General features: G+C 43.8%; 1 protein-coding gene across 2 annotated transcripts; it reads right to left on the bottom strand.

The window, feature by feature from the left end:
* Positions 1-21,788: 21,788 nt before the first annotated feature.
* ALDH18A1 (aldehyde dehydrogenase 18 family member A1) lies at positions 21,789-60,509 on the bottom strand. 2 transcript variants are annotated; one of them, XM_054581275.1, is made up of 18 exons: positions 60,415-60,509; positions 57,208-57,323; positions 50,218-50,432; positions 45,598-45,747; positions 45,403-45,507; positions 42,291-42,449; positions 41,777-41,867; positions 38,588-38,712; positions 37,683-37,827; positions 36,704-36,777; positions 35,428-35,521; positions 32,838-33,058; positions 30,792-30,929; positions 28,575-28,770; positions 28,353-28,474; positions 25,925-26,111; positions 24,898-24,993; positions 21,789-22,751 (listed from the first exon to the last, which is right to left on the bottom strand). In XM_054581275.1, the coding sequence occupies exons 2-18, from the start codon at positions 57,293-57,295 to the stop codon at positions 22,570-22,572; spliced, it is 2,388 nt and encodes a 795-aa protein (XP_054437250.1). In that variant the 5' UTR covers positions 57,296-57,323; positions 60,415-60,509; the 3' UTR covers positions 21,789-22,569. The 2 variants fall into 2 exon arrangements, with proteins under 2 accessions (XP_054437250.1, XP_054437253.1); XM_054581278.1 differs by having other exon boundaries at positions 60,424-60,507.
* Between the last annotated feature and the right edge of the window lie 8,006 nt (positions 60,510-68,515).

Consider the following 68,515-nt stretch of genomic DNA (forward strand, 5'->3'; position numbering starts at 1 on the left):
AAAAAGGTAATTTACAAAGTAGGAAATACAATTTAGTTTTTGAGTAGTAAAAGATCAAAACCAATATTACATACTGTTAATGTCATCATCAGACATGTAGAAAGTATAGAAAATGGATAGAAGGAATTTTCTCTGGGGAGGGAGGAAAGAGGTTGAAATTAGAGAATGTATAAAGAGAGTTGGTTTTTTATTTTTGTTAGTTCTTTAAAAAATGATCTAAACCAAAAACGGTAGCATCTTAAGACATTTATTTGATGAATCAATACATGTTCATTATATTCTCTGTACTTTTCTGCATGTTTGAAATATACATTTTCATTTTTTGAATTAATAGACTTTAGTTTTTAGAGCAGCTTTGGCTTTCTAGAAAAGTAGAATAAAAGTACAGGAAGCTCTCACATACCTTCTCACCGCCCCCTTCACACACACACACACACACACAGTTAGTTTCCCCTCTTGTTAATATCTTGCCTTAGTGTGGTACATTTATTACAATTCAGCCAATACTGATACATTATTATTAACTGAAGTCCATCATTTACATTAGCATTTGCTCTTTGTGTTGTATGCTCTATGGGTTTAGACAACTGTATAATGACATGTCTAATCTAGGAAACAGTTTCACTGCCCTAAAAATTACCTGTGCTCCACCTATTTGTTCCTCACACCTCCCTCCCTCCACCCAAACCCCTGGCAACAGCTGATCTTTTCACTGTCTCCATAGTTTTGCCTTTTCAGAATGTCATGTAGAGTTGGAATCAGACAGCATGTAGCCTTTGCAGATAGGCTGCTGAATGAATCACCTTTGAATCAACCATCTAATGAAGAAAAAATCCACCAGGAATTTCACTGTTTTGATATAATTATTAACCACTCATACAGTGTGTCTTTTCTCATGTAAATGGAATCATAGTGTGCAAAATATTATATTACTTTTTCACTTTACAAACAATATATTATGAAAGCAATGTGATTCAAAAAACATTTTAAAGGCCTAAAAGAATGTTTTATTGTATAGAATATATCAGGGAGTTAACGAGTAGATAAACATTATTGGACATTTAGGCTTGTTTTCACCTGCGGCAGGAAGTTTTTCTGGCCTTGGGGAGCCCCTCTTAAATTAAAAAAGGCCCTTAAAGTCTCCAGAGAATTGGGAACAGTCAGCCTTCCAGATATGTGTCACCTGGACAACATGGTTGACATTAACTGTGAGTTCCCTACAGTCAAAGACACTGTTTACCTACTTTCCTCCTCTCAGTGCCCGACACAGAGCCCAGCACACAGCGCCCAGCACACAGCAGGTGTTTGGGGAACATGGATGCAACGTATCTCAAGTGCCCTAATCACGTTACCCTGGGGTCCTCTCTGAGGCAATGAGGAAATTCCCGAACCACAGAAAGGACTGAGTTCTTTAAGAGCTTGGACTGTTCACCAGGACTCCAAGAAAGAGATCAGGGAGCCCTGTTTTCTAGAGCAGAGCTAGTTGGGCTCCCTGAAGAACTGGGACGCTGGGATTGGGTGGGACCAGAGGGCAGTGGGCGTGTCTGCGGTGAAACAGTGAGAACCCGCCCACCGCTCTGGGGCTCAAGGCCACCGCGACTGGAGTTTTGTGCAGGTGGAGGAAGTGCTCAGGCTCCCCTGAGAATGTTTTCTTTTCTTGGGTCAGCTTAATAGTATTGGTTGAGAACTTGGGGTCTGGTATGGGACTTCTGGTTCAAATCCCAACTCAGCCACTCTCAGGCTATTTGACTGTAGGCAAGTGGCCAAGCCACAATGATTTCACCCCAAAGAAGAATAAAAGAACCCCACCTCAAAGAGCTGTCGTGCAGGTTAAATGAGATTATACATATATATATATATACGATTATATATATGATTATATGTGAGATTATATATGTATACACACACACACACACACACACACACACACGAAGTAGAAGGCCAAGTGGTGGTGCTTAGTAAGTACTCAGTGCATGCTGCGACAGTAAGGGCTGAGCATCTGTTCTTTAAAAAAGCAAAGTGAACGGTCAGCAAGAACATGAGATAGCCCAGCCTAGAAGGTCAGCAGGATTCTCACACCAACACTTTCCTTTTAGAGAAAGGCCCAGCACATTTCACAACACTAGGTATGGCTTCCATTCAAGTGGGTGGGGAGCTATAGGAGCAAGAAATAGAGACACCCTACCCAGGAATGCCAACGGTATTTGGGCTACTTTAATGATTTCTGCAAGCTCCCTGCCGGTCCATATGCATTCCCTTCTATTTATGTTTATTTTCACATGTAGCCATCTCTAGCTCCTATATTCTGTTTGGTTGCTAACTCCAGCCATTATAGGTGGATTTTCAAATGGACACATGGCCTTTGAAGCCACCTAGCTCTACCTCCCGCCCAATGAGGGGATGTCTCTCCATAATGGCCCCAGCGTTCTTGTCTTATCTAGAAGACATTCTGGATTCCTCTCTTTCCTTCAGTCATTTCCAAGCAAACCTGGTCTTTGAGACCTATTTTGAAGATTCCACCTTCAAAACAGATCTTAAATCTCTACTCTTCCTACTATCACCTGTGCTACTCTCCTTCATCTCTCGCCTAGACTGCTGGCCCCTAGTTGGTCTCCTCACTTCTATACTTCCATCCTACTGAGGATGTTCTTCCTCAGGAACCAGAGCACCTTATAAAAAGGTAAATCAGATCAGGACTCTCCCCCTATCTTAGGCTGAGTTCCCAGGAGCAGGCCCTGAGACAAGGATTCATGAGCAAGTGTTTTATTTAAAAAGTGTCCCCAGGATAAACCCAAAAGGGAATGGGGGGAGTTGCACAGGGAATTGGAAGTCACCAAGCAGGGAAGAAGCCTGGGAGCCTGGACTGCATCCAGATTTGGTCCTCCTAAGGATGACGGGCTTTTCCTCCCACTCTACTGGCTGAGTCCTGGGCTAAGAGAGGTGAGGAGGAGCTCTCTGTGCACGCAGGCCAAGTGCTCCAGCATCCCAAGGGTTGATCTTGGAACAACGTTGCAGGAGCTGGTCCTTACAACACAAGTACACGGAAGCTGGGGGACCGACATGCAGAAACTGCAACAGGGACCCTTGGCAGAGCACCAGCGAGGTCCACTCCAGTTTCCTCCCTTCTTTCCTACCACATTTCCTTCATAACACACATTGTGATTTATAAGTAGTTCATACAATTGTCTCTTTATTTGTCTGTTTTCCCCCTGATAATGAAGTCTCCAGGAGAGTAGTGGGTACATTTGTCTTGTTGTCTTTTGTACCCCAGTGCCAAGAATAGAGATGGTACCTTGTGGGGTCTCCATAAAAATGTGATTGAATGGATAAAAGGACAATGGGACCTCGGTTTGGACACCTGTAGCCATGAGGAGCTTCTGCAGGTCATCCTTCCGGAGAGCCTAAACTGCAAGTCTGACCAAGGCTGAGCTGTAATCAGCCCTGGTTCACACCAGCCAGTCTCCCATCTGGAACAGCTCAGGAGATGAGGATGTCTTCCATGTCACATACCTCCAATGTCCCACCTGTCTCTCCTCCAGACTAACCAATCCCAGCTCCTCCAAACGTTCCTTGTTTGACTTGAATCTTAGAGCCACTGGCATCCATAATTTCACTAGTCTGATAAAATTCTTCTTACCTACCCACACGATGAATGCATAGCGATCCCTCCCATGGCACGCTGAGTACACCCAATCTTGGAAGGTAAACTGGGTCAAGCCAGATAAGAATTTAAAGGAGCGAAGCTGAAGATGACCTGCCAGAGCTCCAGAGCAAGCAGACCCAGGTTTAATCCTAGCTCCACTCTTGTTAAATGACTGATCTTAGGCAAAATACTTAATTCCTTCATCCGTATCAGGGGGAAAATATAAGAGCACCCATATAGCAGAGCTGGTGTGAGAGTTAAATTAAATAAGACAATGGATATAAAGCACTTAGCAGAGTGCCTGGCATACCTTTAAGGACTTGGATCTTCCCCAAACTCTACCTCTGACCTGATAGCTCTCCATGCCCCCACAAGCCACTTTTTCCCAGTCAGATCTTCCTGGTAACCCAGCTCCATCCCAGGCACTAAGGATGGGGGAGAAGCAGGAAGCTCTCTTTCCTTCTCACCTACATATGCACTTCTCATTCCTTGTCTAGCCTGCTGTATTAGTATAGTGAGCATTGTGTCTCTGGTTCCTGACTTTAATGGAAGTGTTTCTAATATTTTGCCATCGATTATGATTTTTTTCTAGCTTTCGTGCTATATAGCCTTTATCCGATGTGGGGAATTCTCTTCTACATCTGGTTTGCTAAGTTTATATAATATGTCATTGGGGTTATTTGGCTTGTGTCTCTAGGTTGGAAGTGGAGCACTGGAAATCAGGGATGCAGGGTGATGAGAAGGTTGGGTTGGGAGGTATCCTGGGGCTATCAGAAGAAAGAACGGAGGCCAACTGAGGCCAAGCGAGCAGGCTGGGGGATGATCAAGCTTTCTATCCTGAGGGACCGTCATGGTACTGAGAGTGACTCCTCAGACTCTGCTCCTGTGATTCAAAAACTCCACTGGGCCCTCGAGGGTAGCCACGCAAAACTTGGCTCTAGTTACAGTTGTTCTCCTTCTTTTATTAATTTAAATAAGCAATTCTGAATTTTCAAGAAGCTTCTTGAATTGGAGCAGATAACTGAAACTTCATCCCTTTTCACGGGAAAGCTTTGGGGACGTGGATCTGATCCTGGTTTTCCATTCCACTCAGCTGCTGTGAAAGCCACTTGTTCTTGCTGTGGGCAGATCAAGCCTCTTTTTCTCCCTGATGGAAATTCAGGAAGGAAACCAAATAATTCCCAGCAGAGACAAGAGTTGACCACAGTACCATCCAAAAGGGCTTTTAAAGGTTTCAATCTTGCATGTGAGAACATTGGCAGCCGAGGGTGGTTACTCGCTCTACACCATCAGCTACACAGAAGGCTTGGGAGGAGATGTGGTCTGCAATTTTGACAGGAAATTCTTTTTTGATGGAGAAGTGGCAGTGGAAACACTGCTGAGGTGCACTTTAACACCGAAAAATTTCTGTGGGAGTGTTTGTGACAAGCATCCAAAATAAAGTACTAAACACTCATGCATAGATATTTCTCAGTAAACCACCCTGCTCACACCATGGGACAGGTGAAAGGAAGGGACATTCTGACATCAAAATCACCCAGTGTGGCATCTATTGTTTGCTATTCTAACCCTATTATATGGCATCTTTGGGGTATTTGTTTTGTTTTTACCATGATTGATGGAAAATTGGCTGACTTGCCCCTGGAAAACCAAGAGTTGGCTGTGCTTCACTTTAAAAAAAAATTTTAAATTTATTTTTAGAGAAAGAGGAAGGGAGGGAGAAAGAGAAGGAGAGAAACATTGATGTGTGAGAGAAACATCGACTGGTTGCCTCTTGCATGCCCCCAACTGGGGACCTGGCCCGCAACCCAGGCCTGTGCCCTGACTGGGAATTGAACCCGTGACCTTCAGGTAGGCAGGACGATGCCCAACCCACTGAGCAACACCAGTCAGGGCTGTGCTTCACTTCTTTTCTTAGTTTCACGCTTAAGAGCGGTGAGGAAAATAAGTGCTAAGCAACCTGTCATAAAGGAAAATTTAAACGAACTGGTAATGTGTCAGACAGCTTTGGAATAGTCTCAGGGGAGGCAAGTAAATAATATCTAGGAAGAAACATTGAAGGAACTGGCATAGCTCAGCCTCAAAAAGAGAAGAGGGCAGGATTACATAGTAACTGTTTCTAATACAGGAAACTAGGTAGTATGTGGACTCCAGAAACACCGTCCATGCTCAGCTGATGGTGGTGTAGTGGGGAAAAGCCCTGGGCTTAGCTTATGGGAACAATGCTCCAGCCCCCCCTCTGTCAACAGGTGACCTTGGCAGTCTCCCTGTCTACCTCAGTTTCCACCCCCATAAAATTAAAAAGTTGGATCACTTTAGGATTCCCAGGCAAGATTTCCTGTAAGGCTCCCAAAAAAAGAAATGTTTAGATGTTTCAAACCACTCCAAAGGTATAGTACTTTTAAATTATTACATAATAAATGCATTTATGCAGTGAGCAGAATCGTTCAAACATGGGACTTGCTAGAAAAAAGGATACTAAGAGAAGTGTTCCGCGGTAAGACTTCGGGAACCAGTCTGTGCGTTAGGACGCTCCGGAGGCGGGGCTGTGCCTGCCTGCTCCTGGAGACCTTAGCGCCCCGCACGGCCCCTCCTCACGTGCTCAGTAAGCGTCAGACACACACATGCACAGAGGACACAGCATGAACTCCCAGGTCCCCCTCACCCAGCTCCAGGCTTCATCCCTCATGGCCGATCTGTGCTCCCACCCAACTGACCCCTAAACCTCCTCTCAGGTTATTTTGAAGCAAGTCCCAGACATCATGTAAGTTCACCCACTAATATTTCAACCTGTCTCTCTAAAAGACAACTAGTTTGCATATACAATATCATCACACCAAAAACTGAACCGCACTTTCTTAAATACCAGCTGTCAATTCAGTGTTCAGATTTCTCTGATCGTGCGCTAAAAATGTTTCATTTGACCTAGAAGCACCCCGCCGCCGCCGCCACCCATACACCCCTTGGGATCTGCTTACTGCAGGGGCGTGGTCTCTTGTTCTAGAACTTGTACCCACAGTTGGGATATTGCTGGTTGCCTCTCCATAGTATCATTTAACACATACTTTGTATTGCCTTCAAAATGTTAGTTAGATCAAAAGACTTGATCGGGTTCAGTTTCTATTTTTTTCTGTCAAGAATGCTTCCTAGGTAGTCTGTTGTATTTACATCAGAAGGTATACAATGTCCTTTCATATTTCTTTTTCTTTTTACGTTAGCAACCATAGATGATCATGCCTAGATCCACTATTTCATTACAAGTTGCAAAATTGTTGATACGCTAACTTCATCTCTTCATTTATCACCCGGCATATTTCTAGAAGGAAAAGCTTCCCCTCATCAACTATGTGGTTATCCTCATACAGCTGGAAAAGGATGGCAGAGTAAATGCCAGTTCTCTCCATTTCTTTATCAGTTTTAAAATAACAGGCTGTTCCCCAGCATCCTTCAAAAAACGACAAATGGTCTTTTTTCTAAGTGCTATTACAAACTCATGGGTTTAAATATATACATGGAGTTTGAGTTCAATGAAGGTATAATCCACATTGATTATCCCCTCACGGGTCACTGGGATGGTAGGGACATTTGACCCAGCTCCAGTGTATTGGAGTTTCTTTCTCTTTTCTTTTTTTCTTTCCAATTTTATTATGATACAATTTACATATAACACTGTATTAGTTTAAGGTGTGTAACATAATAATTTAATAAATAGATATAGATATTGCAAAGTAATTACTATGATAAGTTTTAGTTAACATTCATTGCCTCACATAGTTACAAATATTTTTCTTGTGATGAGAACTTTCAAGATTTACAGTCTTAGCAACTTTCAACTATATAACAGGGTACTAGGAATTGTAGTCACCATGCTGTACTGTGAAGCCCCAGAAACTTATTCCACAGCTTCTGCCCTGGGAAATCAGGAAAAGAGCGCCTGCTTCAGCTTAAAGTTGGCCCCCAAATCACCTCAAATGGGTGTCTACACAGAACTCATTCCCGGTAACTACCTTCCCGCCCATTCCCACCCGACTCCCTGCTCCTCAGCTATGACGGTGTTGTTTTGGGAGGCACCTAGAAGGGAAAAGTAAGGCGTAAGGGAGAGTAACCTGCCACCTAATTCTAGGTGTGCTTAACTGCGTTAGTCCCCATCTTGGGTTTGGGTGCATCCCGTCACCACCCAGGAGTCCTGGGCCTGGGGTCGCCGGCTGCCCTGCCTGGCCCCCGCATATCCCTGGTACGTATGACTCTGGTGTCCAGACGGCAGAGTGAGCCAGGAAGAACCTGGTTTCCAGGTCTCAAAAAAGTAGGCTCCGGGGGAAGCGAAAGGCTTGGTTGGGAGCATGGGGCAGAGGTGAATGCAGCTTCATGCATAGCTTTAAACATTCAGACATACGGTACATGGGGCAATGTGGGCACCTTTGTAAATGCCAGGGCACTGTGGTCCTTCAGGCTCAGACATTCCAAGCCAGTGTGTGAAGTAAGCAGATGTGGGCTTCACAGCTCCGTCTCGGCCCTTGCCCCAGTTCTTCCTCTTCCTTTCCCAGTCGTCAAGGAGAACAGACTGCTGTTGGCGTTGTTGAATTTTGAGTGTGCTGAGAATTTGTCTTGGGGCTGCTGCTTTTCCTTTAAAGTTGGTGGAAAGCTGCAGTTTTGAGGGAGTGTGGTGGGAGTTTGAGACGAACCTCAGAGGGATCCTGATAGTCAAGGGTGACACTAACCACTTGGTTAAAGCTGATGAATCATGGCACAGACACCTCGCCCAAATGCTCTCACCTGAGAACTCCGAACACAGACGTACAGGCTGAGCATTTCTGCATCAGCCGCCTCAGGGGCCACGGCGGCCGGCTGCCGGTGTGTCTGGAGCCATCCTAAGTCCTTCCTTGCCTAAATCTTCGTTGTTGGCCTCTTTGTTCCTTAGGTGATGTACTCAATAGCCTTCAAAAAATTATTTTTTTTTTAGTTTGAGCTAGCCTAAGGCAGTTTCTGTTGCCTTCACACACATGTACACACACACACACACACACACACACACACACACACACTCTTAACTAAAACCACTGTAAGGAAGAGGTCTGGATAAGGAGCCAGAGCACCTAGATTCACCCCTTTCCCTCTGACACTCCCATCCCTGTTGTCACATCTTTAAGTCCCAGGCTTACTAATATCTGCCTATAAGCAGAGCTGAAGCAGTAAGATGAAATAAACATGATTAAAAAATAATAATGATAATAATAATACCTATCTCTCCTTTTAGCAATTTGTATACCAGGAACTGTGTTACGTGCTTAACATAAATTATTTGATTGAATCTAGTACTCAAAAACAACTCAATTTGTTGGGAAGATTTTGACCCTGCATAGAAAAATCCTAAACTCAAAATAGCTGAAACATAAGGAAGTGAGTTATTTTATACGTAACAGAAAGTTATTAACAAGGGCAGCTCCAGGGCTGGTTAAATTAGAGTCCTGGCGATGTCGTCAGGGACCCTGATGCTTTCCCCCTCTGCTCGGTTGGCTTGGGTCTCCTGGTGACTGCAAAATAGCTGCTTGGTTTCCAGGCATCCAATTGAACAGGACACTGTTTAGTGGAGGGATGACCTCTTCCTTGAATCTTTTTTTTAGGTACAAGAAAAGCTTTCCTAAAGGCCTCCCGCTGCTCAACTGCCCCATCTCTGTGGCCAGGACTGGGTCATACACTCATGCTTAACCCTAACCATTGAGCAGGGAGTAGAATCGCTGCCAAGAGTGACTCACCGGAGTTGAGAGGAGCAGAGGTAACACACTGAAAGAAAAAAAAAAAAAAGAGGTCTTTTCTAGCAAGGAAGGGAGAAAACTCTTAGGTTGTTAACCAACAGCATCTGCTACAAACCTTATGAGATACAAGTGGAGATATAAGAGGAGAGGTAAAGTGACTTGTCCAAGGAAAAATAACTAGTTAATGGCAGATGTGAGAACTGAACCCAGAATTGTCTGTCTCTAAAACCTGCTCTCGTAACCTGTCCTCTGGCAGCCAGTTAGTCCTCACTAGATCCTTTTGCCTTTGAGGAATTCAAGTCACTGAAGCTTTCCTGGGTGTTTCATGAGAAGAGCTGGTATGGGAGCTGCCAGCCACCAGATTCCAGAGACCAAACAACAGAGCAAATTGTATTCAGTTTCTTCCCCTGTGGGGAATCTCTTTACTCCATTTAGAGGCAATTTAGAACAATGTAAACTCAGCAAACAGCAGGCTTCATTGCCAGATCTCTGGCTTTCTAGGTGAGCAACACACGTGAATAAACACCCCTTTCTGTGTCCTTCCAATTTTCCTCTTATTTGCTTATTTTCCTCTGCAGGGAATTCCTCCTTCCCAACTTCAATCATTTGGTTCTGGTGGGAACTTTGAATGACAATGCCAAGGGGTGACATCCAAATAGTTGACAGATGGGAAAGCACAGACGCTGCCCAGTCCGAAGGGTCACAGGCAGCAGTGGCAAAGCAGGAGGAGGCGGCCCCTGGCTAGACCAGCAGACGACCAGCTTCGGGTGGTGGGCCACAGGGAAGTCCCGGTGCCCCAGGGAGGGCGAAGTGGCCCGGAGATGGGGGAGGGGCAGGGAATCAGGAGGCTTGGGCCAATAGGTATGTACCAACCAGCATGGCAACACTTCATTCCGTGAATTCTTAATTGTAAATGTTGCATGTATCAGTTCTAGAAAGTCTATTTGATCCTTTGTGTATAGATCCCAATTCTTTATTGAAATTTTTTACCTTTTCATATTTGTGCTTTTTTCCTCTATTTTCTTTAATATGTTTATAATACTTATTATAAAGTCCTTGTCTACTAACTCAATTATCAGAATCATTTGTGGTTCTGCTTCCATGGTCTGCTTTTTCTCTTAATGATTAGTCACATTTTCCTGCTCTTCGCAATGTCTCATAACTGAATAAAACAACCATAGGGGTTGTAGATGATGTTATTTTTCTCAAGTGATGATTCTCTTTTGCTTCTGTTAGCAGATGGGGTGAGGGACCGATCGCCTCCATCCGGTCAGGGATTTAGCTGCACTGGGGCTGGGTTGCAGTTTTATTAGTCCCAGTCCAGCCTTGAGTCATCTTGTTCCTTGGGGGCAGCCCACTCAAGCTGCTGACTGACAGCCTGCCAGGTCTTCTCAACCCTGAAAGCCAGTGGAAGATTCAGTTCTGTTCTTAGGAGTTTAGGCTCCTTGGTCTCTTGCCCTACACAGTTTCAAAATTCAGGAAATGTGTTGAGGGGGATCTCCACCGTATGTTTGACACAGCCCGCCTCTCTCCGACAGGATTTTGTTTCCTACGTACCACAGGTCTGCGGGAAATTTCCCTCTGCTGTTAGACACACCTAGCCCAACCTCTCCTGTTCCGCCCCAGAATCCAGCAAATGCCCCATGTGAAAAACTGACCATGTGCTTGGAGCTCCTCTAGATTCCAGTGTCACACTCCTCCAGATCACATCGACCGTCAGAGCTCTCTCTGAGTCTCTCTTTGTCTCTGCAATGACCTTATGCCCAGGCCTGACCAGTGTGGCTCAGTTGGCTGGGCGTTGTCCTGTAAGGAGAAAGGTTGCTGGTTAAACTACTGGTCAGGGCACATGCCTGGGTTGTGGGATCTGTCCTGGTCAGGAGCATACGAGAGGCAACTGATTGATATTTCTCTCCCTTTCTTTCTCCCTTTCTCTCTCTCTCTCTAAAAACAAATAAATGAAATCTTTATTAAAAATAAAAAACCTTATGTCCACACCAAACTCTACCCTAGGCCTGCCCCCAGATTTGGCAAACACCCCCAGGAAAGAAAATGATCAGAGATTATCAGCTCATTTATAAAGGGCTCTCTCTTCTCCAGAATTTTAGTTCATTAGTGCTCATTGTTGTCACAACAATCCAATGTCTTTAAAAATATGATTTTATAACTTACTCAGATTTTCTAGTTATTTCAGCAGGAACATTGGGTTGTTGCGACATACCACATCCTATCCAGAAGTTCTGTGAAATTATTTCAAGATGTAACCACAGCGTGGTCATGCAGGTATGACCCAAAATGCTACGATACAAGGCATGATACATGGCTGAATGAACCCAATCGTGCCAAAGCCCTCCTCTATATGTCACTACAGTGAGGACAGGTGACCCAAGTAGATCACCCAGAGCCCTTCTGCACTGCAGCTGGGAGTCAAGAACGCCTTTGTATTTGCAGTGGGTGGGAGGCGGGACAAAGGTCTGAGAGTAAGTCTAGAGCTTCCGCTGGCTATGTCCCATCCTCATGCAGGAAGCCAGGCTCTAGTCGGGGGCAATGAAGCCCTCACACAGAAAGAAGGGGTGTAGGAGCGTCCAGGACATGGGTGTTGGGGTCTCTGACTCCTGTCGTTCCTGCTTACTGTGGCTTCCTTACTGGGATGAGCGACAACTCGCTTTTTTTTTTTTTTTTTTTTTTGCCTGAGCTAGTTCCAGCCTCTTGAGAGGCTGGGTGAACTCGCGCTCTCTCTCTCTCACTCTCCCTCTCTCTCCCTCTCTCTCCCTCCCTCCCCCTTTCCCTCCCTCCCTCCCTCTCTCTATATATAGATATACAAATAGATATATCTATAGATCTCTCTCTCTCTATATATATATAGAGGGACATCCTGTGCATATAATACATATAATAATTTGCAATATGTATCACTGTGAGAATAACCAAAATTAGGTAAGTGTGACAAAAGGTTGACAATGTGTTTCACACTCTTGAGTGGTACCATGTCAAGAACAGGAGAAAAGCGTTGCAAAAGGAGCATACTGCAATGCTACTGATATTCTTGCAGTAAAACCAACAATGTACCCATTTCAAGAGAGTTATCATCTTAATTCTAATTTCTTCCCCTCAAGAACAATTTGAATCTCTTTGGCATCCAAAGTCTCATAGATCAATAAAGCTTCAGCTAGATTCTTATGTTCTTTCGCATGCGTCTTCAAGATATGTTTGGCTCGTTCATATGAGTCCCTCAGAAGGATTCTGATTTCTTGTTCAATAGCTGACTGCGTTTCTTCTTAAGAAAAGTGGAGGTGGTTTATGTTACTTGGAACTCAAAGAGACTCAGGTAAGACTGCTGCTTCAGTGATGGGCAGGTCTAGAAGGGCCTGGCGAAAGGTATCTCCTTCATTGCACAGAAGGTTGGTGGTACTGCTGGGACCTCAGCTTTGCATCATGAGCCCTCACCCCAAAGGGAGGTGGATGCTTCAGGATTCCAGACGCTCAACCCACTGTATGAGGAACTTGAGACCTGCCTGAGAAGTCTGTCTGCCAAAGCCGTGCTGTTTCACTTGATTCCAGCTGGGAACCTGTGTCCTCACTCTCGATGATATTCATAGGTGGGGGGAATGGGAACAGGGAAATTCCTGTGTTTGCACATTTTAACCACTCCTGGGGCTCCCGACTCGCAGATGAGCCTGAAGTTTACACCGGAGGGTAAACAAGATAGCTATTTGGACATCACACACCACTTTGCCAGTTTCCGTTCTCTTGAATTATTTACCATCTAATTGTCTGCATCGAAACAGAATCTGGAGACACAGTCAGCCACGTAGCCTTATTTGTGAGTTAGAGAAGGAAAACCAGAGTTTGGAGAAGGACAGGGAGCAGAAAAACCTCACGGCTTTCTGAAGCTCTCCAGCAAAGTGGGTTCGACGGGCGCAGCAACACACAGAGCCGCAGGCTGGAGGCTCTCCCTGGCTCTAGCAGTGCAGTCTCCCCTCTGAGGCCACGCCTGACAGGCAGGCAGAGGCCCGGGTTCCTGTCTGGACTTACCCCCAAGCCTCGGTTTCTCGTCTGCAAAAGGCAGGTTGCGAAGCGGGGTGGTTGGAAAAATAAGTCTCTCTTTTGACTTAAAAGATTGTTATCACAAATTTTATTTTCACCATTGTGCCAAGAATTTCCCATAGGAATAAAGATTAGTAGCTCTGAAAACAAGAAAAATAGTCTAAAAATAATTCAGGCAGTAAAATAGAAACTTCGGAAAACTTAGAATATAATAACAAATAAAACTCACCAGTAGTCTCACTTCTCAATAAGAGTCACTCATGATATTTTGATACATTTTCTTCCAGAGTTTTTCCAACCATATATCTATAATATTATTGGGAAATATTAATTATACTTCTTTTATGGTCTAGTTTTTTCTATTCAACATTTTGTAGTGAGCCTCTACCCCATGTCAATACTCTTTTAAAACATGATTTTTAATGGCTAATTGTTTTCAAATAGTTCGCTGTAAAGAGGTACATAATTCAAATATTATTAACTAGGATTCAATGGATTCAGTTTGAGTTCACATTAAAATCTAATCAGGATACTATGTAGGATGCTGATAACAATACCGTCACAGACCAGACAGAGAGGATGAGGAGCAGACCTGGAAGCAGTTCTTCCCTTCCAGGACAGTTTCCTGCTGCACAGTGAGTCCACACTGTGGGCCCATGAACGGAAGTGAAAGAAAGGGAGCGATGGATGGATGGATGGATGGATGGATGGATGGGTGGTCAAGGTGAGGGATGTATGTAAGCATTCAGGTGAGGGTGTGTGAGTGGGGAGTAGATCCTAGAAAACTCATGACCCTTATATGGAACTTGCTTGTAACTGCTATCATGCTATTCCATATGCTATCGCGGCCTAAAAACTATAGGCCACATGCCACCTTTATATTCACATTTCCTTCTGTTTCTCTGAGTATACTTTTTCCTTCTACATAGCTGAAATCTAAAGTATGAATATTTTTACTACCTGTTATCTTTTCATGTGTACAAATTTGGTCTTCAGATCTGATTTGTATAAGTTTAAGATAGAGGAAAGGGAACTGTGTATCAACAGAAAAAGACAATTTATCCATTTACTAGTTAGGGTCCTGTTTATATCACCAATTTAAACTCAAATCAACATGATTTGACATTTGCAGAAAAACAATCCATTTCCAACAAATAATTTTCAAGATAGGGAATGAAGGAGGAGGTAGATATGCAACGAGGAGACAGCCAATGCCTCCCTTTTCTTCATAGGCAACTAGGGGGAGGGGACAAGGGGTAAGTAAAGGCATGTCAGGGAAAGTTGGAGAAGCATCCACACCTGCTCATTATATCAAGTGTCTAGAGACTCTCTAAATAATTCAGGTGCAGTTGGCTCCCTCCTGGGGCAGGTGTTGAGGAGAGTTTCCAGACAAGCATCTCCTCTTGCAAAACTGGAGCAGACCGAGGATCTGATTACTTGAAAAGGGGTCCAGTTAGTAGCTATGACAACCTCCTTCTTCAGCCTTACTTACAATTTGCCTTGGACTAAGAAGGTACAAGAAGCTTCTGGGAAAATACTACTGCTGCTGGTGGTTAAGAGCAATGATGCCCAGCTGTCTGGGTTCTGATCCAAGTTCCACTGCTTCCAGCTGTGTGGCATTAGGCAATTTACTCAGCCTCTCTGATCCTCGCTTTGTGCACCTGGAAAATAAGGATAACAATGTCCTCAGACTGGTGTTGCATAAGGCTTTTATTTTAGTGCCTGGTACATAGTAGATCTCTCTGAAGAGTGTCCCTACCTGATTTGCTAGGAATAGATGTTTGGACTTTAAAGAAAAGAGCAATATCCAGAACTAAGAGAAAACTATTTCTTATAGCAGAATAAACAATAGCAGCTTAGAGTTATCAAAGGTTTATCATATGCTGGATGTTATGCTGAGTATTATGCTGAGTATTAAGACAAGTATTATTGACGTTCAGGGAACCTGAGACTTTCCCCAGGTCAAACTGCTAGTAGGTTGTGAAATCAAGGTCCAAACCCTGTTCTGCCTCTAATCCAAAAAAAACTCCTGTGTTCTTACCTCTAGGTGAGCAGGTCTCTGAAGTTATTTTTCTGTGCCAGCATTGTGTCCAGGTGAGCAGTCTGAGGATGGCGCCTGGGGTGCAGGCGCCAGGACTTGAGGGAGGGCTGACCTTCTTAGTTCTATGGGGCCAGACTGCCCCCTAGTGTTGGAGGAGTCTTAGGGCAAGATGGAATAAAGAGTAAGCTGCTTTTCTTCTGAGGTGTAGTGAACTCTCCTCCCTTCCAGCCTGGAGCAAATCTGTCTGGTTTGGTGCCCTCCTATTGTCTAAAGGGTTTCTCCTGTGGATAAGGGTAAAATGGACGGTAAATACTGGGAGTTAAGAACTATCTGAGGGGCAGAGCAGCAATTTTCACACAGGCTAAGCTCCGAACCATTGGGTGGTGGGGAATGTCTCTTATTTCCAGCACAAAGCACTTAATAAGTGCTCACTGAATACAGAATGAAGTTTTAAATCTCATTCTCACTAAAGGGAGTTCTGCCAGTAACAGTGGTTATAAAGTTATTCATTGACTTTTGCCGGAAGCACTAGCAGAAAAGACATTGTGACAGGTAACCCACTGTCCACTCCAGCAGATTCCAAGGGCACGTTCATGTTCACAACTAGGTGAGAACAATGACAGAAATAAGATGTGAGCAGAAACTATATACGATCATTTTAGGTTGCCACCCTCACTCCAGGGTCCCAATGGCTCCAAGGTCTCAGAGAAGGCCCCCTGCACCTCCCTAATTCTGCACAAGTAGTCCATTTCAACATGCAATCAATAGCTACCATAAGGAAACAATTTAAGTGTCCATCAATAGATGAATGGATAAAGAAAATGTGGCGCATATATATGAATGTTATTCAGCCATAAAAAGAAGGGAATTCTACTATTTGAGACAACATGGATGAGAACATTATGCTGTGTCACAAGTCAGACAGAGACAAATACAATCTCCCTTCTATGTGGAATCTCAAACACACACACACACACACACACACACACACACACACCCGCCCCAAGCTCATAGACACAGAGAACAGACTGTTGGTTGCCAGAGGCAGGTGAAGTGGCTGAAAGTGGTCAAAAAGTACAAACTTCCAGTTCTGAAATAAATAAGTCCTGGGGATACTTTTTTACTGTACAGTAAGGTGGCTGTATGTAATAATCCTGTATTACATATTTTAAAGTTCTTAAGAGTAGATCTTAAAAGTTTTCATCACAAGAAAAAAATGTATAACTATGTATGGTGACAGATGTTAACTAGACTTATTGTGCTATCATTTCACAATATATACGAATATCAAATCATTGTATTGTCCACCTGCCACTAATGTAGCATTATATGTCAAACTTCAATAAATATTTGTTGATCACTTAGTACTGCTTCCAGGTCTGCTCCTCATCCTCTCTGTCTGGTCTGTGACAGTATTGTTATCAGTATCCTTCATAGTATCCTGATTAGATTTTAATGTGAACTCAAACTGAATCCATTGAATCCCAATTAATAATATTTGAATTATGTACCTCTTTACAGTGAACTATTTGAAAACAATTAGCCATTAAAAATTGTGTTTTAAAAGAGTATTGACGTGGGTGCTTAGCTGTGCTCAGCAGGAAATATAAAGACAGATATACCAGGTGGGTCCCTATTGCTAACTGTGGTTAACTCGGATGGAGCTTCTTTCATTAGCTAGGTGTCTAATCCATTACCTGGTTCTCTCCTGATAGGTAGGTGTTAGTCCCTCACTTTTTGCCAATAAGAAAATTGAGGCTCATTTCAGTAAAATAACTCTGCTAAGTTCACACAATTTACAGTAAGCATTGAAGGTCAATATGACTCCCAAATGCATGCTCTTTCTGCTATGTCATCCTGGCTAATTCGTTAGAACAATAAGGTTCCTTTTCTAAAATGCAAGTACTTCCAAGAGCATTGCTCCTACTGAGCCATCAGTTTAAAAACAGATGGCTTTTCTTACACTTTGGTTGTTTTGCTTTCTCCAGCCTAATTTCCTGCTGATCCTTTGTCTGTACCCTCTGCTTAGGGCAGGTATGTATACAAGCCACACACTCCTCTCCAAAACTACCCTGGAATTTCACCTTTTCTCCCTCTCTTACAGAGCACTTTAGTTTAGTTTTCCCCCATCCCACCACAAAACCTGAATTACAAAACCCTTCCATGAGCTCAAGGAAACAAAAGTAACTTCCAAGAAAATCCACAAGGCCTTACGGGTTATTGTGGCAAATAGTGCCAACAGCTTACCCAATATTTATACTTTTTCCTTCCTTATGAAGGGGATCCTGGTTTTTGTTCAGGCAGGAATGTGCCCAGCTGCAAAGCTGCATTTCCTAGTCTCCCTGGCTGCTATAGTGGTCCATGTGGCCACATCAAACAGTCCCTTCCCTAACAGCCATGTTTAGGTTAATAGATCCCACTTCCAGTTCCATGAATCAATTAGGATAATTTTTTTCCTACCCAATTTTCCTCCTCCCTTACATTTGACTCCAACTTCTTGGAGCTGCAATGTGCCCAGATCCCTTATAGACAGGGGAGGCCACAAGCTAATTCTGGCCAAGCCACTGGTTGGGCCTTTCTAGGAAGTCACTTAGAAGGGGCCATTGGCACATACTTTTTTTGTCCAGGGCTCTTTCTCCTTCCTGTTGTCTAGACTGAAGTTCTGATGGTTGGGATACCACTATCACGCAGAGGAGGGCCTCAGCCTAGGATGGAAGAGAGAAACCAAGAGGAGCCTGCATGACTGACGACGTCATGGAGCCATCCCCTCAGCCTACCTGGGATACCTACCTCCAGACATTTTTACACGAGACAAAAATGAACTTCTATCATGTTCCTGCCCTGTTCAGATTTTCTCAACTTCTACATTTACTATAGTGATGGGTTCAGGACAATTAATAAGATTGGAGTTTGGGACTTTTGTTTGCTAGGGGTGGAAGGATAATAATTTTTTTTTATTCCACTCCAGTATCCAACCCACAGTGTGGACAGGTTCCTGCTGGCAGATATCTCTCTTGGTCTGTGGTTCTCAGAGTCTGGTTCCTGGGTTGATGGCAGCAGCTATAGCAACAGCTGGAAATTTATTAGAAATGCAAATTCTCAGACCCCATCCCAGACCTAATAAACCAGTGATCTGTTTTAATAAGCACTGCAGGTGATTCTGAGATTCCAAAGTTTGAAAACCACTGATTGTTACAGAGATCTACAGAGAAAGCCATACCTGATCAAGCCACACCTGAACTATACTTCTGGATTTCCTCAGTTAGGTAAACAAATACATACACTTTCTGTTAAAAGTAGTTTGGGGTTTCTGTTACCTGTACTTGAAAATATTTCCACTTTTGCTGCTTAGGAGATACTATCCCTACAGGGCACAAAATGCTACCCAGAAATACTTTGTTCCATGTACATTTGAGAAGCAGATGTGAGCAGTAATAGTGTCAACACCGCCTACCCCTGTGTCAGAAAAGAGGCTTAACAGATTTAAAGCCTCAGCCAGCAAGATGTCCGCAGGATTTGTCTAAATACTCAAAATGTTTGTGTTTGCTTGGAAATTTAAACATGAATTTCTAATTCAGAAGGGCATCCACTGCATGGCTCACAGGCAAGTATCTAGAAACCCAGAGCCTTTTGCTTTGCCTCTACCCACTGCTTACCGCCTGTAGGACTGGTCCCCTCAACCAAGCCAAGATCACCTCTCTTCTTTCAGGCAAAAGATGACATTTACCTGGGCTCCCCCCCTTCTCTTTCCCAGGCCCGAAGTAGGGTTTCTACTGCTCATGCTCTTCTCAGTAGTGGCCGCCCACATATTCCAGGTGCTTAAATGTTTATTGAAACTCAGCGCTCTGTTCCTCATTGCCCGTGTGGAGGGCAAGGTTGGTTTTCTGGTGACAGATGCAGCTGGCATGGGAACATCTGGCTCCTGAAAACCACCTTGTGAGGAACAGAAGAAAATTCTGGTTTCTGGTAAAGGGAAGAGTCAAGCACACAGTTGGGCATCTGAAAACCACAGCAAGTGACCGTCTCCCATTTCCTGAGTGCTTGCTATGTGCCCCTGCTCTGCCAAGTATTTAGATCGCCACCTACAACATAGGAGGTGTCGATATTCCTACAAGGAAACTGACGCTCACAGAAGTCAAGTAACTTGCCCAAAGTCACTGTTTAAGTGGCAGAGCAGACATTTGAACCCAGCTATATTATTGAAAGCCTTCTAAGACGAAAGGGATAAAAATCCAACTCAAACTAGTGTAAGCAGAAAAAGGAAAATTATTGAGTCAGGTCCAGGGGTGGATTTCAGGCACAGTTGGAACTAGGTGGACAAAGTCTCTCTTTCCCCTCTATATATGTTGGTTACTTCTTACCCAGTCTCTCTAGTAGAAGGATAAATATTATCATCCTTAGTCCTAGAGAGTTAGAGCTAACTCTAGAGAAAAAGAGCTTTTTCATTATAATTACTGCAGTAAAAATTCAGTTCCACCAGTATGCTGTGCAGACAAGTTTAAATCACATGCCCAGCCCTGAAGCAATCACTGTAAGCAGGGGAACAGGCTTATCAGACCCAAGACTCAAGACTACCACTAAAAATAGCAAGGCACTGGAATATCAGCATCCTTCCTCTGAATCACATAGATTGAGCAGAATTACTGCAAAATGGAGAGATGGTTCCATAAAATAAGGGAGGAGAGCAAATACCGCCTATTACAATCTAGCCCTTAGCTGCCCACTCCATAAGAATTTTGTAAATGCCCCCATGATGTAGGTACCTATACTGTTATCATTGAGACAATTTTTGCTTCAAGTAGCAGAAAACCTAAATCCGAGTAAGCCTGGATAAGTAAGAACATTGGCTATCTTACGTAATATCCCAGAGGTTGCCTTTCCCCTGGTGGGGGAGGGGGGAATTCGGGGATTGGTTGTTTCGGTGGCCTGTGTTGTCAGGAGTTAGTGGCCAGAAAAAGGAAGTAGGGCAGGACAGCAGGAGATTTTAAATTATAAAGCCCCCTCCTATAGCTAGCCAAGCCAGCAGGAAGAGAAGGCTGACGGGCAGGGGTGCTGGTGAGGCTAGCTGCCTTCTGGCCGTCTTTGGAGGATCTCTTCGCTTTTGGTGAAAATCAAGGGAATGCTGGTGACCCACAGTCTCTGCAGAAATGGACGAAGGCTGAAGTTGCCGCCTAAGGGAAATGGTTTCGTTGAATAACTTTGACGTGTGTTTTCCAAAGACCAAAACCCACCTCCATCTCTTGACCTAAGAAGAGCGGCTCCAGCAGAGATTACACCATCAGCCACCTGGCTGTAATACCTTCCTGTTTATCCACATGAGCTTCTGCCCCAAAGTGGCGAGCTCATTGCTCTCCAGCCTTGCGTTTCGTGCCCACTCTGGACTTCTGCTTGTGCCAGTCCCCTGCCTGAATGCTCTGCCCACTCCATTCTTACTCCTGTGTCCTGCTCAGGGCCCAGACCCAGGCCTGCCTTTTCAGTGGAGTGTTCCCCACAGGCCCCTGCCTTCTTGGGTCACTTTCTATTTTAGACTCCAGAGCCTTCTGTTTTCTGGTTGTGAGCTGAGTGTGGTATTTGCCATATGGTTTCAGGCGGGACTTCATTGCCTTTTCAGGCAAGCTATGCCAGAATTCCCCATTCAGAGGACGGGGCAGGCAGAGTAACGGGCCGGACCATGTAAGGGTCTGGGCGGGAGGTCAAGTTTGGAACCAGCCTGGGAACAAATTCCACACGACACTGTAATTCTTGTGCTCATAAAACATCCTCAGAGGGTAGGCAGCAGCATGTGAGTGAGTGCTTATTTTACTGGGAGGGCCCTCACATGACAGGAAATCTTTCCACTGCCAACTGTCAGGAACCAGGGACCCCAAGAACAGGCACTGGACAGAGGGAGGAAGGAAAGGGGTTAGAGCTGTCAATGGCACAGGTGACCCTGAGGCAATGGGGCCAACAAGTGGACACTGTGTGGACCTGGCACAATAGCAGCACACTCATGTCGTATACACCCCCGACATCAGGCCGTTACTGCGCCCTTAGCCCTTCAACTCGGGGCCTCATCTCCTTACTCCTAGCCCGGGTTTGTCCCCTGGGCGTCCGTCTGAGCCGCTTCCGCTGGCCCTGTGGAGGCGGAGGACCCAGCTGTCTCCCAACCAGCTCCTAGAGGAGACTCTCAATGCGTAAAGGCAGGGCGGGGAGGGTCGCAGGGGAGGGAAACGGAGGACAGGACAATAGCCAATGACACACAGGCTTTTCATAAGAACTTTATTTCTCAAAACGAGGGAAGAATCCAAAGTATTAAAATAATCCTCTAATTTTAGTTTGGAGGGAAAGGATGGAATGACATCATAATTCATATAAAAATTTCAATCATAGTTGTTGTAGATGCTTCCCCCTGACATGCATACCTCCTGTCTGCAGCTCCAGGTTCCAACGCGTCGTCAGAAACTCCTGGACCTGGAGAGGCTGCAATCATCTGGAACACTTATTTACACTTACTCCGCAAATAAATACAGAGGATTAACCTTCCCAGTGGACCTGACTCAGTCCATTTTTGTGATTGTTTTTGATGAGAATGCTAAAAAACCTGTCCCTCTTCTAAGTTCCAAAGCTTTCCTTTTCAAAGATGACTACAAGTGTGAAAGAAATGTGGAAAGACTCGTTAGGTATGGCCGCTCTCGTGCCAAGCAAATGCCAAGGGAGACTGTACCTCATTGAGGTGATAGAAAGGTGAGAAGCGGCCATGATTTTTCCATTGCCTTTTATGTGGCAAAAACATACCTTTCTGTTTTTATCACTGCAGAAAATGGGACCATGCCAAGCAAAGTCCCTATCTGAAGCAACTAAGCTAAGTCCTGTACAAAACAATTATCTTCTAACTTAAAAAGTGAAAAAGAAAAAAGGAAACAGTGAGCTGGATTGCAAGTCATTCGCAAAGACTGATGCCGCCAAACTGAGCCCAGAAGCCCAGGTGCACCTTCCCACAGGAAGACCCTTCCAGGACATGGGAGGCAAGACCTGGCTCATCCCCTGAGGTTTAGACAAATTTAACTGTGAAGATGTCTTGGAACATTCCAGCTCTTCTCTGCGTGCTTTCAGTTTGTGTTTCTTTGAGGAACGGGGAGGTTCTCGTGAAGGTATTTTAAACTTCCATGCTCTGAGAAATCTGAGACTACGTGGTCCTGCCCTCGCAGCAGCCACTTGGTAGTCAGCAGTCCCTCAAGTCCTACAGGTCCTCGGGCGTGGATTCGTGAGGTACTGATTCCCACCTCAGCTCCTGCAAACAGGCATGGATGAGGGTGTGGCTTTTCCCAGTCTCTGCTCCCCGTCTGCCCACCAGCCCTGCTGCTCTCCTTGCGTGGCGTTCCCTCCGCGGGCCTGCTCCTGCCATCTCCCCGCCAGGCCAGCCTGACTTCCACGGGCCCCGTGTGGAACTGGCCGCTGCAAATCATAAGCCCCCTTCATGAAATGATGTGCAGGGCTCTCTTCTACACTTTACTAGAAGTGCTGTCTGTGATATCTGTTTAGTGCCTGGATTGTGTATCATAATTGGACATTTGGGAATTTTTTTGAGGTGTTTATTAACAATGTTTAGTATGGAGTTTTGATCTCCCTAAATATTCTTCAAATCCTAGAAAGTAAGGGACATGTTCTCAGTATCCCCCAGAACTCTCAGCACTTGGGCACTCCTTAGACAGTTACTGAACACAGGAAAGGGTTCTGCTCATTTCCCGGCCCTCCAGCCTTAGACATGGGGACCTCGGGGGAGTTCCTGGGTCTGCCTCCGCGCTCTGCACCATACATGGTGGAGGCAGGGCTCCCCTACTACCACAACTGCACTGCGTGTGTACTGCGTATGAGGCCATGGGGATAGAGTGGTGAATCATTGATACGGGTACTGTTTTTGTGGGGCTTATGTTCTTGTGGTGATGGAGTGAAGGGTGCTGTGACAGACTGCATGGTAGGGTGGGTGACATTGGACAGGGTGGTCAGGGAGCACCTCCCTGAGGAGGTGCCCTTCCACTGAAACCTGAACCATGAGAAGAAGCCGGCTGGGGGCAGGGGCGGTGGCAGCAGAGGGTGGTGCAGGCTGAGAGAGGAGTCAGGGCAAAGGCTGAACGAGGATGAGCCTGGGGGAGTGGCTGGTGGAGAGTGTGACCACCAGATTCAAACCTGGTTTACGTGACTCTGGGCCCGTTGCCTAACTTTTTGTGCTTCATTTTTTTTTTCATTAAAAAGGAAATGAGAAAAATAATAGAATCTATTCTATAGAAGTAAGTGAGATATTGCATGTGATGCACTTAACACAAGTGCTAGGAATATAGTACATGCTCAATAAATGTTATACGTCACTGCTATTAATGTATTTGACTCAGCCAGAGTTTGGGCTTGTGCTGGGAAGCTGGGGATGGAAAGACAATGGAGTGGATGGGTCTCCTGTCCCCTCCTCCCCATCTTGACTTTCACTTGAAAGCTGGGCACTTCGGCCCTGATGCAACCAATTCTTCAAAATCATGGAATACAAAGTCCAGTGCAAGTGATGTAACAATGAAATCAAATCCCCGACATGATGGAAACAGAGAATTAAAAATAAAGTGCCTAATAACGAAAAATAACTGAGTAAAATTCCCTTTAATAACCTTTAATGATGCAGTGAGAACTATTTCTCCAGGCAGATCATCTACTCAAAAGCTCAATGGGATTAAAATGTTTCAAGAGGCTGAAATACTTCTCAAATGTGTCACAAATGCCTTACTGGAGCTTTGTGTAATGGTAATGGCCCTGAAAACCAGAGAGGGTCTGAAAAATCCCTGTACTACTGGGATGGAGGCTTTATTATTAACGACGGAAGGGGGAGAAGAGTGTCTTTCTGGAGCTTTTTATCTTGGCCTGCTTTAGAAGTAAACCTTGCACCTCTGGGCTTACCTGTTTGTTTTGGAAGCTGACACGTAACCCCCGTGTTGGCACTAGAGCCCTCTTTTGTCCTGTCCACACAGGGAATTCTTAGCTCTGATGCAGCCGGGCTGGCTCCCTCTAAAGCAATAAGCCTGCCATCGCAGTGCTCTCAGGCATGTGCACCTGTCACAACCTCTGTACGGAGCCAGGCTGCGGTGGCAGGGACCCAGGCTTTGGGCTGTGTGACTTTGTACAAGTTATTTCACTTCTTTGAACCTCACTTTCCCCATCTATGGAAACGAAAATATAAGTACCTATCTTCTTAAGGTGCGAAATGCTCAGAGCACAGGACTTCTACCAGCTATTATTTTCTCTCCTATACTCACCCTCCCACAACCCTGTCTCTACCATCTTGCCCAAGCGTGCGACCATAAAGGAGAGGCGTCTCCTCCCAGCCTCACCATGCTCCGCGGACCACATAGCTATGCACAGGGACTGCGCTCTCCCATGAGCACCGTCTTTCTTACCCAGTCCGAAGCGGTAGCCATCAGAGAAGCGAGTGCTGGCGTTCCAGAACACACAGGCGCTATCTACATGCTGGAGGAAGAACTCTGCTGTTTTCTCTGCAGCATAAAGAGAAGAAACTGAGTTAGGATGAGCCACAGAGAATACCCCTGCTTCCAGCCACTCGCCACTGACCGACTGGGGCAGGGCCCAGACCCCTGGGGAGCTTCCCCATGTGTTAAACATCCAGATCTGTGAAAGCTCTAAAGAGGAAGGCCACAAACGAGATTCCTCAGCCACTGCCGTGGAAAGATCAGTTGCCTGGGCTGGAACCCAGACCCCTCCCTGCAGCCATACCCTCGGTGCAGCAATGGTCTGTCTATACGGTTTACAGGCTCTGGAGCCAGAATGCTTAAGTTTGAACTCCAAGTCCATACCCACTAGCGCGGTGACTGGGGGCAGGTAGGTTCCTGAACCTCTCTGTGCCTCAGTAAAATGGGGACCGACAATATGACCCAGCTCACAGGGTTGTGGAGAGGGTGAAGTGAATGGACGTCCACAGCGCACTCACTGCAGTCTGGCACATGGTTAAGTCCTTGGTGACACTCACCGGACCTCAGTGCCTGACACCTAGGCATGTCTTACGATACATACATATCTGAGGAGGGAATGAATGACTGTGGAGTTGTTTCTGCCCTTAATCTCCTGGACCTTAGTTTCCTCAGCTGTAAAATGGGTTTATTCCAATGGCCTGGAAAGACTGCTGGGTGGATTAAATAATAAGGCCTGTAACGCAGAAGGGGTCACTGTTAAAGTGGAGCTAATCATCTCTTCCCTGCCTCCTCCCATGGGACCAGCGTCACAATATAATGAGGTAACAGATGTGAAAGCACTTGGCAAACTGGCAAATGCAGCCAACACCAGGCATCATCATTAGTCTGTTCAGATTGTGTTTGCCGGCAGGCCACGAGGGACTGAGAGCAGCAAGCCGCCTTGGAGATCGAGGCAGAAAAATCAGATACCATATGCTTGAAACATCTGCGTACTGACCATTCTCTGTGACGATGACATCCGTGTGGGAGCTGCCGTACTTGTGGATGTGGTCAATGGCATCCTGGACGCTGTCCACCACTTCAATGCACAATTCCAGGTCCCCATACTCAGTTCGGAGGGACTTCACTTCGGAGGGGCTGAAGGTCAGATAAGATGCGAACTTGGGGCCTGCATGAATTTTCACCTGGAACAGAGGGAGTCCAGGAACAATGGCATGAACAGAACACAAGGAAACAAGCTCATACCTCTTCCTCTAGGACCAAACAGTGGATGGGCCTGCAGACGATAAGCCTGAGGCTTCTGTGGCCTGGACAGCTAACCTAGTCGTCTTTTTAAAGGCAGCCTGTTTTTGATAATGCTGACTGACCACTGGCCAGCAATGGGCCTTTAGCAAAACTGGAGCAGGGATTTAAGCAGGAAGCCTTTGAACACTAAGAATGTGCATGGTAGCCCTGGCTTGTGTGGTTCAGTTGGCTGGAGACTTGTGTCCTAAACTAAAAGGTCGCGGGTTCAATTCCCGGTCAGGGCTCATGCCTGGGTTGCGGGTTCAGCCCCTGGTCAGGGTGTGTATGGGTGGCAACCAATTGATGTTTCTGTCTTTCTCTCTCCCCCTTCCTCTCCCTCTAGAGTCAATACATACATCCTCGGGTGAAGATTTAAAAAAAAAGAAAAGAAAAAAAATGCAAGGCATTTAATGGGTTATCCATATAAGCCCCTGATTGCTGGCATTTTATTAACACAAACACCTGACTATAAAAACCCCATTCCCTGCATATGGGACCTGAACACTGGATTCACGGAAGGGGAGATGCCACATGCGCACTTCTATTCCCTGCACCCTGGAGAAGCCCCAGGTGTGCTTCGAAGGAACAGGACTCAGGTGGCAACCACATCAAACTGTGGCTGCTTGCTAGAGCTCCAACCTTGTCAGTCAGGCCTCACCTTCAGGTTCAGCTCAGCTCTAGCCACAGGGCCTAATGCTGCTCCTGCCTGGAGGAATTAAAGGATTCTGAGGCAGGCTACTGAGGACCCACTCAGAGGTCTGATTCTGTGTAAGCCTTGCCCACAGAGACCTCCCAGGTAGTGTTTATGCTTGGATTCTCTGGGACCAAGCTCTTGTTCAGCTCAGCTCACAGCAAGCAGAGTCTGTCCCATCCTCGTTGCTCCTGAGACCCTGTGTGGTTTCCTGTCTGAGACACACCTCCTCCAGGCCAATCATGTTCCTCAGGGACTGAAACCCCAGGCCTGAGCCCAGCTCTGTGCAAGCTGCCCTGCTCGCTTATGTGCCGCACTGCCAAGGTGCTGTGTGAAGGATGCGTAACGGCTCGTGGTGATCTGAGGCATTTCAAGGCCGTCCTGAGCATGCCTGAGGATACCATGGGTTTGTCTGAATCAGGGCTGGGGGTTTTATTCCTGGCTTAAGGGGTGCTTTCCTCCTGTCTAGTCCAGTCCAGTCAAGTGTGGTGCCTGGCACACAGAGGTACCAGATCCAATAGGCCACTAGCGTAAAGTTAAGGCCCAAACACAAGTGAGCATGTGATCTGAATCCCTTTTAATTTGTGGGGTGCATTTTTCATTTTCAAAAAAATCCTTTCAGGTTCTCACTGGGTCCATGCCACATATATAAGCTGACTGGAGCCTTCCTTCCCAGCAAGAGGATGAAAGGGAAGAGACAGAGCGACCAAGGCCAGCAGTTACTTTCTCTACCGCTGGGCTAATGTATAGAATTCTGAGGGCGCTATGACATCAGATACTAAAGCTTAAAATACATTCTGACAGAAAACTTAAGGTTGTCCATGTCTGTCTGGAAAGCACCTATTTGATGCAATTAGGAATTTACTATGGGGCATATATTTATATTGCAAACTTACTGGCATTGGCTGTTTAGACCCTTAATGATGTGGTAAGAAAATAATCTAAGAGAAGAGGATATCATACAAATTGCTGAATCCCAACTATCACTGTATTAAGTATATTAATATGAATAGTAGAAGATATTTGTGGAGGGGTAGATGCAATAAACTTTTGGTTTGAGAACATTTCTGCACAATCTGTTCAAATCATATCCAAACAGGAATGTGTGTTCAGACACAAACTGTAAACCATGCTGCTTGAATAAAAGGCTGCCGTGTGGTGGGTCCCACCTCTGAACCCTTTCAGCACTTAACACATTCCACATTGTCGTGAAGCTGTTTGTGTGGGGGTTTCTTCCACCTGCTAGTCTGTCAGAAGGCAGAGGCCAGGTCTCCATGCCTTACTCATCTCTGTGTACTTAGCACGGAACTTTGTACACAGCAGATGTTCAAAAATGCCTCTTGAACTGCCTTACATGGTACGGCAGATGCTCCTCGTCTAATCCCGCAGGCTTCTCAGTCTCCACACAGAAGGCAGAAAGTGATGTATGAATCCTGTGGACTTGTCTTACCTGCTCCACTCTCAGCATATCAATGAGCTGGTCAAACAGGGGTGTTCTCAGTAGGTCTCGGTGGATTAAAAGAGTCTCCAAAGCATTACAGGCAGCTGGGTATTCACATTTAGAGTCTCTGACTAAAGGAGGACAAAGAATTGTTTCTATTAACATGATCCAGAGACACCGAGGATTTGATAAATGTTTTGCCTGTAGACCAGGGGACCCCATCCAGCTCACCTAGTCTGGAGGCTTTATCAACACTGGCCTCTGAATCCACATACATGTGGCAGATCCCTTCACTGTGCCCCATCACTGGGATCCCCTTAGCGGCTTTCTGGATGTCTCTGACCAGCTGGGAAGAGCCACGTGGAATGATCAGATCTATGATTTTGTCTAGTCGGCAAAGATCTTCCACTTCTTCTCTGGTATTCACCTGAAGAAGGAGAGAATGAAAAGATAGAGGATATCTTCTAATCCCATGAGATCTAGAAGTAGCGACATCCCCTTGACAGACAAATGTCTGCACCTCCTGCTAACTAAATCAGGCACTAGGAAACTTACTGTGAAACGAGATTAAGTCCCTGATCACAGAACTGATGTTGTCCAGCAAATGCTTACCAAACAATGCACATTAGGTGCTGTGCTCTGCGTGACAAAACACGCAGGATCCGGTCTCTGCCCTCCAACAGCTCAGAGTCGAGTAGGGAAGATGGGGCTGGACACAACTAGCTCTACACTGGGTGAGTACTTTTTAAAATGCCAGCAGAGGGATTACAAAGTGCTATCTCTGGAAGGTGGAGGAGGTACCGATTGTGCCAGGCGACAAGGATCACAAGAGAAAGTGGCTGCTCTGGTGGTGCTCCAGCCACAGCCTCGATGACATGTTGTGTCCTACTAGGGAGTCATGGTTCCTCCCGACTTCACTGACGACCTCAGCGCTGGGATGCTGGTGGGGCTGACTCAGGCTTGTGTTAGGACACTGAGATTATGGGCACCTTTCTGTCTTCTTGATTTTTAATTTTCCCCTACGTGGTCATGTTACTTATAATAGAAATACAAATATACACATACAAAAATATTCATAGCAACTTTAGTCTGCATAGTTCAAAACTGGAAGCAACCCAAATGTTTGTCAACAGAAGAAAGGATAAACTGCAGTATATGCATATAAATAAAATACTACATGGCAGTGAAAGAGAAAACTACTGGTAGGTGCGACAATGTGGATGAATCTCATGGACATAATAATGAATGAAAGCTATACAACATAAAAGAGTGCATTTGGTATGATTCCACGGATATGAAGTTCAAGAACAGGCAAACGTGAAAGAAGTAAAATGGTGGCCACCTGGGGGGTATGATGGGGTGCACTGAGCGGGGAGGGCACATGGGAGCCTCCGGGTGTCGGAAATGTTCTTTATCTTGATATGGCTGGTGGTTATATACATGTGTCTGTACAGATGGACAAAATCACATTAGATCCCTGTGCTTACTGTATGTATGTTGTACATCAACAGGAAGAAGGGGAGGGCGGAAGTGTGTTGGACTAAGCTAGGATGTGGTAGAGCGGGGGTTTGAATCACTAAAATCTGTGCTCTTTCCACCCACTATTCTGCCATAAGAAAAACCCAGATTCCTGTCAGTGAGCATGAAACACGTAGGTTTGCAGACCTTCTCCAGCAGCGGAAAGGAGCCTGGAATGCGGCTCTAGTGGGCTTCGATGGACAGGAGGAGGCTCTGGAGCCAGCCTACTAGGTCCCAGCCCAAACTCCACTGCAGGCTGCGTGACTTGGGGTGAGGTACTTAACTGTGAGCCTATTTTTTTCCATCTATAAAGTAAATAGGTGGAAACTGATGATATTTTCTCACAGAGTTGTTGAGAGGGTTAAGTGAGATAAGGAAGAAAAGTGCCTTGCCAGTAGTACATGCTCAATAGATTGTAGCTTTTACTATCTGGTTCAGAAATTCCATTTGACAGTTGAGGAGTCTAAGACACTGGTTAAAATAATGGCTATAATAATTATAATGATGACCCAGCATGACCAAATACTTACAGGCTCCATGATGGTTTATTACAAACTTTCTTAAAATATATCTCACCTGACTTGGCCTGAATCACTCTGCCAGTGAGCAGAGCCCAGGCCTCATATGCTCCGTCTGGTATTCCTGCTGCCCTGTGACCCACAGAATGAAGGGCTAACAGGCATTCTTAGCAGTTCATAGTGCCAGGGCACAGCTGTATGAGAGTGGCCTTCCTAAGCACTGAAGACCCCGCTGGGCCAAGGAAGGCCCCGGCATCGTCCAGTGTCAGCAGACACACAGGACCTGCTGCCACTTCAGTCAAGCCTGCCCATAGATGTGGCCTGGACTTACATGGCCTAAGCTTTGCCTCAAATACTCCAAGGCCTGACCTGACCCTTCTGGGTCCGACTTGGGTCCTTCTCAGGGACCTACCAGCTGTACTGCCTCCTTGACCCCATGGATGGAGAGGGCCTCCTGGGTCAGCAGGTGAAGAATCCGGTTGCTGTGTGCTGCCTCCTTCCCTCCTTTGAGTAACAAGCCATTACCACTTGCAATAGCCAAGGCTGCCACCTAGAGGTGGAAGGGGAGCACAGTGAACCAAAGGGAAAAACGGCAATAGCAACAGTAACGTCAGCACTCACTGAGCATTTTTCTGTGCCAAGCATTATGTCAATCACTTTATAGGGCCTATTCTGTTTAATCTTCACAACATTCCAGTGAATTAAATACCTGTCTTATCTCCTGCTTTACAGATAAGGAAATTGAAACCCAGAGAGGCTGGTGACTCCGCAAGGTCATGTAGCTTCCAAGGGACAGGGCTGGGGGCCCTGACTGGATCCAAACCACCCAGACCTTAGGAAGTAAACTGTAAGTCTTCCATAGCCCATTAGCAAAGTAACCTGAGTTAGGTGGTCAGGGTCAGGCAGCCCCCTCCCTGCCATGGCCCTGGTGAAGGACAGCAACTCAGCTGCTTGCTCCACCTGACTTGAGTAGAGGTTGGCTGGCATTTCTGGCCACATCTTGTTCTGAGGGCTCTAAACACTTGGTGCTGGGATTACAGAGAAGCCTAGAGTAGAGCCCTGCCAGCCCCAGGCAGCTCTGGCAGAGGCTGCTGGGAGAGGAGCAGGCTGTCTAGGAGGAGGACCACTCATCCTCCCAGAGCACAGGACTAACTTCACTGCCCTCACCATCCAAGGCCTGAAGCTGGACTTCCTGAATGCTCCTGGGGTAAATGAAAAGCTTCCTGTTTTTGTGAAATAGTGATGAAAGACACTTGCTTTACTAAAAAAAAAACCTTACCTGAATATGATAATCTCCAGATTAGTGGCCCTTAATCTTTTTGTTGTTATTGTTTTGTTGTTGCTGCTCATAAACCCTTTATAAAATTATGTAAACTCTCTCTAGATAAATGCACAAACACAATGAATTCTGCATACAACTTTCAGGATTTAAGGTTTCTGTGATGCTACCCAAGGTTAAAACCCCAGGTGAGGAACCTGAGCTGTAGCTGGCTAAACAGAAAACCTTTGACTTTGTGAAGGGCCAGCTAGTACAGGTAAGGTAGCAGAGAAACGCCATGGACACAGCCTGCACCGAGACTCGGGACCACGCCTGCCTGCAGAGGGGGGTTCTGTAGTGCCCCTGGGGCACGTCTGAGAGACACGTCAGAAGGCCCGAGGGTGTGGGAGCCCCGCGGAGAACAGGTCGGTTTTGGGTCATGTCAGGGAGTGCCCTCCCCAGAGCACTCCGGACTTCCATAGCTGCTTAGGCCCTAGAGTAAAGAGTGCATGGTTTTTTCCCCTGGATAGACTATCTCTTTCAGACTTCATGGCTAGTACAAAGAAAGAGCTGGTGGCACCATTCTGGATAGTCCAGGGGGCAATGGTCCCAGACTATGGAGAAAGTTTAGGGCAACAAGAGCATGGCTGCTTGTCAAACCCTTTCATACATGGCTTGTCAACATCAGCCTGTGATATGTCAGGTCCCTTAATGAGGGTTATATTCTAGTTTCCATTACTACTAGACATCCTTTCTCTAAGAGATGTACCTACAGGAAGCCATCCATGACGCTGATCATAAAGGGGCCTTTTCCCCATGGGGGAAACAAGCTACAAGGTGGACGGGCCTGCAGGAGGCCAGCAGGGACTCTGGTCAGAGAACAAAGTGCGCAGCGAGCTGACACTGGCAAGTGTGCTCCCATGCCGTGGTGCGGGAGGTTCGGCTGGGCTCAAGGCCCAGATCCACACTTGTGGGTTTCACAGTAATATTAACCTCTATAAACGTCAGTTTCTTCAACTGTAAAATGGACATATAAACACCTACTTTAGAACTACTGGAAGAAGCAGTAATATAAGGTACCTTAAGAATCAGAGACTAAAGCCTCAAAAATTATCTTTGGCTCGGGGGGAGATAAAAACTTTCTCACTTAAAAAAAATAAAAGGATCTTTGGGAGATTTATTTTGGCATTAGTCACATACCTGGGGTAGACAGTCAGGGCGAGACTCGAAGATGACCAGCAGAACTCCGATTGGGACAGTCACTTGTTCCAGTTCCAAGTTTTTGGCAATTCGGGTCCGACGTAAAACCCGCCCCACGCTGTCCTGTGAGGAGGCGGCAATCTGCCGCAGACCGATGGCCAGGCTGTTCAGCTTAGACGTGGAGAGGCTCAAACGCTTCAGCAGAGGACCTGCAAGCCTCCCTGAAGGGGTATGGGAATACATGACAAAGCTGTGCGTGTGGGCGGGCTGCAACTGTGTTAGGGAACATGTGGTGCTGTGTTAGGAACAGACATGGAATTTAAGGGGTTCCTGGAAGATGGGGACGTGCCCTTTATACAGCTTTTCTAGTTTGGCAGTATATATTATCATAGACAGGCATGTAAACCATACCCTTTGTGCAAGCAAGTTCAGTTCCAGAAACTTATATTTGCATCAGTAAAGTTGCATGTAATGAGGATACTAATCACACCATTTTTATAATAGTGGGAAACTGGATTCTACCTCTAAATTCAGACAATGAGTTACAATGCAGCTATTAAGGTGTTCAGAATATAGTTTGTGAAAAAGGAAAACTACAGAATAGCATGTACAATAGGATCCTATTTATCACACATTCAATGTACACATGTCTGGAAGGCATTAAGAGCAGTGATGATCACCGTCTATATTTCTGCATTATTTTAATCTTTTATAAATTTAAATAGAATTCTAAGTTCATATATAAAATTTTCTTTAACTTTAAATACAATAGTATGGATGGAGTGATTTTCTATACTTACACATACTCAGATATATGCATGTATACATATATATCTCAGGAAAACTACATGAAATCACACATCACAAATCAGTATTATTGTGGTTAATGTTGAGATGAGATTACAAAAATTTCTCCTTTCTTTTTTATAGCCACGCTCACCTAGATACTAAAAAGATCCCTACTTTGGAGGGGAGGAACCAACCTTGTATTAAGAGAATATATTAAACCATCATTCTACCAAACAGTACCACTATCATTTCACTATATCAATATTAATTTTCTGCACATTTTCCCATGTGCTAAAAAGCAATTTTTAATTATAATGCACATTAAATGTTACACTCTAGTTTTTCACTTTACAATATATGTATACTTTCCAGGTTGTAAAAATTTTTAATTACTAGTAAATATTTCATTGAGTCAATACAGATTAATGCACTTAACCACACTCACATTATTGGATTCTTAGGCTGTTTCCAGCTTTCAGTGTGATAAATAATCCTGCTTCTAAAAATTTTTACAGGTAGACCAGTTTTCTCCTTGTGAAATATTTTTTTAGGATAAATTTCCTGAAAGTGGCTTACTGAGTCAAAGGGGATTACCATGTTCATGTAGACCCAGGACTTTGTTCTTAAGCCTCTGTGTGTCCTCATGAATTTCCAGACAGAGATAACTGGGAGCAGAAGTCAGAGTTCTGCCAACCACTAGCAGTGTCACCTTGAAAAATAGCTTTAACCTCTGTGGGTCTTAATTCTTTCACTTTAAATTATAAAGAACTGGATAAGATCTCATCGAAGATTTCTTCCATTAGTGAGAGTTTATTTTAGGACTTTCCAATATGGCAAAACTTCAAAAACCAGAAGTAAACTCTAAAGGAAGTGCCAAAGCAATGGCTCAAACATGTTTTAAGGAATGAGAATAACATTGATGAGCCTTGCAAGGTTTCTTTGAAGGGAACAGTATTAATGTGGATGCTTAAGGCACATTTATTCAAGAGAAAAGAAAATTAACCCCCCCCAAATCAACTCCCATTATTTTAGGGTGCCAAAGGCGGGGAATTAGGAAAAGGCAGAGGAAGAGTGAGGGCTTGCCTGACTCTACACTCTCAGTTGTCTGCAAAGTGGGTTTGGCCCGCTTGCTCACCCTGCCATAGGTACCTCAAGGGCATTTCTGGTTGGCACCTGTTGCTGACTCTGGGCTGACTACACACTGGTTAATTCACTAGGAGATAAGCTGTCTTTCATCACAGGCTGCGTAAACTATCTTACAACTATTTTACAGGCACAGTCCACCTAGGTTTGAATCCTAGATCTGTCATGGCCGCATGGTTTCAGATATGCGACAACTTCTCTATGCTTCACTTTTCTCCTCTGTAAAATCAGGATAATAAATAGCAGTTACCTCACAAGGGCTACATTGTAAAGATAAAATGAGATTGTGTCTGTTAAGCTCTTGGCACAATGCCTAGCAACACAGAAAAGCCTCAAGAAATGTTAGCTGCTATTAGCTGCTGTTAGCTGAATGTCTAAAATAGTGAGGTCCTCAATCTTCTTTTTTGTCTGGAAACTGCAATAGTCATGTGGGGAATAAAAGAAACCCTTAGAGGGGTTGTACTAGAATATGCGGGAAAGAGAGTGGAAGTAGTGTGTATTGTTTGAAAGTGCCCAGTGAACACTAACCACCAACCCTCAATTAATAGGATGCATAACATATCATTTCTTCTGTAACAATCTTGACTTTAGGTAGACTATGACATAAGAATTAAACAAAACCCTCCTTAATATTGACTTCAGATTGCCTGGTATTTACCTTCTGCCTCCTCCAAGTCTTTTTTGTTGGCTAACAGGATCTCATCGCGCTGGTCTGTCAACAGATCAGCCAGATGATGGATAATCTCAGCTCTCTAGGAAAAAAAGTAAAACATTAAGTAAGGAAACATATCAATCCAAAAAGAATGCACACCTCCTCTTTTAAATCTGCTTTCCTAAGTACGCCAGGCCTTGCTCCTGAATCCAAGGTGACCAGTGACTGAAATCTTTTTACTTCTTCTCACTCATTTCCCATCACAGCTCCTCTTTTTCTCTTTCCTCTCACTATTACCTCCCCCTATATCTTCTAACTTCTCTTCCTCTTTACCACTCCTGATTATTGTGATTAGCAACCTTGGCCCCAGGAAGGGGAGTGGGCATGATGAATTACACAATTTATCCATGACACAGGGCCAGCACTTTGAATCAGCATGGTACACACATCGCCACATTTAATATCACTAGCTGTGTACAGTTCATTTCCCAGGTAAGTTTTTGCATCTAGCTTTTATTTTTTGACAATTATTTCTTGTGTGAATTCAGCCAGAGGGGGGAAAAATACAGTCCTGGATGCTTGAAGAAACCCCATCTTTCCCCACCCAGATTAGGAAATGTGGGAAGTCAGTGTGGTGCTTACTGAAGGAATAGAAGTGGTTTAATAGAGAGAGAGGCTAAGCTAGGCTCCTCTTTGCTTTTCTCCCTCTGCTTGTAATTATTTTCCTTTCTCTCTTTTCTGTTCTCAGGTCAAAGTACTCCTCAGAAGAAACCTATATACATCGCTCTCAAACGCATCCTTAGCACAGTGCTCGGGAAGCCGGCCCCAGTTTCCACCTGACCTCCCCGTGTTTCCAGCCTCATCGTGTCTGCTCCTTCGACTGATTTCACTGTGGACAGGGCAGCGCCACGATTATGGAGCAGGCTCCTGAGCTTCCATCCGATAGATCAGTTAGATGATTTGGACAGACTGGATGAGTCATTTCCCTGCTTTTAAAGGCCCAGGATGTGGCAGGATTAGGGAACCTCCCTGGTCTCTTCATTTTCGTGTTTTTGATCAAAACATCAGAGTAATGAAAAACTCTTAGGCCTCAGCCGACAAAAGACAAAAGGGAAAGAAAAATTCATAAAAAGATAAAACACAGAGCAAATCCGAATCAGACTGGGAACTCAGGTAACTCTGGGGGACACGAGGAGTAAAGCGGGAGACAGCAGGCCTGACTGAACCCTCAACCTCACAGCAGGGCTCACTCTGAAAAGGAACAATCAGCTAGGGTCACTACCTGCTCTGGTTCCAAAGTGGACAGCGTCCTTCCTCCTGATCGAGCCATTTCTCCCTGCTGCTCCACAGTGGGACCTGCAAGCACATGTGCAAGTATCAGATCATGGTCTGCTTGGTTCCCTGGCACTATCCCAGCACGTACACAGGCTCATCACATGCATGGGTCGTGCACTTGGTGTCTTGCTATGCTTGCTGCACATACAGAAATCACTCTGCCCAATAAAATAGCAAAAGGAAATGCCAGGTTAACTCAAGTATAAACACCAGAAACTTGTCTGTGTTTCTGGGGTAGACAATGTATCTTATGTCTTCTAAAGTTCTTTTCAGTTTCACTCTGGCTTATATTTTCTAATGTGTTTATCTTTCTGAATGTAGATTATAATACAAGTCCATCTTTGTGAACACCTGAGAGCACATACCCTACCTTATGCATCTCTCGTAAGTATGTGGCATCCACCATGGACCTAGCATAATATTTCTTGATTAAAATGGTTGCTTTTTTTTTTTTTTTAAAGATTTTATTTATTTATTCTTTAAGAGAGAGGGAAAGGAAAAAGAAAGAGTGAGGGAGAAACATCGAAGTGTGAGAGATACATTAATCGGTTGCCTCTCACATGTGCCCCAACCGGAGACTTGCATGCAAGCCAGGCATGTGCCCTGACAGGGAACTGAACCAGAGACCTTTAGCTTTGTGGGACGATGCCCAACCAACTGAGCCACACTGGTCTGAGCAGCTTGTATTAACTTAATGATTTTAGAGAGAATTAGGAGACAGAGTTAGGCAGCTAAGATAAATTTTACAAAAGCAAAGTAAACTCCAGTTTTGCAAATAGTGATCAAAACACCACCATGTTTCAAAATATCAACACATCAGCTTCGGGACCTGTGCTCCCAGACTGAGCGCTCAGTCTTCAGCACCCTCTAGGCAACGGCATCACCAGCTATCATCCACAGACCTCAGGACTCCACGAACTACCTACCAGCAGGCTTTACTTCAGAAAAGAAGGTGCCGACTTTCTTCCCCTCTACGATGTCTGTGATGACGTGCCCAGACACTTTTGGGTGAGTTCCATTGGCAATAACCACCGAAGTGCCACCTTGCAAAGCCCAGAGGGCTGCTTTCACCTAGTAGAAGAGGTAAGATCCAAAGATGAGATTCAGACCTTTGCAGGGTCTGGTAACCCACACTTTAAATTTGTAAAATGAGATAAAATACAAGGTGCTACTGAGCAACTTAAGTACACAAAGGAATGTTTCAGAAGCTCTGTAAACACACCAAGCCTGTGCACTCTTCCCAGCCCAAGCGTGGCATGTGCTGCCTAAAGACAAAGCAACCTACGCTTCATGCTCAGCGCGTTCCCTCTCCAAGACCATACTGGGACTTGCAACTGTCACACTTGCCGTCCTGTGCCTCACCTTAGTGTCCAGCCTCGTGTTTGACCAGAGTCTGAAGCTGAGCACTTTTAGCTTTGTAAAGGGGACTTTTGCCCTCATCTCTGCCATTGCTACATGATGCTGTATCTTAAAGATGTAACGTCTTAGAACAATGGGAGAGAAGAATTTTTCAAGATTTCATCAAGAAATATTTGAGCTGATAACACTAGGGGATTTATCAATTATGAAAACTACACAGACCTTACCCTTAAGGAGTTTACAATACACACTCTTTATATAATGTTAATGAAAAGAATACATACCCAGACATGACTAAATACTGGCACACAATGTGCATTAAGCCTGTATCCAGATACGTGAATATGAGCATATAAGAGTGTATGTGCCTAGTATGTGAACCATTAGCCTGCAAACAATAACAAAAGTAAAAACGAGGAAGCATTGTTTTGCTTTTGGAGCTGTTACAGGAAGCAAAAGCCCCAGTCCTCACCTTGGCTTCCATGCCACCCATGCCCACTCTCGACTTGGTTCCAAATGTCACAGACTGCTGGTCTCCAGGATAGAATATATCGATGAGCTTTGCGTCATCTGACCCTGGCGGGCTGTCAAAGAGGCCTAAAAAGTAAACAAGGGCCAGTAGCACTGCTTTAGTGGAAGTAAGTGTCCCCAAGAGAGGCCTCCCAGGCACTGCCAACCACTGTTGCTTAACCGGACGGACTCTGCTGTTCCACCAGTGCTGCCCAGAAGAGAGAACGCGGGACCGGTGGCGTCTACCCACACTGAGAAACAGCTCTGGGAGGACTTACCTTACATACTTCTATAACCAGGCTTAATAAGCAAACGTCTGCCAGCATCAGAGCATGGTCACATCCTTGGCACAAAATTCATGAGCCACACCCACAGTCTACCCGGAAACTGCCCTCATCTCTGCCACTGCTACTTATGTTGCTGAACCTAACGGTGGAACTGACAAAGATGAGTGACTTTTACGGAACCAGCGCAGCAGCTACATACTGTTTAATGTGACTATTTTTCCCAGCAGGGTGAAATGTGAAACCAGTTCTCATTAACTCTCACAGCACCCTAATTATATACACCCCATGTTACGGGCGAGCTGTTGTGAAGGGCAGGCTAAGCTAGCAGAAGAGCACATGCTCTTGCATTCAGTCTGGATTTATCACCATCAAGCCTGTGCCCGTTTTATAAATGAGCAGAGTGACAAGAATTACATGAAATTACATGCATACAATCCAAGATTAAAAATCCTCACAATTTCTCTCTGAGCAAATTGGAGCCTTGGAAGTTTCAAAAGACAGGCCTGAGGAAATGGAGTCATGTCTAGGCCTCGGGGGGACACAGACAGGGAGGAACAGTACCTGATTGGGGACTGGCTGAAGGATATTTGGGGCAGTGATGCTTCTGGCTTTAACTCACTGCTTTTCTTGTGCTAAAATACACCCCTCTGCTCCACTATTCCAAATCTTTAACACAGCCCTGCTACACACGTCCTTTCTAGAAAAGAAGGGGTCAGAGGAGGGAGGAAATCGGTGTCTGTACAGAACAAGTCCGTGTGCAGCAGTAACAGGAAAAGTCATCTCTCACAACCTCTGTCCACTGCAACCCAGCACATCGCAGCTCCTGGGATGTAGGGCCAGTTCTTCCCAGAAGATACTGTGCATTGTGGTCACGGGCTCGGATTCTGAGGCTGTTTTGGTTTCATATAATAAATAGGATAGGCAAGGTTGGACACTTCTAAGCCAAACCATCTCCAGAGACATCTAGAGGTTCCTAGCATTCTGATATTCCGCCTACTCTTTTTCCATTATAGCAGCCTCTCAGACCCACCAAGAGGATATTTACAATTCTGATGTTGTTCTAAAAATCAACATTCAGTGGATAAGCAATTAGAATTAAGAGCACAAACTTGTATGACCAATTTTGGTGAATGGGGCTACCTTAAAGCCATTCACTAGAGTCTAGTTCAAACTGGGTTTTATACGTTGATCTCTCAAATTCACATACTTCCAAGGGAAGAGTGCAGAGTTTTTAACTGAAAAGAGTAAGACTGGAAACTGGCCTCTACCAAGAACTAGCTATGTGACTTTGGATATATCATTTAACAGATATGAACCTAATTTTTAATTTCTTCATCTGAATAATTGGACTACCCTACCTATTTTACAGGGTTGTTACAAGGATTGCATAAACTGACATTCATAAAGTATGCAGTGCAGCATTTGAGCACAGCAGAATTTTAATGTAAAAAAATCTGTTGATTAAGCAAAATGCCTTCCTCTCCAGGTGGCTTACTCTTACCCCAAATTAGCTGTTCCTATCCTGAGATTTCATATTTACAGTGGATAAACATGGTACTGAGACTGGTTACAGGTAAAGACACTGACACGTAAGTATGATATTTCTGACCCCCTACATAGGCAGGAGGCAGATCGATCCACCTCTGTCTGCCCCTACAGCTCCTGCCCTGACCTTACACGGCTGGAGTGCAAACTGGAGAACAAGCCCGGCCAGGTTAATGTGTCTGAGGCATGTGCTGGGAACCAACCAGGTTTTCCTCACCTCCTGGTAAGGTAATGGGGGACTTTGGGGATCCTACAGTTTGGGCCTATTTTTTACATAGCTTTCATATTCCTTATGGGTCCAAAGGTCCATGGGAACAGCTTAGGAAAGTAGGAAGTGAATGGAGAGTCAAACTGGAGCCAAGAGGGGCCCCTCCATAAAAGGGGAGAAAGGACTAGAGTAACACATAAGACATGGTGGCCACACAGCCTGGATTTTCTGCAATGGCTCCAATTTAAAATACTCTGTCTTATGAATTACATTAAAAACTGAAAGTGACTGACACAATGAAGTATCACTTTGTACCCACTAGGACAGCTATAATCAAAAAGGCAGATAACAAGAGGTAAGTGGTGGCAAGGATGAGGAAAAACAAGAGCCCTCATATGTTGTGAGTGCGAATGTAAAATGGTGCATTTTACACATTTGGGAAATGGTTTACATGGTTAAGTGGTATACATGGTTTGGAAAACAGCCTGGCATTTCTTCCAAAGGCTAACCACAGAGTTATACCACATCATCCACCAATTCTACTCCGAGGTAAAATTAAAAACACGTTCATACTAAAACTTGTATATTAAGTTCAAAGCAGCATTAGTGTCTGATTTCATTTACCTAAAATGTCCAGAACAGGCAAATCAACAGAGACAGCGCAGACTGAAGGTTGCACTGGGCAGGAGGGTTTGTGGGGAAGTGAGGAGTGACTGCTAATGGGTATGGGGATTCTTGCTGTGGTGATAAAAGTGTTCCAAAACTGTGATGAGGGTTGAAAAACTGTATGAAGACACTAAAGAACATTGAATTGTAAACTTTAAATAGGTGAATGGTATGGTACGGTATGTGAATTATATCTCCAAAAAGCTGTTAAAAAAATGAATCTAAAGTCCCTGGAGATGGGAACCTTTCAGCATTTAAACTGTATCTCCCAGACTCCCCCACCTTCTTCTGAGTCATAAAAACCTTTTGTCAGACTGCATAGCTCAGAAAATAATGGTCCGTAGTTTAAAAAAAGATCAGAAGGACTCAAAGAGGGAAACTTAAGTGTTTCACATGTAGAATTTAAAACAAAGGCTGGATAAAAGGAAAAGGCATTGCTTTGTACCTTCTACATCTGAAAGAATAATCAAGAGGTCAGTTTTCATTTCCACGGCCAGTCGGGCAGCCAGGCTGTCATTATCTTTAACACTAATAACCTGGAACGCAGATAAAAAGTCGTAAGTGAATGAGCTATACAGTTCAAAAAGAAGTGCACAGGAGCACTCAGCTAAGCTCTGGCAGGCACAATTAATGACCAAGTGCACGGATGACAGCTTCTGCAGGCCCTTTCTGTCTGCAAGACACCATGCCTACTGGCAACCCCCTTTCCAAGCACGCACCCTTCCAGCCACTAACATGTACAAGCCATGCTCACAGCACGGTCTTAAATCACTCCCATGCCTCGCCCTGCTGAGTGAAACCCTCAGACTCCAGAAGTGCTTATGTACCACGGCTCACGACGCCACCTCCTCTCCCAGTCTTTCCCTCGTGTTAGTGCCCAATGTCCGGTGTTAGTGCGTGCAACACAGCGTAGCATTAGTGTCTCCAGCATGCTTGACCCTTAGGAATACTTCACCCACATTTACCCCCTGGAGATCACTATTAGGCTCAGCTGGGGGGACAACAGCGTCATTTGTGTTGACGATGGGGACGATGTTCATTCGGAGGAGCTCATGAAGTGTCCCATTGAGGTTTCGGCGCTTCTGTTCATCATGGAAATCCAAATTGGTCACCAAAATCTAAAAGGTTTAAATAGATCAAGAACAGAGGAGAGAGAAAAATGATGAACTTCCTAGGAAGAATAGCATTTAAAGATGCTGAGACTGGAGGAGTTAAACTGTAGGCTTCTGAGGCCCAATAGAGATCGCGCTGGAACACACATCTTTGGATGCTTACCCAATTTTTCTAGAGATGGGGAAAAAGTCAGAATCACTTGGAAGATTTAATGATGTTCAGGACTTCTTGCAAAAATGCTTTAATTCTCACAGAGCTACCAAATCTCATCCATTTACAAAATTAAGAAAACTGACATATCTACTTTTGAGGAATATTGGGCAAAGTAATGACTTACATTAGTTTCTAATATATCTTTGTATCTTAGCATCTGATTCAGGGTCTGGCTATAGAACATCTGGTCAGCGAATGAATAAACGCTTCCCAGCCGGGAAGTGTCTGAGTTAAAAGGCAACAAGGTTGTGTTCCCACTGTTCTTGCTCTGCAGCCGACCACTACTGCAGTTGACAAAGACCAAGACCGTGTCTGAACATGTGGGATTAACCTGAGAGGTTTATGGGGGTGATTCTTTAGTCAGAAACTGGAAGGATGAGCATAACTTAGTTCAGAGGGAGAGGGAGAGCGGGGGTGGGGCTGGCAGTCAGCTCTGCTTCCCTGCTTGAATCCAGGTGCTCAGCTCTGTGTAGCAGGAGAGAAGGGTGAATGCGGAAGACAGCAAGGAACTAAAAGGTAACAAACCCTGAAGCTCTGAATACGTGTTTCACCAAAAACCCTCTGAGGTTTAAGGAAGAGGGTTCTCGTGTGTAAGGCAGACTGATGTAGGAACGGCTGAAGAAGGGGGTCAAGAAGGAAGTACTGAAATAGTGGAAAAGGCTATGCCCTAAACTAGGGCCTGGCTGTGGTAACTAAGGTAACAGCAACCTGAATGTCACGAAATGCAGGTGATGAAGACAAAATGGTAACAACTCCAAGGGAAATAATTCAGTCACTCATTTGCTGAAAAAATACGTCAAGTACATCTGAAATGCCAGGTCCTGTGCCAGCTGCTGGGATGGAGAATAAAAATGTTGATAATTTGGGGAAAGTGGAATGGGGCATGTTTTTGTAAGGATAGATCACAAACTCCTTTTCAGAAAAGTTCATTCCTGTAGGAAACAGGATGGGGACAAAGGAGACCATATAGATTCTAGTCCTGGTGGTAAAAGGTCAAACAATAAAAGTTAACATGTGTGTGTAGGAGAGACAAGCAGGAGGTATAAAGGTCTCGTGAAAATACCTGCGGCTCCTGCAATTTAACCAATAAGAGGTAGGAGACAACAGCCCCGAGAGAGGAGAGTATGTGCCTGCAGAAGGACAGTGTCGTAACATGCAAATCAGTTTCAGTTCTATGAAGAAAAAATACACTGCTGTATTTGTGTAAGTCTTTGCCCTGACCAAAAACTTACCAAGGAAAGCCATGGCAATGCTTTTCAAAACAGAATTAGTAAAGAAAACAATAAACTACAGGATGAAGTACAAAGGGCAAAGATTTCCAGCAGACAGCTCATTGGGGGAGGGGCCCACGGACGGGTGCTTGCTGGGAGTGGAGGGGCAGAGCTCTTCCTGTCACATCAGTATTACTGGAAACAACGGCCAATGTGCACTGACTTTTGATGGGACTTTCCTTAAAACAAACCAACCAACCAAACAACCTCTCAAAAAAAGCAGAAACAGCGAACCTGGGAAAAAGCAAAACAATACAAAAACAGTTCCTGGACCTGAGTTTCCTCAACTTGCTCCAGGCACTTTGAAAAAATCAAAGACCAAAACTGTCATTGGATTGTGACAGAGGAGAGACAGGGAGGAGACAGAAATTGAGATTTCCATTGTATTTATGCTAACAGACAAAAAAACAAACCAACCACTAAGGTGACAGAGAGTGGGGTCTCCAGCCACAGGAAACAGGTGGACAAGTTCACACCTTTCTGTTCCAGCTCACTTTTTCAAGGACACTCTGGAATAATACCAGAACGTCACTGAATAACAACTGTGAAAATGATGGGGAAACAAAACAATAGGAAATGCAAGAGCATAACCTGAAAGGACGCTAATGCAACATCACCTGTGTAAAGTAACATCTGCGCAAATGGGTCAGAGGCAGCAAAGGAGTTTAAAAATAATAACCTGGGGAGTTAGGTTTTTTCCATTGTTTTGTGAACTGACTGTTCAGTTGTTTTGTGGTATTTAGGCCTATTCAGTGTGTAGTTGCTGGCTGATGAAAAATACAATTGAAAAAAATTCCGAAAATTTAGGTAAAAAAGAAATAATGTAGTAAGGAGGTTCTAGAACACTGAGAGGTAACCACTAAAAATTTCTAAGTTTCATGTGGACTGGAACCATGGTTGATTTGTTCATCACTGTATCCCCAATGCTTAGCAGATTTCTTGGTACACTATAGGTGCTCAAAAAATATTTGCTGAATGAATGAAAAAACCAACCAACCACCAGCATTCCTTTCGACATTCAACAGATCCTTTTGATATCTATTACATAGGGCAACCAGGTGCCAAGTGAAGCATGCCACCTGAGGTCGAAGTTGCCAATGAAATAAAGACATCTAACTTTTCTGTCTTCAGTAGTATTAGCAGTCGTAGTAACCCTAAGAGGTATCAGCACAAGAACCAGAGCTAACACTGAGAGTGTACTGTGTACCAGACACTGTATTAAATGCTTTTAATATACTTTCTAATTAAGCTCATGAAAAACCCTCTGAAGTAGGCACTTCAATGTTTCAGATGAAGATACTGAGGCACAAAAAGGTTAGACTTAAAAAACTTTCTCCAGATCTCCCAACTAGCCAGTGGTCAAGCCGAGGCTGTCTCCTGGCAATCCAGCTCCAGAGCCCAACTCACAGTCTCCTTGCTCCATGGCAATTGCCCTCCCGGGCCCCACAGCCCTGAGCAAAGGCCAGCCTCTCACCTGGGCAGCACAGATGCTGTACTGGGTAAACATGGCTTCATACAGGGCCATCAGCCCACTCTGCCCCGCGGCTGCACAGGCTCGGGCTTCTAAGACAGGAATTGCCTGTAACACACCAATAGACAAGGTGTGGGTGGAAGGGAAGGAGGGAGGCCTGAGGACCCCTGGTACAGGGGCTGGGCAAGCAGTACTCACCATCTCTTTCAGCTGGTTCTGCCCTGAGTGCAGGGCCTGCCGTACGCTCTGAGATAGAAGGATCTCATGGCGCAAGCGTTGCTTGCCAAAAGCTACGGCTCCACTGGTTACCAGCATCATCTCTCGGCCTTGATTCTGTAGCACTGACACCTGACATTGAGGAAGAACAAGGAGTCAGAAGTCACTTGTAATATCTCTTTCCTTGCTTCCCAAGAGACTCAGGTGGGATAGATAACTGAGTGGATCCCAAATGCTGGTTTAGGGACCAGCAGTGGACTGGCTCGGGGAAGAAGCACCCAGGTTGCTTGGTAAAGATACAGGTTCCTATTGCTAATGCAAATCTGGTAAGCAGGAAGCAGATAGGAATCAGAATATTTTAATAGGGGATACTGGTGTGTAGCCAGGCTTGGTATCTATAGGGCTTGATGGTACCTGTTGCAGTTTAGTATTTGCAAAAGGCCTAGTTGTTACAGGAAAAAAAAGCCCGGAAGTCAGGAACTAGGAATTGCAACATAAACTCAGGAGATGCCTTCTCAAATTCTAAGGCATGAACTGGGGAGATGCGGCTATTTCTGGGGTGTATCTGACCCCCCCCCGGGTCACCTTTCGCTAGTCCAGGGACAGATGCTCACCTTGCTCTGTTCTGTACGCCCAGAACCCAGACATTTGTTCCCAACCTTGGGCAGATTCACGTGAATTAATTAAAGGTTCAAGATGCAAATAGAGTCAATATTTCTAACCTGTCCTTTCTTCCTGATGCTTGAACCCTATAACTGGTTCAGGAACTCACAAACAGCTGCAATCAACCATGATTTTAAAAAATAATCTTATTTTTAAATCGTCACCCAAGAACATTTTTTCATTGTTTTTAGAGAGAGAGGAAGGGAGGAAGATGGAGAGAAACATCGATGTGAGAGACAAACATTAGTTGATTGCCTTTTGTACACACCCCAACTGGGGACCAAACCCACAACCTAGGCAGGTGCCCTGACTGGGAATCGAACCTGCGACCTTTCGGTCTGTGGGACAACAACCCAACCAACTAAGCCACACTGGCCAGGGCTTAAGAAATATATTTTTATCATAGAAAATCTCACACTTAACCAAAGTGGTAAGAATAATATTACGGATTCCCATGTACTCATACCCATCTTCAACCACTATCTCGTGGCCATTTTCTCACTTCCCAATATTCCTTATAAAACTCCAAGGCCCCAGACATGTGATTTTATCTGTAAATATTTCATCAATAATTGCTAAAAGACAGGGAATGTATGCACCCATAAAACAAATGTCATCTAAAACAGGGGTGTCATGCACTCCCCCCCCCCCCCGCACTGGTCTGTGGTCTTTTAGGAACCAGGCTGCACAGCAGGAGGTGACCGGTGGGCTAGGGAGTGAAGCTTTGCTCACATCGCCCCCTCAGCTCCATCTCCTGTCCTCCCAGGCCCCCACCCTGCCCCGGGTTCATGGAGAAACTGTCTTCCACAAAACTGGTCCCTGGTGCCAAAAAGATTAGGGGCTGCTGATCTAAAACATTTAAATAATTCCTTAATATCAAATATCAAGGCAGTGTTTACATGTCTCTGATTTTTTCATCTTGCTCAAACTGAGATGCAAATTAAGCCCATACATTGCAATTAACTGAAATGTCTCTTGCATCCTTTCTTAATCCATAGGTTTCTCCTCCAGCATTTTTTCCCCTTATTTTTTGTTAAAGAAACTAGGTTGTTTGTCCTCCAGGGTTTCCCAGCCTCAATGTTCCTGCTTGTGTCCCTGTGGTGGAGTTTACTGCTGTATTCTACAGCCCTGTAAACTGCTATTAGGTATGGAGGCTTGATTTGTTTTGTCAAGAATTTATAGGTCATAGTGTCCATCAAGGGGATACATAGTGCCTGGCTATCTTTCTTTTTGTGGTGTTAGCAGCTGTTTATGACTATCACAAAGACCTGTTAATTATTAGGGCTGCAAAATGCTGATATTTGAAATCATTCATTCTTTCTTCATTCATAGGCTAACCACTTCCATAAAGGGACATTTTCCTTCATTAACTACTTGATGACCCCAAGGTGTAGTTTGTCTGTGAAAGGCAGGACAGATGTGTGTCTCTTTCCTCTTATTCACCAGTTTCAATATAATGAGTAGATTTTCTAGTATATTCCAAAGATGACCAGCGAGCTATTATTTTAAGGTGTCATTACAAATTCATGGATTTAAACATATTTCATGTGTTTAAATTCATTGCAGAAATTACCTTCCATCTTTGGCCAGTGGAAGCCACTTTAAGTAGGCTCCAGCATCTATCTAACATGATCAGATGCCTCGGACAAGGCATATTAGCAATGCCTTGATCTAAAAAGCCCTTTCATGAGGCCTGTGGGTATCTCTAGAAGGGAAGTTGGTGATCTAAGATCATTACCAGGTTCTCCCCACTGTTTTCATCAATTTTCTCCTTTGCTCAAAATCTTCATATTGCTTTGGAGACTGAGCGTCAATTGCTCTGCTTTGCCAAAGCCCTGCCTGATGGCATGGTCCGCCTTACTTCCCACTCTCCCTGAGAGGATCACTGCCACTGCTTACAAGCTCACCTCCTCCCTGGCCCACCAGCATGCCGCACTCATTCCTGTTTTTGTCCCCCATATGGAATCCACTTGTAGAGCCTCTTCATTCCCAGAAACACTGGTCTGCACAACTGCTGCGGCATCGCTCACACTGTGCACCCAACAACATGGACCATGTCCCCTCTCTTGGTGCAATTGTAAAGGCCCAGGCTGAGCCCCAGCTCTCCTAGGAAGCCCCAGGAATAACCATACTGTCATTTGACTTTTCTGTCCCTGGACCCATCAGTCAATGCCATTTGCGCCCACTCATTTGAACACTTACTGCTTTAAACCACCACCTAATTGTTTTGGGAGTCCCAGTCCTAGCTCCCCAATAGCAGAGAGGACCTTCGGAGTCTGCTAAGTCCTTCAAAATGTAGCCCTTACGCAAATAGTTGTTAAACTGAATTGATTTGATGGGCTCAATCTGGGAGGCAGATTTGATAGTAATTGCTTAGTACAGAAATATAAGAAGAAAATGCCGCCAAGTTTCAGGTTAGCAGTTTCCAACTCCTCAGTAAAGTTGTTCTAAAAACTGAAAACATGGCTATAAAGGACAGAGTTGAGTTAGAGCTAGAATGAAAAAGCTCTAGTGTTATCTCCAGGATGCCTAGGTTTTGACTCTTCGTCAAAGGCTGGCAAACTATGGCCTACAGGTCACATCTGACCTGCATCTGTTTTTTATAATCAAATTTTTAACGGAAAAGAGCCATGCTCATTCATTTACTTATCATCTAAGGTGGCTTTTGTGCAATGGCAGAACTGAGTAGTTGAGACACAGACCATGGCCTACAAAGCCTAAAATACTTACTATCTGCCCTTCACAGAAAAAGTTTGTTGATCCTTGCTCTTGGCAAAGATAATGGTAGGGGGATCTGTGACATGTTTCAAGTCCAAAACTGCTACTGTCAACCCCCAAGGTCAGTTTCCTTACTGATAATCTGCAGTCAGCGTGGCTTGACTGCATGGCCAGTGGGGCGTTAAATCCCCACTGGAAACTCTGGCTTTGAGCCCTTCCAAAGCCAAGATTCCTTACACAGATCTCTCTTGATTCAATCTGGAAAAAAATGTGGCTCCTGTCTCCACATAAAGACTCCAGGGGGCTTATGCATAGCAGCTTGCCTGTCTCTCAGACCCCCACTGTATGCTTGCACCGTCTCTCATGCTGCTTGTATCCTTTGCCTTCAAATATTTATTTTTTTAATCCTCATCCATGGATATATTTTTTTCATTGCTTTTAGAGAGAGGAAAGGACAGAAGAAGGGAGAGAAACATCAATACAAGAGAGAAGCATCAATTGGTTGCCTCTCCTACGTGCCCAGACCAGATGTCGTATGGGCCCAGACCAGGGGTGAAACCCACAACCTCTCAGTTATAGGATGATACTCCAACAAACTAAGCCATACTGTCCAGGGCATATCTTTTGCTTTTAAATGAAAGCCTTACATGGGTTTTCTCTGTAGAGTCTGGTGATTCCTTTTTAAATATCTGGACTTGGAAAATCTTTGCAATGATAGCTCACATTTAGTTCAAAATTATTGGACTAATTAAAAAGAAAAAGCCAAACGAAACAGGGAAAAGAAAAGTTCAATATTTACATACACTCACCTGAGTTCTCAACCCTAACTATATATTATAATCATTTGGAAAACCTGAAATACGTTGCTTGAGCCTCATCCCAGACATGCATATTATATGACTGTGTGAAACCCAGGCACCTCCAGGTCCTCAGACAATTTTAATGTGCAGCCAGGATTAGAAAACACCGACATCTACAGCTCCTTATTACTAAGAAGCCTGAGGGATGAAATGCATGAAGTCAGGTCCACTTCTTGACATCCCCTTTGCTTGCCCTAAGATGCTGTCTCTCGCTGGCACCTTCAGCAGGAAAGGGAGTTTCCAAACTAGGTTCAACCTATTACACTCAAATCAAGATTACTAGTAAAAGTTGATAAATCTGAAATGACTTAAAACCCCTATTTTATTTTAATTCAGTAGACTTTTCCATCTTGGCAATTACCTGCTCAACAATAGATGCCAGACGTCCCAGTGCCAGGCCACATTCATCACCTCGGGTCACCACAGCACTTCCGAGTTTTACCACGATTCTCTTGGCGTGTTTCAGCTCACTGCGGTGAGCAAAAGACTTGCCATGTGTACGGCTGAGGGGTACAGTGATAAAGGGGATGTTGCTCCAAGAACGAACATTTCTGATGGCTGAAGGCTGGACACGATCTGCAGCCCCCAGAGTCAAATGCAAAAAAAAGAAAAGAAAAAGACAATATATCGTCTCATTAAAAAGATATGTGCACAATATTAACCAGTTTAGCCGCTAAAAAAATAGCTTTATCTCTCTTAACTCAGTAAAACCAGCATATCAAAAGCCATACCTAGCATGTTCTTATTCTAGTATTGTGTGGAGTTTGCACCCACTGCACAGATCGCAGCACACTTACACACGGCTGGTGAAGAGCTTAGCAACCATTTTTTCTGAAGATGTGTTGGCAAAACATATCGAAAGCCTTAAAAATGTTCTCATCTTTTCATCTGGCAATTCCATGTTTAGAAATTTATTCTAAGAAACTAATCAGAGACCAAGACAAAGAGATTCATCTGAAGGCTGTTCACCAGTGTTATTTATAATACGACTATACGAGATTAAATGTCCAAAAAAAAGGGCAGATGGATTCATGAACATTTTTAGAATTTTTAATAACATAGGAAAATATTCATGGTATGTTTCATGGACATGTTTAAATGCATAGAAAAAAGATGCAAAAAATAAATTGAAATATTAATATTTTATCTCCTAATAGATTATGGGTGATTTTTCTTTTTTATTCCTATATTTTCTGAATATATGCAATATAAATGCATTTCTTTCATAATAAAAAAAATACAGGATATGTGCTTTTAAAGCTACACCACTATAAAAATAGAGTGAATCTGATTAGCAAAGACAATTAAGTGCAAAGTAATTAGTGTGAGTAATAAAAAATTATAACTAATCTACCTACAAATTTTCTCTTTGACATGGCAGCATGAATCCAGATACCTGTAATAGTGATAAAAGCAACTGGATAGCCCTGGCTGGTGTGGCTCTGTGGATTAAGTGCCGGCCTGTGAACCAAAGGGTTGCTGGTTCAATTCCCAGTCAGGGCACATGCCTGAGTTGCAGGCCAGGTCCTGGGGGGGTGGGGGGGGGGGGGTGGGGGGGTGGGGGGTGGGGGGTGGGGGGTGGGGGGGTGGGGGGTGGGGGGGTGTGATGGGGAGGCAACCACGCATTGATGTTTCTCTCCCTTTCTCCCTCCCTTCCCCTCCCTCTAAAAACAAATAACTAAATCTTTCGACATCTGCCCCTAAGCAATCTTTCCCTGATTCCTTTTTTTAATTTTTATTTTTGCAAAGCTGTATAAGGCTTCTAAGGAAGCAAAACAAAACAACAAACAAAACTAGATTAAAAAGCTGAAAATAGACTTACATAAGCCAAAAGCACTAAGAGCTAAATGTCAGGCACTGAACCCCTTCACCACTTCTCAAGGGTCCAACTCTTCCCACTAACTGCTTACCAATTACCCATTCGCTCTGTCACAGTCCGAGATTTCCCATTCTAGCAGGGTACAGAGCCACCAGTCACAAGATTACATTTCCCAGACTTTCTTGCTCAGCTAGACATGGCCATGTGCCTAAGTTCTAGTTAATGTAATACATGAGAAAACGTATGTGGGACTTACAGGAATTTCCTTAAAAGCAAAAGTGCTTCCAGAGATCTCAACCCATGGTTGCCTGGTTTCAAGCTGCCATCAGCCACACCTATTTGTGCCAATTCATGGCCATTATTTATTCCCACATAAACCAAGCTTCAGAAGCTCAGAGCCCCACTCACCCCCAACTACTCTCTAGATGTAGAACCACTTTGCCTCTTAGAATCTCTTCTTCTTACCCATTATTATGTTACTTATTGATGCCTTTTGCCTGAAATTACATTAAATGTAAACAAAAAAAAAGTTTAAAAAAAAAGAGGAAAAGTGTTTCCTTTCTCCCTTCATCCATCCTGCTGCTTGGAACACGGGTATAAAGGCTGGAGCTCAAACGTCCACTCCAGACTCTAGGACAGCACAGTAAGAACCGGAAAGCCAAAGAAAAGAGCAAGGAAGCTGGATGATTTCACACAATGCTCTGGAAGCCCTTGACTGCCTTCCTTCTTTTAGGACCCCAGGCCTCTCCCAGGAGAAAGAGAAAGAGCTTTCCAGCCTGTTTGAGCCATTATTGTTTTGGGTTTTCTGATACACGCACCTGACCTGATTGTAACTGACAGAGAAGGAGAATGAGGGTGCAGGCAGAGGGGCAGGCGAGGCCTGAACAGGGGAAGAGACGCTGCCTGTGGACGGGAGTTGTTGACAGATGGTCTCACTCACTGCAAATGGACCTTCGCTTGGTGGGATTCTTTGAATGTAGGAAGCGAGACAACATGGGCAACACAGGTTCTCAGCAGGACTAAATTTTAGGTATCCCCGCTCCCTCCCCAAGAGTTCACTATGAATCACATGAGAAACATTAATGAATTAAAAGTAATCATTCCAAGCGACCTTTTGGACCATTTTTCTATAACTGCACTATTACAAAATAAATTCCTCCACTTGAATCAACCACTATTACCTCCATGTACATTTACAGATAGATTTCTCAGCATTTCTCTAGACCTATTGCCTGTCTCCTTACTACAGACCACTAACTCCTCTAACTACAACCCAGCTTCTATCCTTTTCTCTACGCTGCAACAATGGTGGGTAAAGCAGGCAGGATCTCATTCTTGTGGACTGGAAGATCACTGTGTGTTCTCCTCCCTCTCTGCCTACTTCACTCATCCATCTCAGAAAGAACATTTTCAGGGAATTAGTCCTTTCTTCCCTCTCTTAACGAAAGATTTTTAAAAGTGACCGTGCTTCAAGTCTGTTGGAGATAACAGGCTTGCAGTCCAATTGCTGGCAAAAGCTGCTCAGTAAGTGCATCATGTAGGACAGACCTGGCACTTGGCACCCTTGCTAGCCCCACAGGTGTAGTGCTTCTTCCTGCTGGTGGAGTCCCAGAGACTAAAGGACCGGTCTGTTGCTGGGGCAAAGTTCCATGGAGAGCTCCCTTTCTTCATTAGCTTCATCAATATAGCTGCCCTGGCTCAGCCTCTGAGGTTATTATCCTAAGCAATATATATACCTAAGTCTAAGCTTAAAAGTTATATACATAGCAGCTCTGGCCTTGCTGACCTGACAGAGAGGTGGCAGGGGGAGAGACTTACTCCCCCAAGGCGTGGACTTGGCATCATCGGAGGCCGCAGAGCTGAGAGCTACACCCTCCCTTTGACAGCTCTCAGGACTAGGTCTGCCGGCCCTTCTTCATGACAGCCCACTATAGGCTTGCCCTGTCGTGGAAGTGTGCTGATACCCTAGGGCACCTCCGGGACAAAGGTAGAACCACGCATGTCAGTCCAGGTGATCACATGACAAAAACCAATCAGAATCTATCAGGCCAGGTTAGCATGAATGAGAACCTGATGTACAGTCCTTATTAGCAGACGGTGGCTCGGCTCAGAGCCAGGCCATCAGGGTCACTCTGGCTGCTGGCAACTGGGTCACAGTAGATCAGGGGTGACAAGGTTCAAGAGGAGGCCACAACAGGGTTTCAAGCACATGAAAGTGCAGTCATGTCCAGTAGGCTAGAGCACCAAGGAGGGTTCTATGGGATCCAGGGCTTTTTGGGTTTCCTGTTCAACAATGCTCTCACCCTCCCAGACTGACCCTACCTCTCTTGGGGGCATTTTTAATGGGTGTGGTGTATTATACTTTTTAGAGTCCATATTGAAGACTGAGAAGGCCTTGATTCCTTTGGAAAAATCCAAGGCTTTGGAATGGGTAATCTCTTCCCACTTTCTAAGGAACATATAGGCTCTAGGTCCCAAAGAACAGCCATCTCCTCCTAGTATGTCTGAGGTGTATGTGTGTGCACACATGTTGGGGCAGGGCTGGGGTAAGGCTGTCCATATTCCTCAAAAGTGCCGTGGATCATACTCCAAGGAAGGAGATGCCCTTTACCTTTTCAGCATCAAAGTCCACAGGCCTGAACAAGAAGGAACTCCAACATAATTTCTTTTTCCCTTCCCGGCTTTCTACTTCCCTCCACGTTTGTATCTATATGCTCTCTCACTTTGCCTTTTACATTTCTTTTCTTTTTTTCTGCTTACTGTGGTCAGTGAACACAGGGCCTTAGGCTCCAGAAAAATCTGGATACAGAAACAGAAAAATAAATCTAGGGACAAGATAAGAAAGTACCTCCTTCTATCAATGAGGCTACTGAGAATCAAGAATAAAAACACTGAAGTGAATACTTACTGTATACTAAGAGCTGTATTAACTATTCCTACACCTTTGCAGGGCAGAGGATATACTATAAAAGGTCAAGTGTGGACTCTGGAGCCAGATTGCCTGGGTTAGAATCTCAACCTTCCGCTCACTTGCTGTAACCTTACCTATCTCATAAAGTTGTGAGTGGAAAAAAAGAGCACTAACAGGGACTGGCACAAAGGAAACACCCAAATATTAGCTGTATTATAAAAAAGTGTTAGCTATCATTGTCATCATCACCATCGCTGTTGTTATCTTACTAAATTCTCATAAGTTAATTCTCATGATTTAGGTATTATGAGTTAGTTATTAGCCTCATTTTATAAATAAGGAAACTGAGGCCCAGAGAATTTGAGTAACTTACTAACAGTACCAGATGCAAAAACAGCCAGGATACTTGAAGCTTCTCCAACCTCTTGAATCTGTGCTGGCCCTATGACTCGCTTCGACTGCAAGCCTGGGGTAGAGAAGCCATGGGGCGGATGCCATGGGGCGGACGAGACCACAGGGAATGGAGATGATCTATGGTCCCAGCAGAGGCCTCCCACCCTCAACAATCAGCCCCGAGCCAATGTGAAAACTGACACAGACACAGAACCACTCTGCAGCTGAGCCCGGCCCAACACGCCAATCCATAAAAGTGTGACCTAAATCCGCAGCTCTTGTCATTATTTACTTACCAAGGAAGTAGCAGACTTAGTTTTCAAACCCAGGGAGCCCGATTCCAGACCCTGCACTCTTCTTTACATGAATGAGTGAACCCTTACACTGTTCTTTACATGAATGGGAAATAGAGATTTTTTCTGATGATAATAAGCTTGATTAGTGGATAATCAAGTCATCTAGCCTTGCAGTAAGGTTTGGAGATAGGATGGTGATAAGATGTAGGTGTTATCAAGGAGGCAGATGACTCAAAATCTAATAAATAGCCTCCCAAGAAACAGTGCTGAACAACTAGACATCCATAGGCAAAAAAAATGAACCTTGACTTAACCCTCATACCTTACGCAAAGATTAACTCAAAATGATCATGCGCTTAAATGTAGAACCGTAAAACCTTAAAAGAAAGAAAGAGAGAAAGAGAAAAAAAGAAAGAAAGAAGGAAAGAAAGAAAGAAAGAAAATCTTCAGGATCTAGGGCTAAACAAAGAATTCTTAGAATTGACTCCAAAAGTACAATCCATAAAAGGGAAATCTGATAAACTGGATTTTATCAAAATGAAAAAAAACAACAACAAAAAACCTTCGTCTGTGAAAGACCCTGTTAAGAGAATGAAATGACAAGCTATAAACTGGGAGAAAACACTTTCAAATTATATATCGGTCAAGGACTAGTATCTAATAATAAAGAACTCTCAAAACTTAAGAGTAAAAAACCAAGCAATCCAATTAAAACTGAGCAAATGACATTTCACTGAAGAGAATGTACAAATGGCAAATAAGCACATGAAAAGGTATTTAACATCAATGGATATTAGGGAAAAAGCAAAATTAAAACCACAGTGAGATGTCACCACATACCTATCAGAATGCATAAAATAAAAAAGAGTGACAACATCACATTTTTGGTGAGGATGCAGAGAAGCAGATCACTCATACGTTGCTGGTGTAAATATAAAAAGGTACAGCCATTCCACAAACGCAATTTGACAGTTTCTTGTAAAACTAACCAACATATGACCCAGCAATCAAACTCTTGGGCATTTATTTCAAAGAAATGAAAACTATATTCAGGCAAAATCCTGTACACAGCAACCCTATACATAATAGTCAAACAATGGAAACCAGATGCCCTTCCATAGGTGAATGGTTACACTAACTGTAGTACGCCCATACCATTAAATACCACTCGGTAAGAAAAAGTGACTAATTTACACAAGCAAGTTGGGTGAGTCTCCAGGGAATTATGCTTAATTAAAAAAAAGCCCTCCCCACTGGTCACATACTGTATGATTCCATTTATATAACATTTCTGAAAGGACAAAATTATAAAAATGGAGAACAGAGTAGAGGTTGCTGAGGTTAGAGACAGAGAGAGGGGGGGATGGCCAGAAAGGAGAAACTTGAAGGATCCTGTTGGGATGGAAATGTTATCTTGACTGTATCAATGTCAACATCCCGGTTGAGATATTGAGAGAACTGGGTACAGGGTATAAGGAATGCCTCTGTATTAAGTCTTATAACTGCAAGTGAATCTATAATTATCTCAAAATTAAAAATACTTAATTACAAAAAAGTAATGAACAAAAATAGCCTATAAAATTTTGGGGGAATGAATATAGGTAACACCTTATTTACATTGTTTAATTTTGAGTTACTTATTTATTTGACATACAAAAAGTGTCAAAATTAATATATACAACCTGATGAATTTGAAAGTAAGTATATACTGTACCTGTCACCAGATTCTATGCCATAAAACTATGTATTTTGTCCAAAAGTTTCACTTCATTGATAAAAACAAACCCTTAGAACATTTCACCAGTAGGCTGCTTCCTTGCTTACTGTCTTTGTCCAATTCTGCCATTTTCTGTTTTTTCCCTCCTTTAAAACCCTGTTTGAAACACTCCAACCAAACTTCCCACACACCTCTAAGATTTCAATGGTACATACGCGATCTGGAGAGAGCTGTGGATCGGGCCCAAGGCAGGAGACGCTGGCGGAAGAGCTGGAACCCAGAGCGGTAGACTGGACTCAGCATGTTGTGATGTAGTCACTGATTAAAGTACCTGTAGGATTTTTTAAAAACTGAATAATGAAAAATACCAGACAATTCATTTTATTTTCCTCTCCTTTCCCACTTTCAGAGTAAAAATTTGATACCCCTGCTCCAAACTCCTCTGTATTAGGGAAAAACATACTTCCTTTGTATAGTGTAGGAAAGAGAGGGGGGAAAAAAAAAGGCTCCTTCCCGTGCTCCAACTCAATCCTTCCTTCCCTAGACAGCCTTAGCTGTCTTATTTTTAAGATTTTATTTATTTATTATTTTTAGCCAGACAGGGAGGGAGAAAGAGAGGGAGAGAAACATCAAAGTGTGTTTGCCTCTTGTGGGCCCCCTGCTGGGGACCTGGGCCGCAATTCAGGCACATGCCCCGACTGGGAATCAAACCAGCAACCCTTTGGTTCGCAGGCTGGCACTCAATCCACTGAGCCACTCTAGCCGGGGCATAGAGAGCCTTAGTTTTTATGTAAGCAAGTGGCAATTAAGGCTTCTGAATCTTCTAAGTGACAAAAATCTTTCAAGTACAGTGTTTATGTATTGATACTAAATCCTCACTACAATTCCTACACCATTGGGGGAATCAGTCTCCAAAAGATCAAAAGCAGATCCAACATGCAACAAGAGTGATCTCCACCTTTCTGCTGTTCCTCCCACTCCCAAACACAACTCTGAAAACTGCATATCTGAAATGTCAGCTTGATCCTTGCTGACACATAAAAGTGAGGAAAAGCCAGAGGCTGCTGCCATGTCTTTCTCCCTGCCATCCGCAGGAATCTAAAGCACACTCTTACAACCCTGGGAAGGCGTGGCAATGTCTGCAAATGTCTGACATTTTAAATGACTGGGCACACCCCAAGGAAGATGAGTAATATGGCTAGAAACTCAGAGTTAAGAACATGTGGGCATTTTACCACCATAGATCAAACTTGAGGCTTTAGACAAAAATAATGTATTTCACAAAAAGGTAGGGGGCTCCTTCCTGTACATATACACAGAATATGCCATTTACTATTGTAGCTGGGACATTGCTGCTTTCACAAGATAAGAAAAATACTGCACCCTCTTTGCTTACTGGGGCCTCCTTTTAACTTATGCTGTATGGATAGGTGCAGATATTCCAGCCCTCTTAAATGTGCCTCAAAGACTAGCATTTAGCTCGATAGTGAGGAGAAACAAGGAGTGCCGTGTACTGTTCTTCAATTTATACTGCACAAAGGCACAGACAGAAAGGGGAGAAAAGAGACTGGCAGGATACATCTGTTGTAAAAGATATGGCATCTAATAGGCAACAGAAAGTGCTAAGTGCTGTCTTTGTTGACTTCTGTGTTAGTGACAGTCTGGAAGATCACAAGAGAAAATTATTTTCATAATATTGAAGGATGACTCGGGCCCATGGTCTGCTTGCTTCTTGTGTAAATTCCTTCATTAATTGTTGCTAAACAGTTATTTCCATATTAATTCTCCAAAATATTCAGAAGAGCCAAAATGGTAAAATAATCAAGCAATGACACTAAAATTCCAGTTCCATCTCCTTCATGAACCTTTCCCAGCAACTCTAGCATTCAAAGTTGGGTATAATCCTACAGGTTACCTTTTAACTGCTTCATGCTTTTCCCAACTAGATTATAAACTTCCTCTTGACAGCACAGTAAACAGTATGGGAACATGGGCTTTGAAGTAGGGATAGATTTGGGTTCAAGCTTTGTACTTGCTCGCTGTGTGCCTTTTGGAGGATTACTTAATCTTTCTAAGCCTCGGTTTCTTCATTTGTAAATCAGGGACAATAACAGTAAAGACCTCATAGGATTATTGTGAGAATTACATGAGATAACGCATGGAGTGTCTGTGTACAACAGATGGTCAATAAACGTCAGTTTTCCTCCTTCTGTCCTTTGGGCACTAATGGTATCCTAAAACCATTTCTTTATTTCCTTCAGGACCTGCCACAGTCACAAATAATTCAATAAATATTCTCTGATGGAGAGAGAATATTTACACAAATTATACTTATTGACTGTTTACCCCTCTCTTATCTAAATGTAACTGAAAGCTCTGAATGTTTAGGTTGCTAAGTTATTAGGACGAAAACTGACCTAGAAACCCAGCCTCCCAGACTCTCCCCTACAACCACACTGCCTCTGGCTGACCCCTTCCTCACTGCAAGGAATGGTTCATCCTGCCAGAGTTTATTATGCTCTCAAAAAGTGTTTATTATGCCCTTAAAAAGCAGATAGCTGATTCCAGGGAGCAAAGGTTATGATATGTGTGTCGCTGTGTGTCTAGACTCAACGTCATCAGTTGAAAAGGGTTTCCATGTTTTGACCCAGAACACTTCTCAAGTACCTCTTTATAGGTTCTAAACAGGAAGCCCTTATCTTACTGAGTTGCACGAAGACTTGAACTTTAGTCCTAACAAACTTCGCCCAGAAATACAGAATCGGTATATGGTTCACTTATAGACAAAGACCCGACAATAAATCTCACCGCCTTAGAGAGCTGGGGATAATGGGGGCGGCAGGTGCTCCCTGACGTGCCAGGAACTACTGCTCACGGACCGCATGCCAGACTGCAAAATGCGGTCGTGAGCGGATTCGTCGGCGGCGCGGGGGCCTGGTTTTAAGGAGGGGATCGCGAAAGCCAGACGGGCTGCGGAGGACTGCACACACAGGCCCAAGAGTCAGCGTGTGGCCAGTTACAAACCAGGGTAAAATACCAACACTGAGACAGGTGCCCTGGACCGAGAAGGGGTCCGCCGAGTCTCCAAATGCCCATCTGGATCAGTTCCTCCATTTGGGTGGCTAGGAAGGTCAGGTGCCCTAGGTCCCCGCAGACCCTAGCTTCCACCATATGGACCATAAGGACTGCGCAGGGGCCGTGCTGGGCATCCTGAGCGGCACAGCCCGCCGCCATTCCTCAGCGAGCTCCCACGCCCACTCGTGGGCCTGGGCCACCCGGCTACTGCTTCTGCGATGCTCCCGCAACCACCGCGGTCGCCCACGGCCCGGCGCGCATACCTTTCCCCGCCTCGGCCCAGACGCCGCATCAACCCTCACAGAGAGAGGCACAGGTGCCTCGCCATCCCCGCGCCTGTCGCTTACCTGACTCACCGCTCTCGCGCCGGTCCTGACCGCCCAGCCCGCAGTCCACGCGGGGCCAATTCTGGAGCCGGCTTACTCTTTTTTTCTTCCGTACACGTCCTGCAAGATGACGTTACGTCAGCAGCGTAGGAGTAAAGCCAGGCCGCCCGGCCTGCGCTGTTGACGTGGGGCTAAGGGGCTAACCCGGAGCTGCGCCGCGGTAACGGCGGAGGCGCCGTCTGAGAATCCGGTCCTCGCTCCACGTGGCGGGCCCCGCCCACTGAAGCCCCGTCTTACGCCGGAAGGCGGGACTTGAGTTCTACTGAGGAACATCCACGACCCAGGAGAACTGGCCAAAGAACGTGTCCAAGAGCCGCCCGGCTACTGGGCCTTCCAGGAGGGCTGAAAAGATGCCTGGGTCCCGCAGTTGCAGGTAGAATCCATTACGTGTGCTTTTCAGTGTGTGTTTCATGCCTCGAAAATAAGTTGAATCAATGTACACATACTTAAAGCCCACAGTCCCGGCAAACTTTTGCTCCTTAAATGGGAAAATTTTGGCACTACGATAAAATGATTTGCTCCCTAATCGTCTGGAGGTTTTCACAAGGGTCCCAGCCCACTTTTCAGTCAGCAGGGTCATTGGTGAGAATGTTGTACTTAAAATAGTTGTATTTAATCCCAGACAATTTCAAAGGTGAATGAGGATCCATCCTTAAAATTAAAGCTCAGACTCTCTCCCTCTCTCCTGCTTGCTGTATATTGTTCAAAGAGCATGTTCCTGCACAAGCACAGACATAGTGTTGGGTGGGCGGAAGGGGAGGGGAGAATAGGCGCAGCACCTGAGTGGAGTTCAGTGACAAAAAAAAAGGCCTCTTGCCTCTTCTGTAGTCCCTAAGAACATTGCTGAGCCTATTTATTCAGTCTCTTATTCATTAAACATTGGCTGCTTTCCTTGTCAGGCATTCCCTAGGTGTGGAAGAAGACACTGTCCCCTCACCAATCAGTTCACAGCTTTATGGGAGAGACAAGTAGGTGAGCAAATTATTTACAACACAATGTGATTCATTCTACAGGAGGAGGCTCAGGGATTCAGGCAAGGCTTTCAAGAGAGAACAAACATTCGAATTGTGCTTTGAGGGACGAGAAATAAGCAGTTAACCTAGAGGAGGGAGCAGGATCATAGGAGGAAGAGAGAAGAGACTGCATGTGAGACAAGACAGGTGTTTACCACCTTGCAAAAAGGTTTTTAAAAAATTTTCCTTTTTTTTATTTATTGATTTTAGAGAGAGGGAGAAAGAAAAGGGGGGAGGGAAGGAGAGAGAGAGAACATCAACTTGTTCCACTCGTTCTGTATGTGTCCCAACCAGAGATGGAACCCTCAACCTCTGGCTTGCAAGGGTGATGCTCCACCCAACCGAGCTACCCGGCTAGGGCCCAAAAAGATTTCTGAGTCATGCTAAAGGTTTTGAATTTTCAAAGATAGAGGAGCATGACTTAAAGCACTTGAAATGGCATGATGGGATTTATATACTAATAAGGGTTAGAAGCTGAGAGGTTGGATGTTAGGTTATTGCAAAGGCCCAAATAAGAAATGATGGCTGGCAAAAAAAAAAACAAAAACCAAACACACACAAAAACAAAAGCTCCAGCAGGGGGCGTAAGGAGCTTAAAGGAGGAAGAGCTGACTGCACTACTCCCTGAAAGCTGGAGGATGAGAAGAGAGTAGGGGTACCTGCAAATCTGGGTGTGCTGCCTTACACTGAGTTAGGAAACAGATGAGAGGAGTTGGTTTTTTGGTGAAGGATGAAAGCAGCCAACACATGTTAAGTTTTGAACCCTCTGGGCTTGAAGTAGGGTGGGGGGGTACAAAAGAAATAAAATGGCCCCCCAGTTGCTTCATCCAGTACCTCAGCTTTTAAAATTCTTATCATTAATTTAGAACAAATTAGGCAATTAATTTGGGTATTGCTAAAGCCATTAGAGAGAGAAGCCTCTCCGCTTGGGAAGTCCTGTCCTGTTCTTAATGTGTTCTTAACCCACATGTTACATTCTGGCGATTGCTTGTCTGCCTTCCCTGCTAGAATTTGAGCTTCCAAGAGCATGAAAGTATATATTTGGCACATAACAGACACTCAATATATGTTTGATAAATGAATGAATTTAATTTTTTGTTTCCCTCACCTGAGGAGATATATTACAAAAAGATTACTAATACAAATGTCCAAGATTTTACTACCCATGTTTTCTTCTAGTTTTATGATTTTGAGTCTTACATTTAAGCCTTTAATACATTTTGAGTTTCTTCTTGTGTATGGTGTAAGAAAGTATTTTAGTTTCATTTTTTGCACGTATCTTTCTAATTTTCCTAACATCATTTATTGAATAGGCTGTCTTTACCCCATTGTATGTTCTTTTCTCCTTTGCCAAACATTGACCATATAGGCGTGGATTTATTTCTGGGCTCTCTGTTCTCTTCCATTGACTGTTGTTGAGGATGTGGAAAGAAGGGAACCCTTGTGCTTTGTTGATGAGAATGCAGATTGATGAAAGCACCATGGAAAATAGTATGGAGGTTCCTCAAAAAAATTTAAAATGTAACTGTCTTATGACCCAACAATTCGACTCTGGATATATTATCTGAAGGAACATGAAACACTAATTTGAAAGAACATATGCATTCCTATGTTCATTGCAGTGTTATTTACTATAGCCAAGCTATGGAAGTAACCCAAGTGCCCATCAATAGACAAGTAGATGAACAAGTGGTGATACATATAAATATATATAATGGAATATAACTCAGTCATAAACAGAATGAAATCTTACCATTTGTGACAGCATGGATGGACCTGGAAGGTATTATGCTAAGTAAAGTCAGTCAGTCAGAGAAAGACAAATGCCATATGATTTCACTTATATGTGGAGTCTAAAGAACAATATAAATGAACAAACAAAATAGAAACAGACTCATAGATACAGAGAACGGACTGGTAGTTGCCAGAAGGGAGGGGGTTTGGGAGACTGGATGAAGAAGGTGAAAGGATTGAGAAGTACAGTTTGGTACTTACAAAATAGTCATGGGGATTTAAAGTATAACATTGTATTATCAATAATGTAATAACTATGTGTGGTGCCAAGTAGGTACTGGAAATGTCAGGGAACACTTTGTAAAGTGTATGATTGTCTAACCACTGCTGTACATATGAAACTAATACAAATGATATTGAGTATAAACTGTAATTGAAAGAAATTTTTTTTAAAGGCAGGCCCAGAATGTTAAACAAATACATCAGTAGAAAAAGGAAGTTACTTATAAATAAGGAACATTCTTACATAACAATAAACCAGGAGGTTCTTTATGGAGAGCAAATATTTTCTTCAAAATACAGTTGTATTTTCTGATAAAATTCAGAAATTTATTATTTTTTTTAAAAGCCCCAATTTTGATGTTAGCTTTCCAGACTTTTTGTTTGCCTAGGTGCATATGTATAAATATATTTTATTTTACAAAAATAGGACCACATAGTATATGCATTATTTTGTAGTCTGTTTTATTCACTAAAAAAAGATCATGAATGTTTTCTGATAGCAATAAAATCAATTTCAGTGGTTGTACAAATTCCAATCTATGGATATAATTTAAATTTACCCCTATTGTTGGACATTTTTTCCTCCTGGATAATGTCTAATAAATGAATTTGTTGGGTCAAAGTTTATCAACATTTTAAAGGCCTTGATACATATTAAATAGCTGCTTGCCTTTCTTTCATAGTCTCATTAAAAGTATTTCAGAGTACCGGTTTCTCCACACCTGCAGTGAGGTGAGATTTCAATTTTCATTCTATCCAAATTGCTGTACATACCCCTGTACAGTAAAATTTCCTCCTTAAATACATGATTACAATAGAGACCTAACTCACCTGTATAGATAAAGAGAGGGAACTAAGATGGCTACATTGTATAGATTCTTTAAAAAATGTTTTGAAGTTCTGTTACAAAGGGAGCGGTGGAGGTGATGACCCCATGTGTTAATCAGTCTTCTACATAATTGAAAACTAGGCTTAAAGATCATCAAATTAGCAGAGGGATAGAGGGGAAAGAAGACTTGAGGTATTTCTGCCTTGGGAGAGCAGATGTGCAGATTTTGGATGTAAGATCTCATATACTACAGTTTAAATAGGTGTGGTAACTTACCTTATCCCTAGCTCAGTATCTTCTATATACATTTTTCCTCCCTGTCTCTTGTTTTCGCATATAGGGTCTCTGACTCTCCCATGTATGAGGGGCTTCCATCCATATGCATACATTAAATTGAGTTATTCTCTCCTGACAGTCCATCCCATGTCTACTTGATTAGACCAGCCAAAAGAACCTTGAGTTTAGAGGAAACTTTTTTCCTCCCCCAGCTGGTGCTGAGCAGAACAGACTTGCTGGCCGGAACCCTTCACTTACCTACATGGCTGCTGCAGATGAGATCTTGGAGCACCCAACACAGACTGGCATGAGGCAAGTGTTCTTACCATATCAGCACATCCCCAGATCTCTGTAGGATCATGGGGTTTCTTTCTAGGGTGATGAAAAAATTCTAAAATTGGTCGTGATATTTGCATAATACACTAAAAACCACTAAAAGGGTGAATTTTATGGTATGTAAATTACAGTTGCTATCTATTTTTTTTGTAGATGCATAGAATGGTTTCAAAGCACTTGGGCATGGAAATAAACATCTGAATAAAGGAGCTGAAGGACCAGATTCTGAAAAGAACTCTAGGCTGTTGGGAGTGGATTAGATGCAGATTAGAAGTCCTACCCTACAACCTAAGGTGACTTGTCACATAAGTTTATTTCCCTTTAAGAAGCCCAAACTGGAGAACTATAGCTCTAATAGCTTTGTCGTATGTTTTAGTTGTCTCCTTGGAGGCAGGGTTGCTGAATTAAATAACACCTACATGTAATGGCCTCTGGTGGGAACCATGCCATCAGCTTCACAGCTGCCCTTGCGCAGAATATCCCATGTATGGAAGCACTTCCTCTTAGGTTATATTAACTGTACAAGAACTTCACCACCTTGTTCCAGGAAAATAATTTACTTTCAAGGTACTTTGGAATGGTGCTTATAATTAGCATTTTTGGAAGTGGGACTTATTAACTAATGTATGCTTTATTGAAAGGCAATTTTAGAGTCAGACCATTAACATGCTGTGGAAAAAAAATAGACCATCTCCCAATTTCTCTACCTGGCTTTCAAGTTTCCATATAATGAGTGCCCACCTTATATACCCCATCTTAGTGCCTATTTTTGCCAATCATTGCCTCCCAATGCTCTGATCCACATGAGCCATCACTCAGGTTGTTCTTGGCTCCTGGGGTCACCTCTTCATCTCCCAGGCCTACCCATCTCCCACCTTCAGCCCCAGTCCTACCACCTCCTTAAAGCTTGTCCCTCACTAGGTTAGCTCACATTGATCATTTCTCAGAGCAAATGTCTCTCCTGTGTCACATGTCAGTTTTCCCCCACTACATTGTCAGCTCACTGAGGGGCTGTATCTTACAATTCTGTTTCAGAGTAGGTGCTAAATACTATTTTCACTATCACATCCTATTATTTGTACTCTATTTCTTATAAAAGGAATTTAAAAGTTTAAGGCCAATAAATAAAATATTTTCCATCAAATTTCACCTTAATTATAAAGATAAAATAATTATGCTCTAGTCCCAAACATTTTAATGCATCCCGCTAAGTTTTCCATCTTTCTCTCTACTCAGAAATGATAATAGGAAATTAACTTAAGTAGTTTTCTCTGCAAGCCAGAGTCTCTGAGTTGGTCATACAGAGATTTTATTCAGGTGCCAGCATCCAGGAAGAAGGAAGACTCTTGTCTCAAAGCGCATCTTAACATTTCAATGCAGGCAGGAGCTTTTATAAAGAGGGAGAGGGACAAGGAGAAAAAAGAAATTGGGGGAAGAGGCTGTTGACACGCTGTCATTGTCCTTGGTGGTCCTGATATGAATTTTTAATGTCAACATCCTGGAACTGGTTAGTGCCAGCCAAATTGCTGCAGTTGGGCAATCTGTGTCACCCAAAGTTGTCATCCAGGAAATTTCTTGTACAGGTAGAAACTGGAACTGCTGGCATATGCAATATGCTTACAAAGAAACTGTCAGTATGTGAGTTCTTTTATCAGCTTCTTAGTGTATCTTATTGTAATTCTATTTCATGGTAAGTCAGAGTAGTACAAAGTTTTTATTCCTTGTTACAATTTCCCACTGCCAATTGTTCCTCCATATCTTTGGAGCTATTGATGTCCTCTGAATCTCCTGGGGGAATGAAAAACCTGAGCCTGTTATAAAGCAAAATCTCATGAGTTAAAAGCAGATATATTTTTTTGGAGGTGTCTGTTGAGAAGATTGAATTTTTCTGGCATGGGAAAAACAAGTCATAAGGAGGATTAAAACAATAAACACAGCATTATAAAGAAAAGAATGGTTAAACTTAAATTCCCCCTAATATGGACCTGAGGCCCTGTGGTATCCAGGAAAATAGCTAACGACTGGAGGAAGCCTTGCTATTTTATTTGTTCTGTTATACCTGTGACCAAGACTGTTGTAGAGTTTTTGGTCAATTTGATGTCAGTACAGAATACATGGCTTCAGTGTCTATTACAAAGTTAATGAACTTGTTCCCCACTGTCAGTTGTACTGGGGGCTCCTGTGGGGAAATAATGATGGGTTAGTAGGTGTCCAGAGGAGCCTCTGGGCCTCCTCATTTATTATTTGAGTAATCACTTTATTTCACCATCTGCCTATGTGTCTACTTACAAATTCATTTCCGTTTTCCTATGCCCATTGCTAGGTACCCCGAGGCTTTCTGCCTTGGTGGCCTTCTGTACCTGGCCTATTATAGTTGCTCTAATTTTGTGTAACTGCCTACTGTATTTCCCAAGGATCTTGGTTCTGAATCCTTTCAGGGAAAAGGAGTGCAGGATGTTTTCTGTAACTGCTTCCTGCTGAAAGGGGGCATTGTTTTCCTTCAGAGCCAAGAGATCCTTGCATTCTCTCAGAGGGGTGATGAGGCCTGGGCACAGAAGAAGGTGTTGATGGTGCCTAGAGGGGGTATTCCCTGAGTAGGGATAGGGCTTGTAATCTGGTGGAGACAAATTGTGTTACAATTCTCAATATTATTAGGGCAAAAGCTAGAAAAATTCAGGATTCAGATCTGTTCATAAGTGAAAAATAAAACCTTGAAGACAATGAACTGAAGTTTAATGTCTATAACTACAAATTATAGCGTCTATTAAAACACAATTTCTCCTCCTAAAATCACCCTTTTTTTAATCTAACAATTTAATATATTATTAAATTAATGCTTCAAATTAGTGGGGAAAATAAGGCTTATTCAACAAATAAGATGCATGGACCACTATTGAAATAAAACAAATATAGAGCCCTATTTCACACATTATACAAAAAATATTCAGGTGAGTTAAAAATCAATATGTAAAATCTAAGGAGTTTGAGGAGAAAATACAAAATAATATTTTTCTTACCCTGAAGTAAAATATTCAAACGCAGAAGCTATAAAGTAAAATATTGACAATATGACTATATTAAACATTTGACTATATAATAATAATATATATTATATATATATTATATATATATATAAATTAAATCACAGGTAACAGAATAGGAAAGTATTTGCAACACATCTGAAAAAGGGTTAGTAGTTTGTGGTGTTTTTTTTTAGGGAAAAAATTCTACAAAAATTTAATTAAAAAAATGGATAAAGAATAACCAAAAAGTCATTTAAAGCTTTTTAAAAATAATAGAAATAGACAAGAAATATACAAACACAGGTTTAGTTTCAACAAATAGTAAAGTAACAATTAAAATAACATCATTGTCACAATCAGATTAATAAGTATTAAAAATATTGGTAATATCAAGTATTGGTGATTGTGAAAGGAACTGGGTATTCATAGCCCTTTTTCTTCATCTTGTTAAAGCAGTCCCTTTAGCATATCTTGCAATGCTGGTTTGATGGGGGTGTATTCTTTCAGCCTTCTTTTGTCTGGGAAACTCCTTATTTTGCCTTCCATTTTAATTGAGAGCCTAGCTGGGC

The sequence above is a fragment of the Pteronotus mesoamericanus genome, unplaced genomic scaffold (genome assembly GCF_021234165.1).
Source record: "Pteronotus mesoamericanus isolate MK-2021 breed Mesoamerican mustached bat unplaced genomic scaffold, CSHL_Meso_final contig_657, whole genome shotgun sequence".
In the NCBI taxonomy this organism is placed as follows: Eukaryota; Metazoa; Chordata; class Mammalia; order Chiroptera; family Mormoopidae; genus Pteronotus; species Pteronotus mesoamericanus.

Coding starts and splice junctions, on each gene's coding strand:
- ALDH18A1 (XM_054581275.1), bottom strand. CDS start 57,295: ATGCTGAGTCCAGTCTACCGCTCTGGGTTCCAGCTCTTCCGCCAGCGT. Junction 30,930..32,837: donor GCCCTGACTGTCTACCCCAG/GTATGTGACTAA, acceptor TTCCACCTCTAG/GTGGCAGCCTTGGCTATTGC. Junction 22,752..24,897: donor TGGCTACCGCTTCGGACTGG/GTAAGAAAGACG, acceptor GCCTGTTTGCAG/GAGCTGAGGTGGGAATCAGT.